The sequence below is a fragment of the Labeo rohita genome, unplaced genomic scaffold (assembly GCF_022985175.1).
Source record: "Labeo rohita strain BAU-BD-2019 unplaced genomic scaffold, IGBB_LRoh.1.0 scaffold_469, whole genome shotgun sequence".
Lineage (NCBI taxonomy): Eukaryota > Metazoa > Chordata > Actinopteri > Cypriniformes > Cyprinidae > Labeo > Labeo rohita.
This window is the reverse complement of record NW_026129389.1, coordinates 1-59,394: the sequence shown is the minus strand read 5'-3', so window position 1 is coordinate 59,394 and position 59,394 is coordinate 1. Positions and strand designations below refer to the sequence as shown.

Genomic DNA, 59,394 nt, shown 5'->3' with positions numbered 1-59,394 from the left:
AATAATTAACTCAACTGTTGGGTTACTTTTAACCCAACTGGATTTTAACCCAATTCATTGGGTTAAAATAACCCATAGATGGGAAGGTGCTATACCAACCCATAGTTGGGTTACTAGTTGGGTTATTTTTAACCCAACATTTTTTAGTGAGTAGTGTTCTATTTTTACATTGATTTTGTACTTAATATACTAGCACTGATTCTTTAGTACTAAGATCTTAAAGTTTTCTGCAAGTGGTAACTAAATACATGTTTTAATACACAGACATGTTTTAGTTCATTTTCATGGTGTCCCAAAATAACACAACTGAGTACACAGATGTTCTTAAGATTATCTTAAGAAGTACTAAAGAATAATTTTTAGTATATTAAGTACAAAATTGGTACATGGAAATAGAGTACTTTAAGTACATTATGGAAGTGCACTTGTTTTTCATCTGGGTCAGCAGGTTTTTTTTTGTTGTGAATGTACAGTGATGCAGTATAGTTATTATAATATACATTTAGCGGGCAGTGAAACCTTTTCAAAGACTGGGTCAGGGGCACCAAGAGCCATTATAGACTTAAGGTGAGAGTCTCTTTAATCTTGCTTTTTTGATTTACAATAAAGAGAACAGGAACGAGCAGGAACCTCTTGCTACAAACTATGTTTAACAGTCATTCATTTGATATTGTCTTCATCATAAATGCTAAATACAGTGTAGATCAACTTTCATGTGATGGTTCAGTACGTAGGATCAGCAGATCTAACACAGATTATTAAATTTGTAATCCCACAAAAGTATAGCAGGCTGCGGCAGTAGAAAGTCAGTTTATTAAAGTCATTTATTAAAATGGATTTTGCTTGAGAACAAAAAAATACATGTGTAGTGAAGAAATATTATTTATCCTGCTTGAATAAGACTAGATGATTTATCATAGTTTTGTACTGTGTGACATTTTAGACCTCAATCCAACAAATATGTTGATATATGAATATGAATATAGCGATAGCAATATGGCTGCCCACTGATCCGGGTGTGTGTTCACGGTGTGTGTGTGGGTTTTTTTCATTACTCACTACTGTGTGTGTGCGCACTTGGATGGATTAAATGCAGAGCACAAATATGGGTCACCATACTTGGCCTCAAGTCACGTCCTTTCCTTTCCTTAACTTAACTTTGTGAAGAGTGTGTCATTGTCTCTATAGGTTGAGTTGCTGTGATGTCACAGATGAAGGTTGTGCTGCTCTGGCTTCAGCCATGATATCAAATCCCTCACACCTGAGAGAACTGAGTCTGTCTAGAAATAAATTAGGAAATTCAGTGAATCTGCTTTCTGCTGTACTAAAGAATCCTCACTGTAAACTGGAGAAACTGTGGTAAGAAGATATATGACACAATGTAAAGTATATGTGTATGGCGAAAGAAATCCAAAAACAAAACAAGTCAGAAGATAGTCTGTGAACTTTCTTGTCATTTGATTTTCATTATAAACAGAAATGAAGAGAAATGAGAAATGGGCTGATTTTTGTTTTTACAAGGGATCGTGCCAGTGCCTCTGTCTCCCCGTGAAGTGCATTGTTGCACTCTATACGAGATGTATAGTTGCAAGAAATATATGCAACAGCCAAACTGTATATGGATAAACATTGTTGTGATGGACTCTCATTGGAACACACCCATCTGCTTGTTAGTTTCTGTAGTTAATCATTAGTTTCTTAGTTCAGCTGAGTATATACAGCCCTGTTTTTCAGTGCTTGTTTGCTAGTCGTTGTGCTTTTTTGTGTATGCTCTAGACTTGGTTTTCCTTGTTCTCTGTGGCCTGTTTCATAAAAGAAATTTACCAAATAAGCCAGGCTTTTTTTAGTTAGTGTGAAAATTGCCAGGGTCACAATGATGTGTCATTAAAAAAGGCAGACAATTATATATATTAAAGTACAGACAGTGCAATAAAAAATATTATTTATCTTCTTTGAGTGAGACTTTAGATATCATGTGATTTTGTGCTTTGTGACATTTTAGATATCAGTTCAATGATCAATCAAACATTCTGATTTGTGCTTTAAGTTTGTACCTTTTCTTTATTAATGGACTCACAGCTAAACTGATCTGATCTGATAGAGTGAAGAGTGTGTCATTGTTCTCTACAGGTTGAGATATTGTGGTGTCACAGCTGAAGGTTGTGCTGCTCTGGCTTCAGCTCTGAGATCAAACCCCTCACACCTGAGACTTCTGAATCTCATTGGGAATGAATTAACAAAAACCAAAGTGAAGTTGCTCTCTGATCCGAAGGAAGATCCATGTTATAAACTGGAGACATTATACTACTGTGAGTATATGTTTGTTTAAATATATGCATGTAACTGGAGAATATACAGGTGCATCTTAAAAAATTAGCATATTGTGAAAAAGTTCATTTTTTGTTTGTAACTTATTTCAAAAACTGAACCTTTCATAAATTCTAGATTCATTACATGTAAAGTAAAACATTTTATTTATAAGTTTTTTTGTTTTAATTTTGATGATTAGAGCTTACAGTCAAAAATCCAGTATCTCAAAATATTAGAATATTTCCTAAGATCAATCAAAAAACGGATTTGCAAAACAGAAAAGTTCAAGTTCTTTAAAGTATGTTCATTTATGCACTCAGTACTTGGTCGGCAGCACATATTACAGCAAATTCCTTCCTTCTAGCAAATATTACAGCATGAGTAAAGTGTGACATGTAAGCGATCAGCCTGTGGCACTGCTGAGGCACTACGGAGCCTTTAGATCATTTGTATTTTGTTGGATCGACTGTTTCTCATCTTGAAAATATCCCATAGATTCTCTATGTGGTTCAGGTCAGGCATAATAAAGCACAGTAATATCATTGTCAGCAAACCGCTTGGAAGTGGTTTTTGCACTGTGGGCAGGTGCTAAAGTCCTGCTGGAAAAGGAAATCAGCATCTCCATAAAGCTTGTCAGCAGATGGAAGCATAAAGTGCTCCAAAATCTCCCAGTAGATGGCTACATTGACTTTGGACTTGATAAAACACAGTAGACCAACTCCAGCAGACGTCACGGCACCCCAAATCATTACTGACTTCAGAAACTTCACACCGGACTTCAAGCATCTTGGATTCTGTGCTTCTCCAGTCTTCCTCCAGACTCTGGGATCATGATTTCAACATGAAATGCAAAACTTACTTTTATCTGAAAAGAGGACTTTAGACCACTGAGCAATAGTCCAGTTCTTTTTCTCCTTAGTCCAGGTAAGATGCTTCTGACGTCGTTTCTGTTTCAGAAGTGACTTGGTAGATCTTTTCCTGAAGACGTCTGAGCGTGGTAATTCTTGACGCACTAACTTCGGCTTCATTCCACTCCTTGTGAAACTCTCCCAAGTGTTTGAATCGGCTTTGCTTGACAGTTTTCTCAAGCTTGTAGTCATCCCTTTTCCTACCTAATTTCATCCTTCCAGTCAACTTTGCATTTAATATGCTTTGATACAGCACTCTGTAAACAGCCAACCCTTTTAGTAATGAACTTCTGTGACTTATCCTCTTTGTGGAGGGTATCAATGCCTGTCTTCTGGATTATTGTGGTTTCAAAGAACAAGAGATACCCGGAATTTATAGTGTAGGGATGGACATTTAATGAAATTCATATGTAAATATTCTAATATTTTGAGATACTGGATTTTTGACTTTCATGAGCTGTACACTCTAATCATCAAAATTAAAACAAACAAAACTTCAGAAATGTTTTACTTTACATGTACTCACTAAAAAATGTTGGGTTAAAAATAACCCAACTAGTAACCCAACTATGGGTTGGTATAGCACCTTCCCATCTATGGGTTATTTTAACCCAATGAATTGGGTTAAAATCCAGTTGGGTTAAAAGTAACCCAACAGTTGAGTTAATTATTTAGATTCATTTATATCAGTTTTTATTTATTTATTTATTTTTTTTATAAAAATACACTATAACACTACTTTGTTTTCAAATAAATATTTTATTTAAATATGCAAATATTTTTTTTTACAAATATATTTTTAAATGTAAAACAGTCATACTGCAAATGTTTACAAAATAAGTGTACAAGAATGTGAAAATATAATACATTCAAAACACAAATATGCACACACAACTGACATATTTTCAAGATGTACACTGAATTCAAAACCAACTATTCAAAACTAATGTTTATTTATCTGATTCTGGTCCACAAAACCTGTCATAAGGGTCAAGTTTTTTTGTATTTAAATATAAACATCATCTGAAAGCTCAATAAATAAGCTTTCTATTAATATGTGGTTTGATAGGATAGAACAACTATTTGAAAATCTGGAATCTGAGGGTGCAAAAAAATCTAAATATTGAGAAAATTGCCTTTAAAGTTGTCCAAGTGAAGTTATTAGCAACACATATTACTAATAATAAATTCAGTTTCAATATACTTATGGTAGGAGATTTACAAAATATCTCCATGGAACATGATCTTTACTTAATATTCTAATGATTTTTGGCATGAAAGAAAATTTGATAATTTTGACCCATACAATGCAATTTTGGCTATTTCTACAAATGTACCCATGATACTTATGACCGGTTTTGTTGTCCAGGGTCATAAATGTGTATCAATTCATATTTATTTATATCAACACATACACAAATGTGCACAAATAAAACAAACATAACATACAAACTTTTATCAATAAAACAAAAATAAAAAATCATAAACACAAGTAATAATAATAATAATAATAATAATAATAAAACAAAGTAAATCTGCTGGCTGCTGGACTTGCTGATAATCAGCAACATAAAAAGTTTTTACGGATCAATAAATACAAAGTTTCTAAGGAAGAGGTAATGTGTTGAAAGAACTCCTGGAATATTAAAGACTGTGTGCTGCAAATGGGTGCAGAGGAGCTTTGGGTAGTAGATGTCATAAATGTAGAAATGTCTGAAACACAGATCCACTGCTTGTAGTAAGGTCTTCTGTTCCACTGTTTCACCGTTGAAAATGCTAAAAACTTCTTCTCTTGGAGTTAGTGCAGCAATGCTGGTGTCATCCGGTCGCATAAAACTTCCTTCATTGACTCCTTCCTCTGTGATAAGATGAAGCAGAAGAAGAAACATTTTACAGATAAACTAGAAACATTTTTTCATAATTGTTGGAAAACCTACACTACTAATCAGAAGTTTTTGAACAGTAAGATTTTTAAAGTTATTTAAAGAATTCTTTTCTACTCACTAAGCCTGTATTTATTTGATCCAAAATACAGTAAAAGCAGTAATATTGTGAAATATTTTTACTATTTTAAATAACTGCTTTCTATTTTAAAAGCTTTGAAAAGACTGGACAATTACATTTTAAATATATTCAAATAGAAAGCGGTTATTTTAAATGCTGTATTTTGGATGAAATAAATGCAGGCTTAGACAGAAGGGAATTCTTTAAAAACATTAAAAATCTTGCTGTCCAAAAACTTTTGACTGGTAATGTATATGGATCACTAATATAAATAGTTTACTTACCTTGAAATATTTCAGTTAATTGGCATGTGGATGTTTAATGTATGAGATTCCACTGTTGTAATTTTTCCTTCACTGAAGAACCCAATGTCTAAAAATAAGTATAAACACATTTAGTACACATTTAAAAAAAAACATGCAAATCTGTCATAGCTTTATAATAGAAATGGCTGTAATTAGAGGCGAATCTAATATATGCATAACAATATTCAATATAAATAAACCATAAAAACACATTTAGTGTTATTCCAATTAGTGCTCGCTTTCCAAACAACTGACGCTTGCCTTGTTTTGACCAGCAGGCGTCGCCGTTGTGTCACGAACGATTGGAAGCAGTGAATCATTTTGCGAATTAAGCGATTCGTTTAATTGATTCGAAACTTTGAAAAGCTTCGTTTTCTCCCATCACGTCTTGCTTTTGGGAAATGTGATTATTTGTAGACTTTTCTAAACAGAGAATTAACTGAATTTGAGCGCATCTCTCTGAGCTGCCGCTGAGCTAAGGTTACATACTGGACCGAAGTTGAAAGGTTCGTGCGGCGCGGTTTAAATCAACAATGTCTCATTTAACATTAGCCATTTCCCATATAAAGTTAAATGTGATAACCATTAATGCGACCAAACAAACTGTAGTCAGAAACCGTATGTCTAGAACCCTTCATCAGCTGTAAAATAATACTAAACCTGTAGTAATGGTAGACGGTGATTTCAGTAATATAAGTAGTCCTGTATACATTCCACCATACATTATTAACTTTAGGTTACTGTAATACATCTCTAAACAGTTTTACAACTTTCTGCTAATGTTTATTTAATTTATTACTGCTAGCAACCTAACTGGGACAGCTAAGTTAACGTGACGTTATTCGTTTACAATGGAGCTCATTCTCCGCAGTAACGTTACAATACACTGACTAAAGGAAACTACATCTTCGTTAAAAAAAAAACAAACATACAACAACAAAAGTTCAATTTTGAAGTGCATTTCACGTTCTTCGTATAAGTATAATGTTATAAGAGTTATTTAAACCCTATTACTTACCTCACACTGATGCAGCAGCAGCTTCTTCTGTGGTCAGACACTGTCGACCGTTAAAATTTGAACTGTCGCCGCGGGAACCAATTAAACCCAACGCTGGGTTATTATTAAAAACAACCCAACGATGTTTAAAAAAAATAACCCAACGTTTTAGAAAATAACCCAACACAGTGACCCAATATGTGTAACCCATCTATTGGGTTAAAAAAAATAACCCATCTATTTTTACTGTGTAATAAATCCAGAATATATGAAAGTTTCACTTTTTTAAATAAATTACAAACAAAAACTTAACTTTTTCACGATATTCACATTTTTTTAAATGCACCTGTAAGATATTACAGCGGTAATATCTCATATGTGAAATCATATGTGACTGTCTTTGTGTTTTATTGCAGGACTCTCAGTATTTATATGCCAGTTTCCTCAGGATCAGCTGATGGTGAATAAGGAGCCACTACAGACACACAGACACACAATCAACAGAGACTGAAGACACAGAGATGTAAAGCGATCACACTCTCATCTGTGTGACTTAATATCACTTTCTTGTTTTATATACAGTGGCCCATGAAAATGAGGGCTGAAAGTGAGCAATTTGAAGTTGCTTTGAATTTGCAAGATATTCATTAGTAGATGGTCTAAAACTGAGTATGTACTGTAAAAAAAACAAAAAACTGCAAAGTGGTACTGAATCACTAAATGTTATATGATGGTACAATGTATGAAGATTATCCCAATCCTCAAGTGCCAGTCCATTTTCCATAATAATTATTTTATCCATAGTTACAACAGATAAATTACAAGACAACATCAAACCAAGCGATAGCGTGTCGAATGTGGGGAGCAGAACATCCGAACACATCTAAATTGTGTAGAAAAAAGATCTGTGGTATTATCTACTTCTTTGATCAGAGGTGTAAAAAGTACATCTGACTAGCTGTCATGCTACGAGTGCCAAAAAACAGTGGGGTGACTGTGTCGGATTGCGCAGTCGGGCACAGTTGCTCTCCACGGCCTGCGCTGACCAACAGAACGATGGGAAACGACTGGCTGACGACACAGCTTTATGCTCATTGGTCCAGACAACCGTGACATTGCATTCTCTTTTAAAATGTTTTTTTATTATTATTATTATTTATTTAATCTGATTTTATGTGATTATGTATTTTAAATATGTATGAATATTCCCAACTATGACAATGTAACCTAACATTGCTGAAATGATATCATTTTTATTAGCAGCACAGCACGTGAGTGTGAATAACGCGATAGCTGCCTTTTCCACTTCTAGAGGACAGAACTGTCCGTCTTGACTGCACTTATTTTACTCCTCCCCAAACTGCAGCCGCCTACTCTTGCCTACATTTCAGGGGAGGCAAGGCGCATCTGGAAGCCGTCTGCTTTTCATAGTTCTCGTGGTTTTTATTTATTTTATTATTATTTATTGTATTTTTTGTACTGTTTTATTATTATTGTTGTTGTTGTCTCTTTCAAGTTTCATTTTTGTCGATATTTTGTATTGATTTCTATGTTCTTGTTTTCAGCAATAAAAAAAAAAAAGTAAAAGTTTATGGTAATGAGTTGCTGTTTCACCATTTAAACAAGAAGAATCGATTCTATTGAAATATCAAAGCTTTTTATAGAGAGTCATGAAATTAACTTTTGATGGATATGTAATTAAGTTTAATGTTGATCAAGGTGAGTGTTCAGTATTGATAATGGGACTAACTACCGTATTAACATTTTCTCTTAAGGACGTGAGCAGTTCTTAGAAATGTGTTTGATATGTTTTTGTTTTTTTTTTAATCAAATAACGTGGTTTCATTGGTGTTGTCTGTAGTTTATTTTAGCAAATGTGTTAATAGACTAACGTTGTGTATTTGAGTAAACGGCACGATTCATGATTCTGTCTCCGACTCTCTAAATCCGTTCAGCTGATTAATTGTGTTTGTTTGTTATTTCCATCCAGAGTCAGTGTTGGAGATCAGGTTTCAACTGTTCAGTTCCATCATGGATGATACACAAACATGCATTAATAAAGATTTTTATCCAGAAAGCGGGTGGGTGATTCTGTTTGGTGCCCAAAGTAATGTTTTTATGCATTTTTTTAAATGGTTATATTTTTAATTATTTTAATATTTTGTACTCATTGTTATGAATTACAGGATGTTGCAGTCCATTACAATATAATAATGTGTAAAAAGTCTTGTATAGTTGAAAATCATGATTTCTTGTTGTCTGAATTAGTCAGTGTATTTTTCCCTCATGTATCATTGTGTAATAAAAAATATTTTATTGTACTTTTCTACTGATAATAGTTAATTCTTTGCCTAATCTCAGGTATAACATTTCCATCAAAATAGGATTATAGTGTGGCATTTTTATCATAATACTTTAATTTGTTGAATATGGCAATTAAAACGTTTCAGTCTCTGTTCAGTTCAGAACCAGAGCCCAGCTGTGAGTCTATGAGAAGTGGCATGTCTATAGATCAGCCAGTAAATTGTAATAGAAAAAACGCTACAAATCCTCTCAGGTATAGCCTTCCTGTAAAAACAAAAAAAAATATTTGAAGATATGACTGCAAAGCATACATCATTCTCCTTAACTGAAATATCACGGTATCATCAATCTGATAAGCAATGGCCAGTGAAAATCAGTGCTGAACGCAATTTGGAATTCACTAGATGTTGATTACAGTGTAAGTGTAACACTCAACATACACTACAGGAAAAGACCAAACTAAAACACTCATTTTAATCAAGTCATAAATACGAAATTCGTTGTGCAATTCAGACAGTTTACTTCATTGTAAAGAGACACAGAAGAGATAGATGTTGTAAATGTCTCTACTAGCAAAGGGAGGCAAAGATTATGCAAGCAATTTCACTAAACATTTGTCTAAAATATTTGTATTATTTAGCTATTTTAATGATGATTTACACCTAAATCTTCATAATCTTTTACTCGTTTTCTACTTTTCTTCTCCTGTCTCTGAACAGTTAATCACTAATTGCTATGTTGAATCAATTATATGATCCCAGACTTCAAGTGAAACAAATATATGCATTATTTTTTCAGCATTATATATTCCCTAACTACAAAAGATGTTGCATATACTGCATGCAAGAAGTACAGTACCTTTCAGAAATACTGACTTCATTTTGACTTTAAATGATAATGTTGACATGACTACACACAAGTAATATTGAGAGTCTGATGAGAATCTGTCTCTGCTTTGCATCGTAACAGTAGAAATATTCTGCCAGATTGTATTTTCTGTTTAGGGCCTGATGACAATACAGTTTACTTTGGTTTTTACTTTTATTTTTCTCAATGGTACTAATATGAAGACAGAATTAGAAGAGAGGTATCTACACAGTCAAATAAATGAGAAAGTAAAGTGAGACAAAAATATAAATGAATGAATTAAGCAGCTTTGAAATGTCGCAACTTTTATAGAGATGTTTTCCTTTAACTTTGGAGAGTAGCAAACTTCTTAATTTGTGGAGGCTGCATGAATTTTGTTAATAAGTAAAATTGTGTAGAACGTATTTAAAATGTTGGATGAGGCTTCGACGCCCTCTAGCGGCCTATCACTATTTTCTGGATCGTTATTATCAGTCAATGCCTGTAATTATTCAGCCAGGTAAGACGTATGGAACGCCATTGGGGACAATACCTATTATATGAAACGCGTGAAATCTGGACGCATTAACACGCAAAGTTTGTACGTGTCTTTTTGGTACGTGTAAACGCGAACGTTTTGTACGTCTATACACGAATTTTTTTGTCGTGTTATTTAAAGACACGATCGTTTGTATCGCCTTAACGTAACATTTTTGCTCGTGTATTTTTGTTACGTGTTTCTAGACGAACGTTTTCGTCGTGTAAACATGACATTTTTGAACGTGTAATATTTCTAAGTCTTATTTGATGTGCGACATACTAATTTTTCTGTTTTAGTTGAACTGGTGATAATTTAGGGTCAATGATTAAATACACTCAATGACTGCATGAATTAACATTATATTCTTTTGTAACGTTAAAGGAATTTGTCCTGTAGGTAAAGTGAGTGGTCTCGGTGATCCAACGACCACATTTCCCCTCTGATTAATACATTCGAGGTGTCCACTGCAAATAGCCTACTTGTTGGCAGAACTAAATACACTAGGCCAGTCTAACGTTACCCTATATGTGGAAAAAGTCACCTCTTTAGTCAGCGGTTTCTGTGGCGTAACGTGTAAAGGGAGACCGGGGTTCTATTCCCACTGACAGCGCTTTTTTATTACTTTACAGTTAATAAACGCATTTGTTTTCAATAAAAATGATTTGACTTAAAATTCATTTTAATTCATAAAAGTTAGATTTAGGGTAAGGTTAGGGGTAGCGCTCTTTAATATCTCAATAAGTTGCCATGATTTTAATATTGTTTTATAAATATAATGATTTACTGTCAGTTATATTGCAGGATGTTTAATGCACAACAATACTGAGGAGCAAACAGTAACGTTATCTCTCACTATTTATAAGTAAATAGCATCTAAATGTCTACTGAATCCACAACTGTTGCTATTTACACTTGGACTTGGACTGGCTGCCCCACAGTTTGCGTTGCATGGTCCGCCTGTTGTAGTGATTCTGTAATGTTTATGTGTCGTATGATTGTGTCTGGGTTTAAAGGTTGAATAAAGATTTGTGAATTGTCATAGGCTACTGGTGCTTTGTTTTCTGCTTTTGGATTTGCCTGATTGTTATAATATAATTGTTAAATTTGTGATTGTTACAATATATTGTTGTTATTACATTATTTTTATCTGACATATACAGTATACATTCAAGATATTTGTATTATTTCCAGTCAAACTGACACCCCGACTTAAAGAAGCATGCCTCTCATACCAGATTGATGCTGGCCCACTCGGAGATTACTCCAGTCATTTTGAAAAAAACAGTAGCCACAGTATTTAGCCTTTGCTAACTTTATTATTCATTGTATTTATTAAAGTTGAATCATTTATGGCATTTATTAGCACTATTATGTATAATTATTGACACCTCACTGTGGACCTCACTAATTATTAAACCCTGGCTATGGCCGTATCCAGTGTTGTATGTTCTATGTATGTTAATATATGTTATACATATGTGTATATAGCCTATTACATCACTTATGTCTTATATAAGTCAACTGAACGCAGTCTGTAAAAGTTCTGTGACAGTTTAATAAAAAGAGCCATCATAGAGAGCAATCCACTTTTCCACGTTACCAGAGACAAAAAACCTGCATAAGTACAAACGGGATGAGATGACACAGCACTGACATCACAACCAACGTATAAATGCATCATTGACTCTAAAGTTTTACGCTTGCCTATGTACATGCCAACGTAAAATTATGATCTCATTCACGAACAAATGTTACGCGTGACGTTTGCATAGGTATTTGCTTACCTAACAGCACGTCATCCCTCACGAAAAGAAATGTCGTCTTATGTTTATATACGTATACAGCAACGTGCCATCCCATCACAAATGCAAATTAAATCCTAAATAGAGCAACGCTATTGGCTGTTGTGCAGTCTGACGCGACACCCGAACATATACTTCGTATTTACGCGTACAAACTTTGCGTGTTAATGCGTCCAGATTTATGGAAGGCCGTTAGGGCCAAAACGTGTTGTACAAACGCGTTAACGCGTAACTACGTGTTAACACGAAATTACGTGTTAACACGAAATTTACGCGTTAACACGCAATTACGTGTTAACGCGTAATTTACGCGTTACACTTTGGAGCTTTAGCACCACCTATTGGTGTGGCGTTCTGTTCTGTTCAAGCACACCAACACACATTTATTTATTGATTGATTGATTTATTTACATGTTAAATTTATTTGTCTTTATTTAAAAAATTACATAAAAATATAATTATTATATTATTATTATTAAATTAAGAATTTAATATTTTTATTTCATTCATTCATTTTCTTCATAATATTTATTAATAAAATAATTAAAATCTTCATCACTTATTATCATCACAGATCATTATTCAGATAAACTTTATTCAGATAATACACAAACATGAATACAATATACAATAAATAATATTTAATCAATTTATTATCATTTCCACCCTTTGAGGTTTATAGATCTAACAGGGTGGAAAACTTTGAGTCAGGTTTTTGAACTCTTCATCATTTAGCTCTCTAACCTTGTACAAAAAAAACAAAAACATTTTATATGTTACATTTTTTTTTTTTTTTTTTTTGCCCAAACATCTCCTTAGTCTAACAGGGTGGAACTTTAAGAGTGTGAGAAGCAGGATAACATTTAAAAAAAAAAAAAAAATGGTAGGAGTGAAAGTTGATGCGCCAAAACACACACACACACAAACACACACAAACACACACACACACACACACACACACACACACATACAGTTGCAATCAAAATTATTCAGCCCCCCAGAGACTGCAGTACTTTACAAATACAAGCTTTTCTGAAGATCCAGGACTTTATAAAAATCGCATCTACAACAGTTTAATGGCATATTAAAAGTTATAATGTCAATATAGAATGTAATGTTTTTGAGTTATAGGATTTTTTAATATCACAGCTATTTCACAATTATTCAACCCCTGTTCAACATTGCTGTTTTAAGTCACTTATTTTTCATGGTAGGGAACAAAATTGTCTTAAAACACAATTAAGCCTTTATAAACTTTATTAAAAAACAGAATTAGCTTGGGGTGTGACACATACATACGGTTAGCCCAGGCGTGTGCTGAAGTTCAGTCGCTAATATGACACAGTCAACAGAGCTCTCACAAAAACTATAGAGAAGAAATTGTCTTATTTTATTAGAAAGTCTAAGGCTACATTAAGATTTCCAAGGCATTAAAAGTTCCTAGAGATGCAGTTGGCAGCCTTATTCCTTAGTTTGAAGTGTGTTGTACCAGAAAACCTTTTAGGGAGTTGAACAAAAAAAAGCACAATGTCATAAAATGTTTGATCAGAGCAACTGAGAAAAACCTGCAATGTACAGCCAAAGACTTGCAATACGACCAGATGAAATGAGGAAAAACATTTCAAAGCAGTGTATGAAAAGAACACTAGACAAGTATGGCGTTCATGTTGGGGCATCTTGCCGAATACCACTCTTGACCAAAAAGAACAAAAAGGCCGACCTGAACATGCTAAAATTCATTGGATAGACCTGTGGAGCTCTGAAATGGAATAAAAGAATGTTTTATGGAGTGATGTGACCAAACTAGAACTATTTGGACCTGTGGATCAGCGGCATGTCTGGAGCAAAAAAAGACAAAACTTATAAGCAGAAGAACACCATCTCCATCATTAAACATGGAGGTGGATCAGTCCTGTTATGGGGTTGTTTTACTGTAGCAGGAAGTGGAAAACATGACAGTATGAAGGATATCATATGTTCTTTGAAGTATCAGGCCATTTTGGCAAGAATTGTGATGCTTTTGGTGCAATGACTGAAGCTGATGATCAATGGACTTTCCTGCAGGACAATCATCCTAACGTATACATCAAAATCTACTTATGCTTGGTTCAGGAATCAGTCACAGAATGTTCTTGAGTGGCCTGTTCAGTCTCCAGATTTAATTCTCATTGAAAATATTTGCTTAAATTTGATTAAAGCAGTGGCAATGTGAAAACCAAAGATTATCAGTGACCTGAAAGCTTTTTCAGGCAAGGAATGGGCCAAGATTGCAGTAGAAAGGTGACAGAAGCTTCCAAGCAGCGATTATTGGTGGTTTTAAAAAATAAAAGATTCTGCATCAAATTTTACTTTTGGGGGTTGAATAATTTTGAACATGAACATTTAGAGCCAAATTATTATTTTTTTTCTTTTCTTATGTTACTTACTTACTTGCATTCTCAGAATTATTCAAATGTGTAATGACAAACTTTCTCCAATAGTGTACTGATGCTTTTGTTGAATTGTTTTCACTAAATTTTGTTCAAAATGTCTTGCAGGTCAAGGGGGTTGAATAATTTTGATTGCAACTGTATATATATATATATATATATATATATATATATATATATATATAGATTGATCAATTTAGCCTTCTCAAATCAACAGAACTTGCCTAAATAGACATAAAACACTTGATGCTTTTTACAATATTAATTTAAACATTTAACCAAATGTGTGCTGTTAGACGCATGTCTAATAATTTGGGAGAGTGGAAGCTAAAGCGGTTTTGCAGGACATGGAAGCACCAGCGCGTTCACTTGCATTTTTCGGAACTGCAAAATGTCTACTTTTATTTGTGTGCACTCACAATATCAACAAAATTTTATGCTTTCGTAAAAAAGCTAAACATGCGCTTTCTGACATCTCTGTCTTGAAGAGGAGCACTTCACAAAAACTCCGTTTTTCCGTTAACTAGCTGATTCAAAATAAAACAATGTTGGCAAAGTCATAGGCTTTTGGGGTAAATTATTATGACTTCACGAGATGTTTTATTGGCTTTTTTAAAACTCTGATTGATGGATTTCATGAGACATGGTTATTAACTTTTTTAAATGCATTCAAATATTTTTTTATGTTTTTTTTCGTGCTTCAAATATTAAAATGGAAAAGATACATGCCGTTTGATCTGAGGTGAATATAGTTATCTCAACTACAAATTAAAGAGCTTAAAAACACAATTGTTGTTTATATTTTATCATAAAATTGATAGAATTTAAAGGCTGAGACTTGCATGCTACAAATAATGAATGGACTTGAAAAACGTTAAATATTATTTCCAAGCATTTATACCTAAATAAAACTGCTTGTAAATGCTCACGTAACGTTATGTACTTAAGAAAAATCAACAAGTTAACCGAGTTGGAGCCCGTACAAATGTTTTGCATGGACACGGGGTTGACTTGCTACGCCACTGCTAATAACTAAGCGTTTCCACACACCTTTTTTTAATGCACATTTTGGGAAATTGCATACAAAAAGCTGGATGGAAATGCCAAGATTCTCTTAAATTTTAAAAACCAGAATAAAATAACAGGTATAAATGAATAAAATAAGTTATTCTGAACGAAATATGTTTTTAAATTTATTATCTTCTTCTTCTTCTTCTTCTTCTTCCAATAATACTTTTTCCCTTCCCGCCAAAAGTTTTTTGCCCCTCCTTAAAGATAGGCGCGTCAGATGAGGTAAGTGCTCAGTCACAATCTCATGAATAATAACAATAATACGAAGGTGCGCATCAGCATATTAATAGTAATAAGAAGGATTACAAGCTGTTACGACAGGCAATGTCAACGTGACATCACCCCTTCGTTTTACTTGAATTATTCATGATGTTGTGACCTAAGTACTACGCTGAGCATGCAAGTTTACTTAAGCAGCCATCATGTGCCAGGGACATTGACGGAAAGGTAAAGCACACAGAACAGCAAAAAACAACTTAAGGAGAAGCAGCAGAAGACACTTTTTGCTGGGATAATGGCTTAAGGAATAATCCTGCGACCGCACTTCTAGACGAAACAACCAGGCATGCCCAGATGAAGAGGATAACAAGGTAATATTTCATGAAAAAGCTGTGTTTTAGATCAAATTAATTAATTTAATAAGAATAACGCTAATGGCATAGTATCGTGTTCTGTATTTTAATATTACAATTTATTTAAATTCCTTGTTGATCCGACCTTTATCTATGATTTTTAAAAATGTCATTATTAGGCCTATATTTAAAACTATATTTCATTCTGATTTCAGTTATTACTAAAACAAGCCAATTTTGATTAATTTCTTTGCCCTTAAATGATTTTTCACATGTCTATGCACCATTTAATGTAAGGACACTCCTTGTCACATGTGGATCAAAGTAGGGGTTTGATGACTTGTTCAATTATTAAAAGAATATACTTAATGGGTGTTAAAAATCTCACTTATTTGGTAACAAAAACATAACCAATCCTGGGGCATTGATTATTGCACTAAATGTTTAATAGTTATTGCTTTATTGCATGAAATTAGTGTATCTAATGTAATTTGAAGGTATTAGATAAATAATTTTAATGTATTCAAAAGTCTACCCAGTGGTGCGTCAGGTACTTTAACCCTTCTAAGAAGGGGTGACAAAATGTAGGACATGGTAGCAACATAAAGACCTTATTTATATCAGCTGCTCATTCGCACAAGCTAATGGTATACATCTCTTCTGTTTTCATTAAAAGATTGAAGACTACGAGGTCTTGAAATCTACAGCACTGCCTGCTCCATCTTCAGCAATGGTGAAAACAGCCAAAGCCCAAGGACAGCTTCTCGCAGCACCCCTAATTTCACCACCTTGATACATTTCACACAGACATGTACCTGGAGGGAGCCTTAGGCCCTCACACATAACAATACACAGGGAGTCTGTTGTATTCTGCCCCTTTTACTTAAAACATCAAAGAACTTGTATTGAGTCTACTTCAAACTAGAATGGAACTAAACTTGTGTGTTGCTGGAACCACTTCTTTTCTTGTATATAATACACATTTTAGCAACTGAGAACAGTTACAGTCTCTGTAATAATGTTATTTATTGTGATTAAATGTGAAAAAGGTGTCTTGAGTGTGAATGTACTGAACTTTGAAAAGCTCTGCGAAACAATGCACAAAGTTATTTCATCATAAAAAAATTGTAAAGGTGTTATGAAAAGGCTCTTTTTATCCCTTTAACTTATATCTCTACTGTGCGGTTAAGCTAACTTTGATAGGGAATAAATCTATAAAAAGGAAGGGATGAGAGAGCAATCTTTCCACAGCTATACTGCCCCATCTCTGTGTCTGTAGTTACTGGTCAATCATCAGATAATAGGGTCAAACAAGCAATCAAGGAAGTAGGGATAAAACCATAAAGTTGTTGCAAATAGGTAGAGGGTAAAGAACAAAAATATAGCAAAATATAAGAGAAATGCAGAAATGTTTATTTATAATAATTATGCATGACCGTACAGTTGATATGTCAGTAAAAGACATTGTATAGCATATATATCCGAATTTAAATTGAGATTTACCATGGACTGTGTAAAAAAAAACAGCTTGAGGCAATTTATTAGATTTATTACTAATAAGAATTTTAAGTTAACTAATTTTTTCATTACCTCCATTTAGGGTGAAAGTTAAAGGGTTAACAAATATTTATGAATAGCGGTTGAATTTTGAGAACAGGATATATATTTTTTAATGTGTCAGTAAAGCAATATGGCTTAAAAATGACAGTAAAAGCATGCATAAAAAATACTGTTTTGAAAAATGTGTAATTAACCTTTTGTGTAATTGTGTAATTAAAAACGAAATATAAAAAATAAAATTGAAAATAAGACAATTAAAAAATGCTTATGTGCTGTAATGTAATTAAATGTACACCTAAGTAAAATGAATTTAAAAATTAAAATTCATTAGAAAACAACCACTAGATGGTGTTAAAGCTCAACGCCAGCACAAAATTGCGTGTTAACGCGTAAATTTCGTGTTAACACGTAATTTCGTGTTAACACGTAGTTACGCGTTAACGCGTTTGTACAACACGTTTTGGCCCTAACGGCCTTCCATACAGATTTCACGCGTTTCATATAATAGGTATTGTCCCCAATGGCGTTCCATAATGACGACAAACGTCACGTGTTTATCGCTCGCGTCACAAGTAGAGAGTGAAAGTGAATGTTCAGGTGTTGCGCCATGTAGCTTATAAATTGGTAGTTTTTAAGTGTTTAATGGGGACCATTATTATGAATTTACCTGTGGCTACTTGACAAAAAAAGTTGGAGGATTTGTGTTAATCTATATGTAAATGCTGGTAAAGGTGAGTGTTTGTGACGCATTACAGGTGTTTCGTGTCCTCTGTGTTTTATGGTTTATTTTAGCATTTGTGTTAACGTAACGTAACGTAATTTATGAAATGGTGCAATGATATAGTTTAAGCTGTGTAACTTGTAATTTGTTTGTATGTTTTTTGTTTTATATTTGCACTTCTTTTCTGCTGTAACACGGAATAAAGGTTTATCTTATCTTATCTTATCTTATCTTAACATACATTGTATTTGAGTGACCGCGGGTCTCACAACTCCTGTGACTTCATGACGTTTTTTTTGTTTGTTTTACATATTAAAGTACGATTTCAGAGGAAACTTTATGAAAGCAAAGCCATGAATTTTTATGTAGCTACTTGTAGAAAAGGAGGACAACTGACTAAACACAAACGAGAAAAACTGGAAAAACAGGCGTGCACGTCTCTTTCTCGAACTCTCAGCAGTTCAGATGAATTATGTTTGTTTGTCATTTCCATCCAGAGTCAGTGGTGAAGATCAGATTCTGGTTCATCATGGATGATACACAAACATCCAGAGATGAAGATTCTTCTCCAGGATGCAGGTACTTTTAATAAACAATATTTATTCACTTTTATATGAAATAGATTTTAAGAGTGGAGATACACAGACTGATCACAGGTAGAACATTTCTATAAAAATATGATTATAGTATTGCATTTTATTTTCCTCTTGTTGTACAATGTTTATAGTTAATCATTATCTGATATTTTAATAAATATAGTGTTACACACTTATATATACACAACTGTGAAAGCACACAGTTCAATTTATATTTGTTGTATGAACATAAAAAAAATAATAAAATGCTCTTTATTAAGACAAATGTGATTTTTTTTTTTTTTTTTTTTTTTTTTTTTTTTAAATACAGTAATTCAAATCATTAACTTTAATCTCTCTCTATTACAGTTTCGTTCATCAGAAGAGATCAGAACCAGAGCCCAGCTGTGTGTCTATGAGGAGTGACGGGTCTATACATAATATAATAGATTTTAAAAGCGGAGAGACACAGACTGATCACAGGTAGAACATTTCTATAAAAATATGATTATAGTATTGCATTTTATTTTCCTCTTGTTGTACAATGTTTATAGTTAATCATTATCTGATATTTTAATAAATATAGCGTTACACACTTATATATACACAACTGTGAAAGCACACAGTTCAATTTATATTTGTTGTATGAACATAAAAAAAATAATAAAATGCTCTTTATTAAGACAAATGTGATTTTTTTTTTTTTTAAATACAGTAATTCAAATCATTAACTTTAATCTCTCTCTATTATAGTTTAGTTCATCAGAAGAGATCAGAACCAGAGCCCAGCTGTGTGTCTATGAGGAGTGACGGGTCTATACATAATATAATAGATTTTAAAAGTGGAGATACACAGACTGATCTCAGGTATAACATCTTATAAGAACATGATTATATATGGCATTTTTCAGTGAAATATGGTAGGTTCTTGTTGTATAATTTTTATAGTTATTTGTCATCTTTATCTTATATTTTAACATACAGTGCTTAACAAATTTATCATAAAACAAATATATTAGGAATATGTCAAAAACTTTTTTAAACATTTTATTGTCATTTATTAGGCAAATAAACTATAAACTAAACTAAAAACTAAAACAGCCAAATAGTCTTTATTCACACATAAAAACCAAATTATATATTTTATTTTTATTTTGTATGGCCTCCTTTGCCCTCGATAACAGCTTGCAGTGTTGCTGGCATTGTTTTTATGTACTTTTTTCCATCGTTTCTGTTGTTACTGACTTCCAAATAGTTTCTAGGTGTTCCCAGGCGGAAACACTTGTGCAGCCTATCTTTGAATCCATTAAATCCCAACAATAATTATATTTTAGTGTTAGAAACACTACTGTCATTAAAGAGCTTACACGTACTGGTGTGGATTAACCATTACAGAAACATAAAAAATGATTTTGGTAATCACCAATACTGTTGGGCATCTGTGGCACAAACCTTACACTAGGTGGTCATCTAATAAATTAAATTCTAATACATCTGTGAAAGAACTCAGTTCAATATACATTTTGTGTAGTAATATAGTGAAAACTGAATAATTCTAAAGTGCTCTTTAAAGTCTTTCTTTGTTATAGTTTAGTGCATCAGAAAAAAAGATCAGAAGCAGAGCCCAGCTATGTGTCTATGAACAGTGACGGGTCTATGAGTCATCAAAAACATTTTAAAAGTGGGGATACACAGACTAATGTCAGGTATATCATTTCTAAAATATATATTTTATTTGATTGTGATACAGAATAAAAACAAATAAACAAACAAACATTGTGCTTATTAAGTTACGTAATAATGTAGTATTTCAATTTTACAGCCATGAAGTCCTTAACACGTTTAAATCAAATCTGATGAAAAAGTTTGAGTGTCTGTATGAGGGAACAGCAAAGCAGGGAAACCCAACACTCCTGAATGAGATCTACACAGAGCTCTACATCACAGAGAGTGAGAGTGGAGAGATCAGTAATGAGCATGAGGTGAGACAGATTGAGAAACAAACCAGGAGAGCAGAAACAGAGGACACACCGATCAAATGCAGTGACATCTTTAGACCTTTACCTGGACAAGACAAACCCATCAGAACTGTGCTGACAAAGGGAGTCGCTGGCATTGGAAAGACAGTCTCTGTGCAGAAGTTCATCCTGGACTGGGCTGAAGGGAAAGAGAATCAGGACATCCAGCTCATATTTCCACTTCCTTTCAGAGAGCTCAATCTGATAAAGCACAAAACACTCAGTCTTTCAGATCTTCTTCATGTCTTTTTCCCTGAAACAAAAGAAATGGAAATATCCAGTGATGAATATAAAGTGTTGTTCATCTTTGATGGTCTGGATGAGTGTCGCCTGTCTCTGGATTTTCAGAGCAATGTGAGGTTGTGTGATGTAAGTGAATCAGCCTCAGTGGACGTGCTGCTGACGAACCTCATTGTGGGGAATCTGATTTCCTCTGCTCTCATCTGGATCACCTCCAGACCAGCAGCAGCTGATCTCATCCCCTCTGAGTGTGTCCATCGAGTGACAGAAGTACGAGGCTTCAATGATCCACAGAAGGAGGAATACTTCAGGAAGAGAATCAGTGATCAGAGTCTGGCCAATACAGTCATCTCACACCTGAAGTCATCAAGGAGCCTCTACATCATGTGCCACATCCCAGTGTTCTGCTGGATCTCAGCCGCTGTTCTAGAGAAGATGTTGAATCAAGCAGAGAGTGGAGAGATTCCCAAGACTCTCACTCAAATGTACACACACTTCCTGATCCTTCAGACCAACATCAAATATGAGAAGGACTATGAGAAGAACGTGACAGATGAAGACATGATTCTCAAACTGGGGAAAGTGGCTTTTCAGCAGCTTGTGAAAGGCAATCTCATCTTCTATGAGGAAGACCTGAGAGAGTGTGGCATTGATGTGACAGAAGCATCAGTGTACTCAGGATTGTGCACTCAGATCTTCAGAGAGGAGTTTGGCTTGTATCAGGGGAAAGTCTTCTGCTTTGTTCATCTGAGCATTCAGGAATATCTATCAGCTTTATACGTGCACCTCTCCTGTACAAACAACAACATAAGTGACCAAATCTTCAAAGAAAGATCTGAAGAGTTTAACCTGAATGAAAATTGTTCATCAGAACAAGTTTCATTATCTGAGCTGCATCAAAAAGCTGTAGATGAGGCTTTACAAAGTAAAAATGGACATCTGGATCTTTTCCTGCGGTTTCTTCTGGGTCTGTCAGTGGAGTCTAATCAGATTCTCCTACAAGAACTAATGAAACAGACAAGAAGCAGCTCTGACAACAATAAGGAAACAATTGAGTACATCAGGAATAAGATCAGGACCATTGACTCTCCAGAGCAATCTATCAATCTGTTCCACTGTCTGAATGAACTGGGTGACCATTCACTAGAGAAAGAAATAGAACAGTATCTGACATATGGAACAATAAAAGAAGCCATACTCTCTTCATCTCAGTGGTCAGCTGTAGTTTTTGTGTTGTTGACATCAGAGAAGAAGCTGGATGAGTTTAAGCTGAATGAATTTGTTGAAGGATTCAGTATATCTGAAAATGTGCGAGTTTTTCAGAAGCTGCTACCTCTGATTAAGGAATCCAGATCAATTCAGTAAGTACCACTGAGAACAATCACTTCACTGTTAAAACAAAGTCCCCCTTCAGTCACTAATTGTATCCCTTTAACTTTTCTTTGATAATTAAAATAAAACATGTATGTTTTTCCAATGAAAATAATTTCTTTGTCTTAAAATGGCTTGAATATAACTATACACCCTTACATCATTTAGTATATGCAGAACCATTAATATGCTAACTAGTACCCGCCTCCACTCAGTCACACCAATACTCACACACACTCAATCAAGTTGGTAACTGAAGTTGTAAACGGTACACATTGGCAAGTGGCAGTGTTGGATAAATGGTTATCCGACAGCAGAGATGGGCACAAATACATTGGAATGTATATGGTGTTTCCTCACTTACTTAATATTTGAATGGAAGTTAAAAATTGTTGACCACAGTTACTAGGTCTTTTGCAAAAAGTAGAATCAACCATCACATCTTTATCTTATCTTAATTTTGGAATCAACTTGATTCCAGCTTCCATACAATCATTTTCAAGAATCGATTGCAAGCTAATATTTCTTATTTTTATTGCATTTCCTATTTTTATTCATTTTTATTGATCATGTGTGATTACTAGGGTGAATTGTGAAAATCACAGATACATACATACATACAGTAAATAAATATGTAAAAAAAAAAATTAATCTTCGCTGGAGTCAGTAAATTTAGATTTATAACTATTACAATGTGAATGGTGTCTCAACTATTACTGTGGTAGAATGTGTGTGTGGATGCTGGGTGTAGCTGCACCTAGTCATACAGTAGTTTTAGATTGTGCAGCAGGTGCAAATATTTATCACAAGGTAAAAAGCTAAGCCCAGTGTAGGTCTTATACCCAACTGTTTTACAATCAGCTGGTGCAACCAACCACTGCAGTGCAATCAACCAGAACATTTGTATTTAACTCTCAATTCCAAATTGAAGAATCCAATTTTTTTTTAATAGAGTTCTTGCCTTACTCCATATTTTTTTGCAGGAATGGAGAAAATTCACTCCCCCAATGCTAGATGGAGGAAATCAGCAGCCTAAAAAAGAGGCTGACTGACACAAAGTATTTTATATGTTTTGAAAATACCAAACTTAAATCAAATGTAATTTATATACATATTTTTTCAAAAGCTTTAAAATACAAAATACAATATAATATTTTGTATTTCAAATACATATTTTAAATCCTTGTATTTGAAATACTACCCAATCTGTGAGTGAACCACTCCTCTCATAATCGTTAAAATTTTGGCTCTTGGTTTATTACCTCAAGGTTTTCTTATTATTGTTATTGCAAGTTATTGTTTATTGCAGTGTTTTATTTAATAATTTTTTAGCTGATTTTACAGGTATAAATTTTATCTCTCTGCAGGTTTAATGATTGTAATATCACAGAGGAAAGTTGTGCTGCTCTGGCTTCAGTTCTGAGATCAAACCCCTCACACCTGAGACATCTGAATTTGTCTGGGAATAAACTAGGAAATTCTGTGAATCTGCTCTCTGATGTACTGAAGGATCCTCGCTGTAAACTGGAGAAACTGTGGTAAGATCATCTCTCTGATACTCATGTGTTTATTCTCAGTAAGACGTCTATTGATAAATTAAGACCAAAATCTTGTAAAGCTTGTGAAATGTTTTACCAAATTATCCAGGCTTTTCTGGATCAAAATTACATTTTTGAGAAATTTCAATCCAGGTTCAAAGCAAATCACAGCACAGATACAGCCCTGTTTAAAGTTAAAAAATATATATTTTTTTATTTTGATTCAGTTTTCAGTCTTGCTAGACCTCAGCACAGCGTTCAATACCATTGATCACAACATTTTTATTACTTGCCTAGAAAAGACTAACTATTCGGAGTATGGCTCTAAAATAGTTTAAATATTTTCTCTTTAATAGGACCTTTACAGTTAACTTGTTAAGCCGCGGTCACACTAGACTTTGAGCATGCAAAATTCCTTTGGATGCTGCAGCGGTCGTGATATGACGTCATGCTCTGCAGCGTCTTTTTAAAGAGTTCAATTCAACACATGACAAACAATAATACATCTAAAATGTAAAAACATACAATCTTTATACTTTCCCGCAGCGCTGCAGTTTTAAATTTATGTTCTTTTCATTCAGCTACGAGGTCATGCTGTGACGTATTGATCTGCTGTTGGTAACACGGTCACGTGATGCGAATTCGCAGTTCAGAGTTCACCAAGCTTGAACTTTGGAACGCAGCGAAATGCAAAAAGTTTTCGCACAGCCATGCACTTCCGGTCTGACGCATTCACATGTGTATGACTGCAAGTCAATGGAACGACAAGGTTTAGTTAGAAAGACAAGGGTCCACTGAACAATATCCCAATGAGCACTTTTAATCCAAAAAAACAATAAATTTGTAATATGGATGGTTAATCCTTTGTTTACGTCTAATTTCTTCGGGGAGAGTTATTGATGTATTTGTTATGGAATAACTTCCGCTCAAAACTGCATCTTGGTAGTAAAAAGCAACATGGTTTTGTAGCATACAGTGTCACAAACAAAATAAGACCATCCACTTAAAAATAAGTCAAATATACACAGAATATTGTTTTATTTGAATTCTCGCGCTCTCTTGTGACAGGTCATGACACATGCTGTGACGCCGCACCTGTCATCTGTTGGGGGTGTAGCGATCGGCTTTCTGCACAAATAATTATCTTTTTCTTTTTTTTTTTCTAATCAACATTTTTCATATATGTGTGTGTGTATTGTGGGGAATGTGCCTGTATCTGTATGGTTACCATCTGTATGACTGGTCATTAGCATGTGATTACTGACTGTATGACCAGCTTTCAGTGTGAATGCTGTCTATATGAACAGCTATAAGAGTGTGATTATTGACTATATGGCCGGCCATCTGTATGACTGGATATCAGCGTGTGATTACTGACTGTATGACCAGCAATCAGTGTGAATGCTGTATGTGCTGTATGTACTTGACATACAAAACTATTTTAATGATTAAAATAGTTTGTAGAACCCTTCAGTAAAACGTCAGACTGCAACTCATACTGTGAATGAAGAAAATCTTTGTTGAATTTAGGACTGTGAAAATTAACATGAAAATAAGGCATTAACAGTTAAAAATAGCGACATTAAAGCAGGCTCTATTTGACCATATGAATCACCCGTAGTTCAAGCCAGCATTGCCAGATCCACAGTTTTTCTCTAAACCAAATATTTGTAGTGTACCTCGCATCCAATAGTCACAAAGAGCTTTCTTACTTCTGATAAGAAACATAGTCTTAGCTTTCAAATCCTGTACATTCAATCACAAAATACAAACAATTGATGCTGTTTTGATGCTTTTAAATGTGTCATGACAGATCGCTATTGCACCTCAGTTTAAGTAGCACTGCGGAGCGCGAGTCTGTTCCAGTTTAATAAGTTATAGTGCAAAATACACATGAATGTACATCGTAAGGTATGTTGAAAGATACTGAATGGCTTACCAACATGTATCTAATGTAATGGCTCAATCAGTGTTTCAACCGCAGAAAGATGCAAAAAAACTCATTGTGAACAGTATGTTAGTGTGACCTTTACCTCAGAAAAGTTATCTGCTGTTCACAGTTCATTAGCTATAAAACAACACTGAAGAGGAGCTTTTTTACTTATAATAATATATGTATGTTTGAATAAATCTGGCATTAAGGTATTCATGAAGAAAAAAGGAATGTTTATGTTAAATATGGTTACAAAAGTGGTTAGAATTCTACACATTCTTTTACATCAATATTATTCGTGATTTGATTTTGTGAACAGGAGTTCCATTTTTGCTGAATGTGCGAGTTAAAATTTGATGTGGTCACATTCGTGCTAGTGCATGGTCTGCGCTGCTCCAAAGCATCTGCTCTGCTCCATGCAGTGCAGAGCTGTGGCACAGTGCTACCGGGTTCTTGGTCACCTCCCTGACTAAGGCCCTTCTCCCCTGATCATTCAGTTTGTCTGGAGTGGACCGCTCTAGAAAGAGTCCTGGTGGTTCCAAACTTCCATTTCCGGATGATGGAGGCCACTGTGCTCATTGGGACCTTCAATGCTGCAGAAATTGCAGAAAAATATGTGCCTCGATACAATTCTGTCCCAGAGTTTTACAAACAATTCCTTGGACTTCATGGTTGGTTTGTGCTCTGACATGCACTGTTAATTGTGGGACCTTATAGACAAGTGTGTGCCTTTCCAAACCCTGTCCAATCAACTGAATTTGTTATTGTTATTATTATTATTATTATGGCAAATAATTTTGAAAAATAAATACATAAAAAATAGCGTTATTAACCGTTATTTTTTCTACTCAAACCGGTTTTGGAACTATAATAATACAGAGGAATGCAAGAACAGAAATGTTAAAGTATCAGTTCTGCTTGGAGTGAACCAATTGAATTTTTTTTTCGTTTTCAAGCCCTGGTCAATATATCAATGACTAGCTAGCCTTCTGTGGAACTGACACTGATTGGGGACCTCCTTAGTATAGCCATCTAAAGGTGGTTATATTTTAGCCATTGTTATGGCTGGATGGGCTTACTTGAATACAGCTATCTGAGGCTAGCTGTTTGTTAACTTGGCCTTTTTCTGAAAGCGTAGCTATCTGAGGATAGCTATGTGCTAGCTCAGGGATTGCTCCTCTGCTGAGGGTTTTAATAGCGGTCTCCTTGAGCCTTGCCTAGACAGTGCTATCTCCCCTGCTAGGGTCGTAAGTAGATAGTCACTCTCTGTGGCCTGGGCATCTTCACAGGAAGGTTTACCTGGTTTTGGTCCTGTCGGCTAGCCCCTTCTTAAGTATATATTTATCTGAGGATAACTATATGACTGCTCCCCTTCTTAGGGTTTTTAATTAGCGGTCTCCCTAAGCCCTTGCTTGGGCAGTGCTATCTCCCCTGTGGGGTTGTAAGTAGATAGCCATCCCCTTGATCTGGGCAGCTCTTTAGGAAAGTCCCTTTTTATAAGACCCTTTTGATATAGCTATCTGCGGATAGCTATGTCCTAGCTGAGATTGTTGGTAGCAATCTTGAGAACTTCCAGCCTCTCAGTGGTCTTGCATATTCTGGCTACTATTGTTCACATAAACATCTCGGGTTACCCATGTGACCATGGTTCCCTGAGAGGGAATGTGACGCTGCATCCCCTTGCCATGCCTTCGGCCTGCCTATTTACATCTCCTCAGACAACTGAGTTGGTGACGTATTCAGCAGGTGCCTTTTAATATATTTGGGTACCCACCTATGACGTCATGGGCATGTGGACCAATAGGATTGGAGTTGTTTTACACAGGCTTCAGGTACCGGTCATACTGACAGTGGTCCTCAAAGTGTCCACTAAGGGGGTTGCAGCGTCTCGTTCCCTCTTTTTTTTTTTTTAATTTTACTACATTTGCAAAGATTTCAAACAAGCTTCTTTCATGTTGTCATTATGGGGTACTGTTTGTAGAATTTGGAGGAAAATAATTAATTTAATCCATTTTGAGATAAGGCTGTAACATAACAAAATGTGGAAAAAGTGAAGCACTGTGAATACTTTCCGGATGCACTGTATTTGGAATAAATGTAAAAATTCTTAATTAAAACCTGATGAGACTTATACTTGGTTTTAATAAATATAACATTAATTACATTGTTAATTACATTCTTTATTTTTATTTATTTTATGATGTACATCAGTGGTTCCCAACGTTTTTAGCCCTAAGTACCCCCATAACCCGATTAAAAGGCTCAAGTACCCCTTTACCGACAATAAACCAAAAATCAATGTTGTAGTTGAAAGACTGGACAAAATACATGTATTTTTATGAAATCATTCAATACTTGTTAAATATATTTTTTAAAAAGCTTGTTTATGCTTTTCACTTCATTTCAAATCATTATTTTTATTGTCACAATGAACTAGTAAATGTTTAAGATAATTAAATATGTTTAAATAATTATTGTTATTATTTTAATTATTATGTTAATATTTTAATGCAGTTATCACAATTGTCTATGAACTTTAAATAAGAAACACAGTGTCTGTAATTTGACATGTACACACAACATTTTCCAGTATGTTACTTCAAAGCTCTAAATGTTATCCATATATATATATATATATATATATATACATACATATATATGAGGAGCTCTTTTCCAAAACGCTATAAATCCATTTTGATTAGTTTGAGTAAAAATGTGTTTTCTTTACCAAGAAAGTGCCAAGATGAAAACCACTATTTTCTGTTTTAAACTTTCACATAGCATCTTTAGGTTATAATAACATAAAAAATTCAAATCTAGATTTTGATTTTTCAAAGATTTATTATAAAAACTGATTATTTTTTCCCAAAATGCAATAAATCCATTAGGGGTCTACGCTTACTTTTCTTTTTAGAGAAAGTATAAGTGATGGAAAGAGATGGCATAAGTGCAGTCAAATTCATAAACTCTTGTTGAGATTAATGTTTTAAATATACAATTTTGAACATAGAAATATTAAATGATTTTAATAACTAAAAAGAAGATAAAAATGAAATACTGCCAGTAGGTGGCGGTAAGTCACTGATTTAATTTCTGAATCATATCATTCATTTGATTCGTTCGAACGGCTGATTAATTCAGGAATAAAGCAAGTGACTCTTTTTATGAATGGGTAATTGATTCATTGACTTACCAGAAAATGCACGTTCATTCGTAAACGAAACACCGCTGTGTTGCGCAGCGGCTCAGTTGTGACTTTGTTGAAATAGAGCAAAATCAGGCAATAGTGTTATAGTCAGACAATGTAAGTCACTTAATACTAACTTCTTGTTTATTTAACTGTTGTATTAAATCAATATATCATTTACAAACTCCCTTAAAAATCATTAAAAGCTGTCAATCATCTTAGTTCATCGCGATCTCACAAAATTATAATCAACGAAACTCTCTACACTGCACAATTAATCTCTCATTTACACTCTCTCTACACTTTGTTTATGAAAGAATTCGTCAGATATGTCTGTGATACATTACTCAACGTTGAAAACTAGGATGCGGGGTGTATTCAAAGCGCCGCCTTTACTGTTTACAATGCGTGAAATGCTGCGCTGTGATTGGTTGAGCGGATGTATCGCATTTTGCAGAAAAGGGAGACTGGCATTTGTCGCGGTTTGGAAAAAAAAGGAGAAAACATGACAAAATAACACGACGGATATCGCATTTTTTGTAAAATTAAAAACTGCCTTTTCAATAACGACCAGATACAATAATGATTTTGGCAGGAACTCAATTTTGTATAAAATGGCATTTATCGCGTTTTGGAAAAGAGCTCTTCATATATATATATATATATATATATATATATATATATATATATATATGTATACACAGTACTGTGCAAAAGTCTTAGGCCACTAGTATTTTTATCAGCTAAAAAATGGTTTAAAGTCAGTCTTTTGCTGTAGTGTGTCAGTAGGAAATATCAGATTGCATTTCCAAACATTCATTTTGCCATTAATTGTAATAATACAGTGAGATTTTTGTTTGCAAAAAAATCTCTGCACAGAGATCTGATCTCATCATCATCCAGTCTGTCTGGAATGACATGAAGAAACAGAACAAACTCAGACAGACTAAATTCAGAAGAACTGTGAAAAAGTCTCCAGGATGCTTCAAGAAACCTACCTGCAAAGCTGCAGCACTGTTAAAAGTTTTAGGCACTTGTGTAAAAATGCTTTAAAATGAGGATGCTGTCATAAATAGATTTTCTTTATCAATTACCTTCTATTAACTAAATGAAATCAACATTTGGTGTGACCATTCTTTGCGTTTACAGCAGCTTTTGCCCTAGGTGCACTTGTGCAAAATTTTTCAGGTAGCTTTGCAGGTAGGTCTCTTGAAGCATCTTGGAGACGTTGCCACAGTTCTTCAGGATTTCAGTTTGTTCTGTGTCTTCATGTCATTCCAGAGACAGACTGGATGATGATGAAATTAGATCAGTGTGGAGCACTGGCTGTTGTCAGACTCCTTGTGCAAACAAAAATCTCACTAGATTATTACAATTAATGGCAAACAGAATGTTTGAAATTGTGAACCAATATTTTTTACTGACACACTACAGCAAAAGATAGAAATAACTTACTTTAAACCATTTTTTAGCTGGTGAAAATACTAGTGGCCTAAAACTTTTGCACAGTACTGCACTGTATATATATATATATATACATATATATACATATATATATATATATATATATATATATATATATATATATATATATATATATATATATATATATATATATATATATATATATATATATATATATATACATATATATACATATATATATATCAGAGGTTGCCCTACACTTTAACATTGTCCATCATTTTGACGGACAGGATCGTAAAAATTCCGTCATAATCTATTATTACCCGTCTTTATAATTTTCAGATTTTAATTACAATAAAACATTTAATTGCTTTTATTTTTGTTCACATTTTCATCTTTAATCATGAACCTACATTGATGACAGCGCAGTGTTTAAAAACAACAAAATACACTAGGGCTGGTTAAAAAACAACAACAACAACAAAAAAAAAACGATTTCTCGATTTTAATAGATTCTAATTTTAATGACCCAAATTCGATTCTTAAATCACAATCGATCTTTTGGTCTATGCTGTTTTCAGTTGATGAGTGGACAGTACATAAAGCATCTTCCTTCCAAAAATCCAATATACTGATACACATACATTTTATTTCTGTTTATATTAAGACATAACTAACTGTGTTTACTAGGGTGTTTATCAAGATGCACACTCTGATGTAATTTTGTCTGTATTTGTTTGTCCAAGCCAAAAGAGAACTCAATTCAGTATTTGTGCTGTCTGAGTTGCAGCTGTCTGTGTGTACATACTGAAAACTTCTCACACAGCGTCTGACAGTTTCATCAACCGTCCTGAGTGTCTTTTTCACCTGTGCCTTTCGGCTAGTCCATATTAGCCCTGACAGGTTAGGTTAAACAAGAATTTACATGTTGGCAATGATGCATTTGCATTGCATGAAAATGTGAACAGTGTCAAAATAAAGGTGCCTATTTATACTACATGTATTTTTTTTTTCCATGTTGCATCGATACATCATATCATTAGACATTTGATCAATGTATTGATCCATGTTGATAGATAATTATACCCCTAATTAATTACCACAAAAATCTTCCCCAAGAAAGGGAATAATCCACATATGTGGGACTAAAGGGTCTCGGGCCATTCCCAGGGATGCAGTGGTTCTACAGGAGGCATTTTACTGTGCTTTCAAAATTTCTCACAAAAGTTGGAACTCCTTCTTAACCTCCTTATCCATCCCAGGCCACCAAAATAGGATTGAGCCTATTCTTTCACATTTGGGGTAACCACTTTAAAAGCTTTGACTGGGCAGAATCACTCTGGCTCCCCAAAGCACACATCCATCATGCACATTTAATTCCAGTTTCATTTTGTGGTAGGGGTTGAAATTCTAGCATGTCCAACTTCAAAAATTTGATCTTGTTCCACTTCTGGAAGGAGAAGTCTGCTTAACGGATCAGCATTTGTATGAATGTCTTTGGACTTATACACCATTGTGTATTCATATGCACTCATCAGCAGGTCCCATACTCCGAATTTGTGCTCTGCATTTACCCATCCAAATGCACGCATAGCAATGAGTAGTAAATAAGCACGCGCACACACACACACCCGGAGCAGTGGGCAGCCATTTTGGGGAGCAGTTGGGGTTTCAGTGCTAGGATAATGGACAAACTGGGTAGAAACCAGTGCTAGGTTTCTACTCAGTGCTAAGATAATGGACAAACTGGGTAGAAACTTCTTGTAGTAATTCAGCAACCCTACGTAGGCTTTTAATTTAGTGACATAGACATGGTAGAACACAGAGCCTGTGTCAAAGCCAAGGTTGTTATAGTTTTGCTTTTTTTTTTTAAATCTGTTTTATTTTAATATAGTTTTGAAATTTGCAATAAAATGTAGTTTCGTTTTTATTAGTTTCATTAATAATTTTGTTAGTTTTAGTTATTTTTTATTTTGTGAGCACATTTCGATTTCGTTGCGCTTACATTATCATAATTAAAAGCAGTAAATGTGTGTTATAATATTTAATTCGAAAATAAATGTAATTTGTTTATATTGGATATTTCATCTTATTTAACCATAATCATGATACTGTAACTGTCATGTCTTGCTTACTTTCCCGCAAACAAACGCGCATAGCTGGAACTAATTAAATTCAATAATAATGGCAGAGCCTTTTGATTCACAGCGTTGCGCACTATTGGATTCGTGCTTCAGCTGAAGTGAATAACAGCTTAGAGAGCGCTCGTTGCTCGCTTTTTGTAGCCTATATAACTTCATTTTATCACAGACAATCACATTTATAGGCAAAAAGGCATGTTTAAATGTTTTTTTCATTTATGAAGAATTATAAGCGTGTTGGTCAAAACAGATTGTTCTGAAGATGTTGGCAAAAGTTTTATTGTTTACAGAATGGATGCGCCTTGTCGTCTTTTTCTGTTGCGCTGCTTGTCCATTTTTCTACAATGCACCAACTTAGAATGCCTAGTTTTTGGTTTAATCGCTCGTGTTACATGAGAAAATAAATAATTTTGCCTTACTGATGCAGTAGATTTAATGTGGTGGCGGCGGTTCAGGTCGCTGTCTAGGCTATGTCAAACAGCCGGGTCGGTTACAGAATGTGCTGCTGTTCGGACAACCGGTCGGGTGTACTGTTAAGCAGCCTACTGTTGGTGCGCGTTTACCAAACAGCACCCGTGCAGGACTCCGTTTTAAACTGTTTTCATGTATCCGTCAGATATCATGTCGCGCCACGATGCGCCATTTACAGGTAGGCTATTTTCCTAAACCACCACACAGCTCCTACATTTTTCCGCCACTGGATAAGAACGTAATTTTTGCGAAAACGATTATTTGTTTTTGATCATTTTTATATTATTTCAGCTAGTTTTTTTGGTAATTGTTGTTAGTTTTGTTTTAGTTTTTCATTTATTTTGTTATTTATATTTTATTTCAGTTTATGAAAATGTTTTTTGACCATTTTCATGAAATCATTTTTGTGTTAGATTTAGTTGTTGTTTAGGAAAATAACCTTGGTCAAAGCTTGCACCTTGTCTTTTAGTGGGTGTAATCCCTCTGAGTCTACCAGATGACCCAAGTAACACACGTTTTGTTTTTTTGTTTTTAAGGAATTCACATTTGTTCTTCTTTAAGCCCAGACCAGCCTCTAGTAGCTGAGGCCATGTCCACACTAATATGTTTTCGTTTGAAAACGCATCTTTTTCTCTCCGTTTTGGCCTTCCATCCACACTGAGACGGCGTTTTTGGTCAAGGAAAACGGTGCTTTGTGAAAAATGCTCTCCAAAGTGGATAACTTTGAAAATGCAGTTTTCGCGTTGCAGTGTGGACTGTGAAAACAGAGGCTTTTTAAAAATGCATGTTTAGTCATGTGACGCATATTGTAAGAATAGATATCTATGTTTATACCGGTAATTGTGGCCGTTATGTGCTATTCACTTTCACACTGCTGCTAAAGATATATTTGTACACTCTTCATATTACAGTCCTAAAAAGATGACAGAAAATGTACTCACAGTTGCTGTCCTGACTCAGCTAAACGTGAGGGCAGCTGCTTTTTAGATCAAACATGAGAGCGCACAACATGGACTTGTCAGTGAATGATGAGATATTTCCATAATTAAAATGATCCTGCCAGGAATTGCGTGAAAACTTATGTCTGTTCCATCTCTATCGTATCAGTGAGTTTTTACACATGCGTAGTATGGTGAATTTAACGTTTTCCTACGTTTCAGTGTGGATGAGAAACATTTGGAAAACGCTAGTGTGGACAGAGAGCGTTTTAATACAAAAACTCCGTTTTCAAGTGTATCCAGATTAAAGTAGACATGAACATTATATCTAGGTTTTGCAGGTGGTCTTCATCAGTTACCCTAGTGTCCAGGATGTCATCGAGACTGGCACATGGGTTAGTCTTTGCAGCAACCCTTCTACAGTCCTTTGAAATATTGCATGCGCCGAAGCCACTCCAAAGGGTAGGCTATTGTATGTGAATCTCCCCTTGTAGTTGTTAAAGGGATAGTTCACCCAAAAATGAAAATTCTGTCATTTATTACTCACATTCATGTTGTTGCAAACCCGTAAGACCTTCATTCATCTTCGGAACACAATTTAGGATATTTTGATGAAGACTGAGAGCTTTCTGACCCTGCCATAGACAGCAAGGGTACTACCACGTTCAAGGCCCAGAAGAGTACCAAGATGATCGACAAAGTAGTCCATGTGATACCAGTGGTTCAACTGTAATTTTATGAAGCTACGAGAATACTTCTTTGTGCAAAGAAAACAAAAATAATGACTTTATTCCACATTTTCGTCTCTACTGCTTCACTTGTGGACGCACGTTTGGGGGCAGCCGTGGCCTAATGGTTAGAGAGTCTGACTTGTAACCCGAAGAGCAGGGATTGACGGTGGGGGAGTGACTTACCAGCGCTCTCTCTACCCTCAATACCACAACTGAGGTAAGCCCCTTGAGTAAGGCACCGAACCCCCAACTGCTCCCCGGGCGTGCAACAATAGCAGAATGGCTGCCCACTGCTCCGGGTGTCTGTTCACGGTGTGTGTGTGTTTGTTCACTTCTCACTACTGTGTGTGTGCACTTGGATGGGTTAAATGTAGAGCACAAATTCCAAGTATGCGTCACTATACTTGGCCACACGCCATGTCTATTACTTTCCTTCAAGAGAGTACCACAATGCCAGTGCTGACCCAGATCCACCGTTATGGCTTTGAACACATGCCTTGTTTACGCATGGAGAAAGATGCACGCTGTATGAAAGCTATAGATCTGGGTCAGCGTCGCCACACGCATGTGTCGTGGTACACTTGTGGACTACTTTGTCGATCATTTTGGTACTTTTCTTGAACTTGGTAGTAACCTTGCTTTCTATGGGAGGGTCAGGTTTCAAAGTTAACATTTGAAAAAAATTGGCGATGCTGCATCAACACACAGAATATGGTCTTATAAGCATGTCATTATGTCATTTGCCTGTTCCACCTGTGCAACGGGACAGCTCTGAACAAAGCAAACAAAATCTAAATCTTTTTGCGTACCCCCTGGAAACTGCTTTTGTCTCCCTGGGATATGGAAAGCTAGATATCGGACCTCACCTAAAACAGTTCTTTTTTCAGTCACACTATAAAATAAGACACATTTATTTTTTTAAGTAAAACAGATAATTTTTGCCATCAAGAAATATTAAATATCCTGCTTGACTGAGAATTTTTATGATTATGTTTTGTGCTCTGTGACATTTTAGACCTCGGTCCAATGATCCATCAAAAATATTGCTTTGTGCTTTAAGTTTGTACTTTCTCTTTCATAGTGGATTCACTGCTAAACTGATGTGATCTGAGAGAGTGAAGAGTGTTGTTATTGTTTTCTACAGGTTGTATGATTGTGGTATCACAGATGAAGGTTGTGCTGCTCTGGCCTCAGCTCTGAGATCAAACCCCTCACACCTGAGAGATCTGGATCTGTCTGTGAATGAACTAGGAGACTCAGTGAATCTCCTCTCTGCTATGCTGGAGGATCCTTACTGTAAATTGAAAAAGCTGTGGTAAGATCATCTCACTGATTGTCAAACATTTTTGTCCTCAGTAATGTGTCTTTTAATATCAATTCCAAAACTTAAATAAGTTTGTAAAACATATGTTCAGTAAAACAAATGTTCGCTAAACACTTGAGATGCACTGGTAATTTGTATAGAAATATTATTGCGACAAAGTTTGTAGCGGGAACCAGCAGATGTTTAACATGAATTAACATTTATTGACATAAATTTGGTAACACTTTCTATGAAGCCCGTATTTATAATACATTATAAGGGTATTCTTAAGGCATTTATAATGAATGCATAATACATTATAAAAAAAAAAAAAACCTGACAGTTATAACAACTCATGAATAATCATAACAACAATTAATAGTTAACAATTATAATATAATAGACTATAAGCAACTTTGCAACTACATGTAAACTAACTATGTACATTTTGGGCTTTTTTTAGAAAACAAAAATGGTTCTATCTACAGAAATCTATGGAACACAAAAAATTTGAAGCTCAACATCTCAAAAGTGCTCAGAATGTAGATAGAACCTTATAATTCGAAATAGCAATTATCATGTTTCAGAGCGAAATTCTGACATTGTTCTTAATTTTATTAATTGTAATGTATTAATTAAAATTTATTAAATATATGAATCTAAAAATGTGTTGTTTAGCACCTTAGCAAAGCTACCTAAAATGCAGTGTATTTGATTTTCTTTAATTTTATTTCAGTAAAAATAGCTGCCACTGTTGTGCAATAAAACATTCAAAACTGGCTCATTAAAACAAATGCACACATAACTACGGAGCTCCGAATATAAGTCGAATTAACAGTTTGTTTCTATGATGTCAGCAGGTTTTTTTTTTTTTTTTTTAATTAAATTATTATTTATTAATTTTAAGCAATAATAATTTTTAGAATTAATTACAAAATATAATAATTCATTTCACAATTTAGGCCTGCTTGGAGGCAGACGTGGCCTAATGGTTAGAGAGTCAGACTTGTTGAGTCTCAGGTCCGGCAGGGATTGTCGGTGAGGGGAGTGAATAACCAGTGCTCTCTCCACCCTCAATACCATGACTAAGGTGAAACCGTTGAGCAAGGCACTGAATCCCCAACTGCTCCCTGGGTGCCACAGCAATATGGCTGCCCACTGCTCCGGATGTGTGTTCATGGTGTGTGTGTGTGTTCACTACTGTGTGTATGCACTTAAATGGGTTAAATGCAGAGCACAAATTCCTAGTATGGGTACCATACTTGGCCACACTTCATGTCCTTTCTTTTCCTTTCCTTTCCTTTCCTTTCCTTTCCTTTCCTTTCCTCCCCTTTCCTTTTTTTCTTTCCTTTCTTTTCCTAAAATGAACCAATTAACAAAGGAATGAATTTGTGGCAGTTAAGCCTAAACAAGAGAATGAATACTTAATTTGTGGACATAATTTAAACTAAATGAGAAAATTAATTCTTAATTCATGGCCATGATGTTGGCCTAGCATAAAAGATAACTATTTGTGGCTGTGATTTTTGTCTGCATGTCATGATCGGGGCTCCGTACAGCAGAATATAACCTTGGCCTACCTGTTTATCTATTCATTTATTATGGTATGTAATTAGCTCACCTTTTGCACTACCATGTTTGCTGAGCACAGCCTCGTGTTTTCTGGCAATGTGCTGCTTCAGATTCTATTATGAATCCTTGCTAACTTTCACCCACACTCTATCTCGGTTTCTTCTCCCTGCTCATTCTTAACTTTGATCTTTACTTTACATTTGTGATGCGATTTGGGAAAACCCGTTGGATGTCGCACTGGGATGTTTTCAAAAAATAAGTACTTTTTTTTGTCAAAATTTGGTTTTCATTAAATAATTATTCTATAACATCTTGTCTATCATCTCTGAAAATATCTTGGCAAAATTCAGTTGTTTAGTGCAGAAAAATAGCGATTTATTGCAGCAAGCAGAAATTACTGTGTCACGATTTAGCTCAAAGGGAAATGTATATAAATAATTACAATTAATTATGATTAATTACAATTATTTATATCAGCTGCCAGTAGTAACTGTAGCAGAATTAATTTTCCATCAACTAATCTGTTCGCCCAGCGAACATTCAGTAAAATTGTAAAATCAACTCTAAGAAATGATATTTTCTTGGCCACAGAAAATAACTTTCTTAAAGTACCATTGCATTAGAGCATGTAGCTCGAATCGGAATCGTAAAGGGACATTAATTTGCAAGGCAGAATCAGAATCAAAACTCATGTAATTTGTGCACAATAGTTTATTAACGAAGGACTAACACATAACTAATCTAAACAAAAAAACATGAAGTCACTCATACATGGGGGGATGGTCAGTGAGAAGCAGTTAGAGAGAGAAACAAGGACATGAAGCTATGAAAGAGTCAGTTAACCACCTGCTGTGAAACCATCAGTGTTATCTACAGCTTATACTAAACCTCTGTATGTTTAGTTAAGTGTACGATACTTGCATTGCCTTGGTCGTCGAACAAGTGTCCAAATGCAGTCTCTGGTGAAAGATGGTTTGGAGCAGTGGTGGGTTTTGGAATTGCAATCACGTTCTTCCGGGTCTGAAGAGTGACGAATTCCAAAGATGTTCTGACTCAATGGTGACTGGGAGTTTCTTCCCATGTGAAGGTGAAGAAGAACCAAGAGCTGAGAGGGACTCAGCTGAAGTCCTGTGATCTTTGAGGAATTGAAAGACAAGGCCGCAAGGCCTGGCACGTGCTTAGGGAAGTCCTGAAGAGTTCTAGCTCATCTTCTTAGGTTCTAAAAGAACCACTGACTGGCTGAGGCGAGTCATGAAGATGAATTCCAGGGTTGAGTGGAACTGTCTGGCTCTTTGTGGTCGAGAGCCACAGCTCTGTAGGTTGGGCCTGTCGGGCCCGCCGGGCACGCCCTGTGCCGGCTCCCCGTGGGTTCCTCCACACGGGCAGCAATCGGAAGATGTTGCAGACGAGTGAAGAAGAGGGAAGAAGAAGGAAGAACAAGGGAGGCGGTCAACCGTTTGCCTTTAAGCTCTCTGGAGGCTGCGCCTCCAGGAGGTCCGCGAACCAATGGTAACTTTCACCTTTGAAGGGAAAGTTTATGACTCTTTGTCTGTGAGCATGGTATTTTGCATATGTAATTCGATTGGGTGTTGATGCAAAAACTACTAAGGTTTCTTAAAACACTAACATGTTGCAAAGGTATCAACATCTAATTTACACCATCTTTTAGATCATTAAAACACGAACTCAAAGAGTCCAAGCATAACATAGGTGGGTTACACTACTAGTCATCTATCAAAATACATGCATAAAACAGTAGAAAGACAAATACAAATACAACAGACAAAATTAGAATACAATGCAGTAATACTGTACACAATGACCTGGGCTATGTGTGATAGGAAGGTCAAAGAAAGGTTTGTCTGTGAATGAGTAGGAAAGAGTCCATTTCTATAGGCGTTGTGTCTTTCCTATAGAGAAATGTAGCATGGGCAGATGTACATTCCTTGAAAGCAATAAAACCTGTGGTATCAGATCGTTGCCGTGGCAACTAAGCCCTTTTGGGGTGTTCGTTGCTTTGGGGGAGTTTGTCTCCAGAGCTCCAGCATGTAGCTGGCCTGTTGTGTTTAAAGACTATTTGTTAAATGTAACAATTAATGTATGTCTGATTGGTCCAGACGCTACAACTGTGTCTTTCTCTTATGTTAAGAACGCACTGCGGAAGTGCTTTCTCTTTACATCACAGAAACAGTTATCCTACCGTAACATATTTAATAAAGGTGTATCAATGCACATTCCCTGCCAGTCCTGTGTAAACTACGGCACGCAAAGTTTTTTTTATTTATTTGTTAATTTTTTTTATATCGTGAGATAGCAGAGCACAACAACACAATCTGAAGTACTGTAGCTGCTCGCTTAAACGATCTTACTCATCTTAATCTGCACAATCTTGGTGATGTCAGTGCCCTAAAAGATGTTATAATGGACTGTTTCACATCCAGAGATGAAGGATCGTATGATTAATTTACTAAAGAGGAGGAGTCCGATGACAGTCTGTTATATTCGCAGTGCACAAACAGTTGCGCTGTGCTCGCTTTTCTAAATGTAAACTACAAGGTAGGCGCATTGTTCATGCTATCGAATAGTATTGGGTTTGAGTCTGAGTCTCTTAACCACTCGAGTCCGAGATGAGTCCGAGTCCAAAATGGGCAGAGTCAGACTCAAGTCTGAGTCCCAAAAGGCTGAGTCTGAGTGGAGTCAGAGTCCAAGGAAACAGTACTGTTTGTCCCAAACTCTGTCCTGGAGGGCTGGTGTCCAACAGATTTTAGCTCAAATTAGCCAGTCGAGTCCGAGTCTAAAATGGGCCGAGTCAGACTCAAGTCTGAGTCCCAAAGGGCTGAGTCTGAGTGGAGTCCGAGTCCAAGGAAACAGTACTGTTTGTCCCAAACTCAGTCCTGGAGGGCCGGTGTCCAACAGATTTGAGCTCCAGCCCCAATTAGACACACCTGAACCAGCTAATCAAGCTCTTAGGCATACTAGAACCCCTTGGCAGGTGTGTTGAGGCAAGTTGGAGCTAAACCAAGGACCAGGACCAAGTTTGGCCACCCCTGTTTTTAACTTTTACAAATAGAAAAACAATGTTAATTAAAATGTAAGAGAAGCAAACTTTCATTAGATCTTGCCATTTTGATTTTTGATTTCATGCCATCTAATAATTGGTGTCCTGCTCTGCTTAGAAAACTTAAAGTCATGTAACAGAAGTTATGGCTGACTTATGTATTGTGACATATTTCAGAATGAAACAAGTTTTAGAATGTGAAAATGATACAAGCAAAATGATATATAAATATGTTGATCAAAAAATACAAATGAAATAGTATTTATAAAAATTTAATCTTTTTTTTTAATATAATTTTTAGTTTTTTAAAGTTTCAGATCTTCTGACTTTATCTAAAGGCTATTACAGAAATAGCCTACTACAGACATTTCATGAAGTAGGGGAGAGCAGGGCACAACCTAACACTTGAATTTCTCAGTTTGTGTAAATCCATGTGTGGTTCCGAGTATAATTTTTTATCCACGTTAATTTCACACTCGTCTTGTACAAATATGTCACTTTGTTTCATAATTACAGTGTATACTTTTTCCGTTATTTACCTCAAAAAAAAAGGAAGTGAAAAGTGACGACATGCCCTGTGTGTGGTGTACATTGTAACATGTGAGGGGCATGTTGTAACATGACCATATGGCAGCTAAAAATGTTATCTGATCGAATAAAAAAAAATATATACGACAAACTAAAATATTTTGTCAATAAAATAAAATTATTAACTTTTTCAAATAAAATAATGGCGTTTTTTAAGAATTAAAAAAATATCTAACTTTAAAGGGTCCAACACATCGCAATGTGTGCAAATAGATGAAACACATTCAGACATTCCAAAAAAAACAACAAAAAAAAACACTCCCCTCCCTCCAAACACAGCTCTCATAGAACACCAGACACATAAACGAGCCAAAATGCTTTACATTTCTTGAAATAATAATTTCTCAACATTAAACATCGATTGTCAGTCTTTATTCACCTGTTTCTTGTGATTTCTTTTTAAAATCTGTAAAAGTAAATAGTGAAAAATACATGGCTAATACCATAGAATAGCATAGTTTAATATAGCAGGGCAGATTGTAACGCAGTGTTACAACGTTCACATCAGTGCGACTGGAATATAAAACTGGTTAGTGTCTTCTGCTGTCTTGCCAAGCATTAATAAACTATGTAAACTGATAAGTAACAGATTGGCATTTAAAATAATAGCAGATTTGTCTAATTTTAAATGAATACTAAAAACTGAGAAGCAAAATTTACTTCAGCCAGAAATTTACTTTTACTATGGTAAAATATATATTCTACGGAGCCCCTTAAGGGACATGGTGGTGAAAAAAAAATCAGAATAAGTGAAAAAAAAATTCAGGGTGGGAGGAAAAATATTTTTTACGTTCCCTCGCAAAACTTTTCTGTTCTCTCGCAAAGACTTTTGCATTCTCTCGCAAAGATTTTTTGCGTTCCCTCGCAAAACTTTGCGTTCCCTCGCAAAACTTTTGCGTTCTCTCGCAAAACCAGTTGAGTCCGGACAAACACTTCCTGTTAAATTTATGGCTTATAGTGGTTTCTACAGCTTGTAGTGGTTCCTAGCTTGCATGTTCGCAATTTAGCGATTCATAGAGTTTGATTTTGAACTTGGACTCAAGTAGGCTATTATATAAATACATCAAGGCACGATTTTGGGACATTCTAAAATGTAAAACACTGTAGAACCAAATTCAGTACACACCTTATTAATAAAGCATACAGACAAGCAGAATAGACAAGTATATAAACGTAACCCGCTAAATTGCACGTTAAGCGTATCCCCCATAGAAAGGAAACGCTTAATTAATGGGCTAATACAGTATAAAAGGCCGAATTCAGTATACAGTTTGTTAATAAATTTTAAATGTAGGAAACCAGGGTAAGCCCCGAATATGAATAGACAGCTCTAAATTGCATGTTAAGCGTTTTCCTCCCATAAAGAACACGCGGCTTTATGAAGACGTTGATTAAAAAAAAAGACCAAATATGGAATTATTAAAAATATATTCTATGTACCTGCAAGCAGATGAGCCCAGAATATGAGCTCATAGAAAACCGCGCTTAACTTGGCTTAATATAAGAAGACAGTGATATAAAAAGCCAACATTTTATATTTTATTAAAAATATACTACAGGCAATTAATGAAGTAATCCATTAAGCCAGTGGTTCTCAAACTTTCTACAGTGGCGTACCCCTAGCGCATTTAACATTCTTCTGAGGACCCCCACCGCAGTCACCTTTTCCGTTATGATATTTGCCCCCTTCAATTGATTTACATGTGCATTTTTTACCGTTAGAGAGGTTAGAAGTTTTTCTAGCCTTATCAGCTGTATGTCATTCATATCATATTCTTAATATTTCATTAAGTGTATTAATATAATAAATAAAGCAATAAATAATGGCAAAATGAAGTGATACTTGTAGATTCAAACGAAATCGCCAGTAGGTGGCGGCTTGTCACTGTCTTAATAAGCAAGGCGTCGCGTCATTCATTCATTCAATAACTAAGCAAATGGTTGTAGTTATGAATGGGTTATTAATCATGGACTCTCCGAATGGTTCAAAACTATTATTATTTCGTTGTAAAATATAACAAACATCATTGACAAGATTGTGTTTAAAATGTAGGCTACAATTAAAATGTCACTTAATATTATCCTTTTTGTTGAACTGCTATATAAAATCAATGTTGCATTTGCAGTCGTTTGGATATTGCATTCTCGTATTTTAAACGTGAAAAACAATAAATCGCAAAGGGTATTTTTCTGTATGAAAGAGAGTTTTTATATTTCAGCTATTTGATCGCGCCGGCGCCTCAAGCGCACATATTCATTGCAAACAGCGCGGCCTGTTTATTATTAAAATAATACACAGAATCACCCAAACAGATAAAAAGTTACACTAGTCAGTTTAAATAGTCTGTATTAGTCTGTGCCATACAGCGTGAGCAACGGTTCAATCCACTGCGGCACATTTTTGTTCACTATGTTTTTTTTACATCGATATTGGAACGTACAAAGCCCGGTTAATTTAACAGTTTAGCTGCAAATACACTGCGAATATGGAAACATTTAGATTTGTGCTGAAGGAGAGCGATACGTGAGCCCATACTTTGTTTCACTTTAAATTATTTCTTTTGGTTTATTTATAACTAAATAAGCTTACACCTATAGTATTATATAATATACTGCATTATATTATATTTATTCATTAAAAATGAATAAGTTATAGTTTTTTGGTTTTGGTTTTTGGTCTGTTATGAATACAGTTAAATTGAAAGGATTTGTTGTGGAGTGCAGGGAACTAAAATAGGCTATGTGTGTTTATAATGTTGGTGTTATAACATACGCTGTAGGCCTGCTGGTAGTATTATTTCTGAATAAAATGCGACTAATAGTCTATGCAACTTATTTGTATTATTTTTCCTTTCAAAAACTTACAATTATGTTTTTTTTTTAAACAAGCAGCAAACAAGTTAACCATAGTTTTATTAAAAATAAAACCAAAAAACCATGGTTACTATACTTAAACCATTGTAACTACAAATACCGTCTTAATTCGTCCATTAGCCTCCCTTAAGCGTTTTCTGTAACCTAAAGGTTTTCTGTGGGGAGAAAAAGCTTAACATGCATTAGCAAGTTGCATTTATGACTATCTGCTTTGTTGAGAGTAATGCTAAGGGTATTAATATTAGAATTGTTATTAGTATTAATAGCATTTATTAATACCGAATTGGGCCTCCGCTATCACTGTTTTAGTACATTAATCCACATTAAGCGTTTTAGAATGTTCCAAAATCTTAAACTCTAAGCAATTCAATGACTGTATTTCTATAATATAAAAACTATATAAAACTCTTATGAACCGCAAAGGTTTTGTGAGGGAAAGCAAAGTTTATCGTGGGAACGCAAAAGTTTTGCGAGAGAACGCAAAAAAAAAAATTCCTCTCACCCTGAATTTTTTCCACCCACCCTGATTTTTTCCCCACCACCATGTCCCTTAAGGGGCTCCGTAATATTCAGTGATATCATCAAAAGGCTTTTGAATTTTGGCACACTTTTTTTCACTCTATAGTGTTGCTATGGCAGCTAGTAAATACTGTTAATTTGGTTATGCTAGCGTGTGTCAAAATATTTTAACCACGTGTGTTACAATTAGTGTGTGCCCCGCGTACCCTTAATGTAAAAATAAAACACTGCAAAATCTTCACTGTATACATTAAAGGTGATTCATATAAATGTTAATAAGTGATTCAGTGAAGAACATTGAGTGATTTTCTCTTTTTCTTTTGTTGTTTCATTAACATTTATAACACGGTCCGCGGTGACAGGTTTACCCTGCTGTCGCTTTAAGATCTGACGCACAGATCAAATATTTTGATGCATCAGTATTTCTCCCAGCTGTTCAGGTTTATTTAGGACAAAAACCGTCTGCATTTACATCAGTATTCTGAGACGAGCATGTGTGTAGCAACAGAACCTAATAGAATTTAAGCAGGAGAGAACTTGGTATTCGCACAGTGACCCACTGAGCAAACGACGTCCAAACGACGTCATTTCAACGTCTTTGTCGGAATATAGACATGATCTGCACGTCGGGTGGACGTCTCATGTTTGTTGGGAAGAGGCACGTTCTGTGAGCGCGATTTGAGTGTGCACATAAACCCGTCGGCTTTCAAGTAGCCTACTGGACAAGACTTAAAAACGCATGCAAATACTGAATATCACTTTCGTGATAATACATTGAGTCAGTGATATTTCCTGGACTCGGTTGGACTCTGAATATTTTCCAAGTCCGAAAGGCTAGAGTCCGAGTCAAGTCAGAATAAAAATGCATCCGAGTCCGTGACAAGTCCGAGTCCGCTAAAAAATGTACTCGAGACCAGACTTGAGTCCGAGTACCCCAACTCTACTATCGAAACATACAAGGGGTGAAAAAACTACGCCCATGATGAACCACAGAAAACATATGGTAGTCTGTTTGTGTAATGATGCAGTATAGTGCTCCTGATTTGACAGACAGCTCTCGTTAAACTTAAACCCGTTTTTCTCAAAATTCTGTTCCTGAAAATCATAGCTATCAGCCAACTTAAGATAGCCATAACTTTTATGTCCAAGGTAAAATTTCTAGATCACATCACATTTATGTATAAGGCTTACAACTTTGTTGAAACAATATTTGGACTCCATAACTGCTCTACTATTGCTGCCTATTTCAGAGATTCTCGATCTCAAATAAGCAAATCACCAAAGGGCATTCTGGGTTGAGTGAATGGTGCTGAGCGTTGAGTGAGCGAAGCAAAATCTTTAGAAAGACGCTCTGCCCTCCTAAAGAAAAATTACTAATCCACTCCACTCACAAGCTCTGATTGGAATATTTGTAGGCTTAGGTTAAGATTAGGGTAGGTAGAATGTTGACGTACTTGCAAAGTTATTTACAGTCAGTATGTCTATTGGTGGACCATCAAAATAATTAAGCTCATATTACAGTAAAAATAGTTAAAAGAAAATGAATAACCTTTTAATGCATTATGAATACAGGCTTCATAGAAAGTTGTAATGTTGTTGGATGCATTGATGACACGCATATTCCTATCATCGCACCTTTTGAAAATGATTGCTGTATGTCAGTAGGAGGGCCTATATTCATCTCTATATTCATCTGTAACTATCCCCTCTTCATCTGTCAGTGGTCCTCCCTTCATTTTGCGAGACTCTTTAAATGACTTTTTGCTGTTGGCTGAGTAGAAGTCAAATATTAATTTTATTACCCTAATTAAGAAATGTAACAGGTTGGAAAAGTTGTGAAAAGAGCATTAGACTATGTGTAAAAAGCTGCTGCAGATTGAAATAGACAGTGAATGATTTTTATTTACGTCTTCTGTCTATTCAAGCAGATTCAACCAGTTATGTAGTTCCAGGTTGAAGGCGTTTGTGATGGTTGAGTCCTTGAGCTTTTTTGTTCCAAATGGTCTACATCTTACAGAATATTTCTTATGTCACTACAAAACAATGTTTCACATGACACTTTGTGTGTCTGTTTCGTCCTAAAGAACATAACAGCTTCAAAACACCACCAATAAGCATCAACGTTCATAAATCTCATTTATTGTTTTCTATAGGTTGAGTGATTGTGGTCTCACAGGTGAAGGCTGTGCTACTCTGACTTCAGCTCTGAGATCAAACCTCTCACACCTGAGTGACCTGAATTTGTCTTGGAATAAAAAAGTAATTCCAATGAATCTACTCTCTGCTTTACTGGAGGATCCTTACTGTAAACTAGAGAAACTGTGGTAAGATCATACATGACTCTCACACATGAATCACAATATAAAGTATATTTGAAGTGTTCAGCTGATTGAGCTGTAAATGATTAAACACATAAGCTGCTCCTCAGTAACAAGATACTGCAGGGTTGAGACTCTGAACACTTAAATACACACATTCACATTAAATTAAAATTTCAAGATGTTGACTTTAAACGGACTCAACACAGAACTGAGAAAGAACATGCTGGATTCATTCTTACTGTTCTTCACATTACTGCAGTCTCTTTTTTCATTTTTGTTTTAATTGTATAGTCACAAACACGCACAGTTTTGTTTTTGTGAATTGTGGGGACCTTCCATAGCCTTCTATTGTTTTTATACTGTACAAACCATATTTTCTATCACCCTACACCAACCCTACACCTAAACCCAGCCCTCACAGGAAACTGCACATTTTTACTTTCTCAAAAAACTCATTCTGTATGACTTATATGCCTTTTGAATTATGATTACACTCATAATTAACCTTCTCCTTGTAATACCTATGTCATACCCATGTCATTATTCAAATTTGTGTCCTGATATGTCACAAAAACACGCACACACACAGATCACTAGTCCATACATATTAGTACAGATCTAGATAACAGAAAAATTCAGTTATGAGGTATAAGTAGTGACATCAAAACACAGACATTTTGCATAAAAATGCAGATATAATGCAATTAATAGTATTTATCCTATTTGAATGATACTTTACATCTTAAAGGGGTCATCGGATGCCCATTTTCCACAAGTTGATATGATTCTTTAGGGTCTTAATGAAAAGTCTTAATGAAATACTAATACTTTGTTTGCAGTACCACATTCTACTAACAGTAAGTTAGATTGTCATTGTGTTCTATGATGTGCAACCGGACACCTCTGCTAAAAACTCAGAAAAAGTTGTTTAGTGCTTCATGACCCTGTGAAAATGGGTTATTAAAGTCTTTAATTATAATGGGCACTGCTAAGCTGATCTGATCTGAACTGAGAATGAAGAGTGTGTCATTGTTCTCTACAGGTTGAGTGATTGTGGTGTCACAGGTAAAGGTTGTGCTGCTCTGGCTTCAGCTCTGAGATTGAACCCCTCACACCTGAGAGAACTGGATCTGTCTCGGAATAATCTAGGAAATTCAGTGAATCTGCTCTCTGCTGTACTGGAGCATTCTCAATGTAAACTGGAAATATTGTGGTAAGACATGTCCTTTGTTAATGTTTGTAAATGTAAATTCTAAGACTAAAATCTGTTTTTAAAATAAATGTTCAGTAAGTACATTAAATCTCAACACAAATGGACAGCACATATGATGTTCATTTTATTATTTTTTATTACATTACCTGCTGCTCCTGTTTTTGACCCGTCAACCATTTAATGGATCTTCAGTTGCTTCTGGTAGTTTAATTAATACTGAATATTCAGATAGCTAACATTAATGTGTAAAAATGAGTCATTGCCGCATTGACTTACTGCAGAGGACATCTAACTCAGAGGTTTAGAGTGCAAAAATGCATAAATACACCCTACATATCAAACAATCTTTTTTATTTTTTGTGAACTTTTGTAGAGCGCCACACCACACAAAAATGAACCAAACTCAGCAGCATGTCCCTTAGTCTGTTTCTTTCGTTTTGTTAATCTGTTAATTAAGTCAAATATATTTTGCATATTTGTTCCTTTTGTATATAGACTATGATTTGATAAAAATAGATTGTTATTTTTAGTTAACCCTTTAACTGTCACCGTCCACTCTGTGGGACGCCTAAGTTTACTTCACCCTATTACAAATAAATCCTAATCTAATCATGACAAACTATACATCGTTAGAAAGGTCTAAGACTCCTAAATAGATATTTTACCATATTTTTGTGTTACAAATTATGTAGGAAAAGTAAGTTCTATGTTTCCTTTTTCCCTTTCACACTTTAGATATCATAAGAAATTATATATCAGTTCAAAACTTAAAATCTCAAAATTCATCCTTTGAAAGGCATTTTAAAATCAGACATTGCATTACCATAAAAAAAAATTTACATTAAAATCATATTACAAAATGTTTTCATTCATGAATTATAAAAATTGAAGTCTGGATAGTGCATTTTTATGTCTGTGTTCAAAAATAGGAGTGACAGTTAAAGGGTTAAACATTATTTCTGTTGCTTGTCTGCACTCGTCTGCCTTATTTTTTTTCTCTTCTCCGACCCTGCAGTTTTCTCTGTTAGCTTAGTGTTAGTGGCACCAGTCCAGGTGTATCTTCAGTTATTCCTGCTGTTTCTCAATGTTGAGAGTTCGGTGTTGCAAATAGATTGCACTTGACTATGCGTTCTTGTCCTTTTCTTTGATGAACTGAAAATAACGGAAGTAGGGCCTAGGGCTGTAGCTGGGGTTTGTGGTGCAGATTGTAACCATGGGCCCCTGTTTGAAATTGTTTAATTTGTATGTTTTTCTGTTTATTTATTTGTACTATTTACACAATTTTTGCATTGTTTTTTTTTTTAATTTGTAGTTGTCCTGGTACAGAAACTAAATAATCAAATAAGATAGCAATGTATAGTCTTCACTGTATAAATAAAACTATGAAGTAATTCAGTCAAAAGCAAAGAGTGTTTTTCTCTCTTTCATTTTCTTGGATTAACATTAAGGATACCGACAGCAGCTGGTAAATCAGGCACTTCAAGAGACAATGCGTCTGATATATTGATACACATTTGATTTAATTCTCCACTGTTTACGGTCACTTAAAACATAACTGACAGTGTTTTTTAGGATATTTATGTAGTTATTTCTACATAATTTTCAAGAGCAAGGAGAGGCAAATCTAAATATGGTGTTCAAAGGCTGTGAGACGCGCCTCTGTGTGTGGATGCTGTGCACAAAGAACAGAGTGTGGGTGTTGAATTAGGCTCTTTTACCTTTTTTGTTTATTTTTTTAAACTGGAGGTGTATTTGTTTGTTCAGGTGTAGGAGGATGCAAAGGAGAGCTCGGTTCGATGTTTGCTTAGTTTTTCTGTGTCTTGTGTTTGAATGCTTGAAACTCTTTTGAATGTTTAAATTGGCAAAGCTTAAAAACACATGCAATTGATAAGTTTTCATGACAACGCACAGGAGTGACCCATAAATTGTCATGAGTTTCTTTTTAGGCTGGTTGAAGTGTGTTCATCACACACAGAAGCACATTTTAAGAACATATAATAAATCATGTGCTTGGGTAACACATAAACAGGCATTTGAGGACTTGTACAGCAGTTAAATTGGTGCATAGCAGCAATGCACAAGTCTGAGAAAGATATAGATAAGATTACATGCATTAAAAAACTGGGTAACACTTTCTATGAAGCCCATATTTATAATACATTTTAAAGGTATTCTTAAAGCATTATAATGAATCGTAATTATATAAGTATATAGTGTAAAGTCATCTGTTATGTGAAATATGGCTCTAATTGAATCACCATCACAACAGACAAGTTCCACAATAGTCATGGCAAATGAAATCACAAAATACTAAATGCACACCTGCTACATGTATAGACCCACATTGTTAAATATCACCACTGAGCATCAAAATGCATACATTTTATTAATTTTATTTTTATTTCATTATTTTATTTTATTTTACTTTATGAACAACAAATTGTGTCATTGTTTTCTACAGGTTGAATAATTGTGGTGTCACAGATGAAGGTTGTGCTGCTCTAACTTCAGCTCTGAGGTCAAATCCCTCACACCTGAGAGAACTGGATCTGTCGAGGAATAAACTATGGAATCCAGTGAATTGGCTGTCTACTATACTGTCTCCTCCTCAGTAAGATCATATATGACTCATGAAACACAATGTAAAGTATAGTGTTCAGCTTCTTTCTCAGTGGCATCAGTTCAGTAAAAGTCAAGACATGCAGCTGTGCAATACTCTTAGTAGGCGGCAGGACAGCCACGAGTTTTACAAATTTCATCCACCACACCTTTGACCTTTGAATTTCATCCACCACAGAAATGGCCTCATATGAAGCAGCCCTCAGTGTCAGCATAGTAGAGGCTGCTACCATGAGACCTAGAGGTCTGTGACGTGTTTATCGAAACATGATGGCCTAGCTTAAAGTGGGCCAAACACATCAAGTTTACGTTTATTTATACAGCGCTTTTTAACAAAACAGGTTGTGTCAAAGCAACTTTACAGTATAGTGTGTCAATAATGCAAAAGTTCCATGTTGCAGTAAAGTCTAATATTAGAATTTATTAGCGTAGATGACTAATATTAGCGTAGATGCTATTCTTCTTACGATGTAATGAGTACATCAGGTGTTATGGGAAGTGTTCCTGGTTCCAGTTGACCTAATTAATGCAGCCTAATAATCCTTTAACAGATTTAAATTATAGAAATATGTTAACGTGTTATGTGTAGGCCAGGTTAAAGAGATGAGTCTTTAATCTAGATTTATACTGACAGAGTGTGTCTGCCTCCCGGACATAGTTAGGTAGATTGTTCCAGAGTTTGAGTGCTAAATAAGAAAATGATCTGCCACCTGCGGTTGATTTTGATATTCTACATATTATCAAATTGCCAGAGTTTTGAGAACGCAACGGACGTGAGGGACTATAATGTGATAAAAGCTTGCTCAGGTACTGAGGAGCTAAACCATTCAGGGCTTTATAAGTAATTAGCAAGATTTTAAAATTTATACGATGTTTAATAGGGAGCCAGTGCAGTGTTGACACAATTGGGCTAATATGGTCATACTTTCTGGTTCTAGTAAGAACTTTAGCTGCTGCATTTTGGAACAGCTGGAGTTTGTTTATTACGTGTGCAGAACAACAACCCAATAAAGCATTACAGTAATCTATCCTTGAGGTCATAAACCCATGAATTAACGTTTCAGCATTTGAAATTGAGAGCATAGGTCGTAATTTTGATATATTTTTGAGATGGAAAATTGCGATTTCGCAAATGCTAAGTGGCTTTCGAAGGAAAGATTGCTATCAAATAGCACACCTAGGAATTGACAGAACAGCCATCAAATATTTTAGTGTTTTAGGTTATTACACGTGGAGGTTTTAGGTCCAATAATTAACACCTCTGTTTCTTTCAGAATTTAGGAGTAAGAAATTACTCATCATCAAGTTTTTTATCACAGCTACAAATTCTGTTATTTTTTCAAATTGGTATGTTTCGCTGGGCCGCAAAGAAATGTGGAGCTGAGTATTATCAGCATAACAGTGAAAGCTAACACCGTGTTTCCTGATGATATCTCCCAAGGGTAACATGTAAAGCTTAAAAAGTAATGGCCCTAGTACTGAGCCTTGAGGTACTCCATACTGCACTTGTGATCGATATGATACCTCTTCATTCACTGCCACAAATTGATGGCGGTCAGATAAGTACGATTTGAACCATGCCAATGCAATACCACTAATGCCAACATAATTTTCAAGTCTGTTCAAAAGAATGTTGTGGTCAACAGTGTCAAACGCAGCACTAAGATCCAGTAGCACTAACAGAGAGTTACAACCACGATCAGATGACAAGAGCAGATCATTTGTAACTCTAATAAGAGCAGTCTCAGTACTACGATACAGTCTAAAACCTGACTGGAAATCCTCACAGATACCATTTTTTCTGTAAGGAACATAACTGTGAGGATACTACTTTTTCTAGTATCTTTGACAGAAAAGGGAGAATCGAGCTTTGTCTGTAATTAATTAATTTGTTGGGGTCAAGTTGTGTTTTTTTTTAATGAGAGGCTTAATAGCAGCCAGTTTGAAGGTTTTGGGGACATATCCTAATGACAATGACAAATTTATAATATTGAGAAGAGGACCTATGACATCTGGAGCTTAGATGGAATAGGGTCTAACATACATGTTGTTGGTTTAGATGATTTAACAAGTTTATACAATTCTTCCTCTCCTATAGAAGAGAATGAGTGGAATTTGTTCCCCAGGAGATCTATAGCACACTATCTGATGCGATACTGTAACTGATGATAACTACAATTTTATCTCTAATAGTATCGATCTTGGAAGTAAAGTAGTTCATAAAGTCATTACTGTTATGCTGATGGGAAAAGTCAATGCCTGTTGGTTTTTTATTCTTCATTAATTTAGCCACTGTATTGAATAAATACCTAGGGTTATGTTCATTTTCTTCTAAAAGAGACGAAAAGTAATCAGATCTAGCAGTTTTTAAGGCTTTTCTATAGGATAAGGTGCATTCACAAGCGGTACGAAAAAACTCTAGTTTTGTTTTCTTTCAGCTGTGCTCCATTTTCCAGGCTGTGTGCTCGTTGTACCACGGGGTCAGACTGTTTTCTTTCATCTTCAGCATCTTCAGCAAAGGAGCAACCATATCTAGAGTGCTAGAAAAGAGAGATTCAATAGTTTCTGTTACATCATCAAGTTTTTCTGAGCTATTGGATATGCTGAGGAATTCAGATAAGTCAGGAAGATTACTTACAAAGCCATCTTTTGTGGTAGAAGTGATGGTTCTACCATACTTGTAATAAGGAGTTGAATTTACAGTTTTAGTTATCTGGAGTATACAGATCTGAGATATCATCGCTTTGTTGCAGAATTTCAATGCCATTAACATCAATTCCGTGTGACAGTATTAAATCTACAGTATGATTTCGACAATGAGTAGGTCCTGACACATGTTGTCTAACCCTAATAGAGTTCAGAATGTCTATAAATGCTGATCCCAGTGCATCCTTTTTGTTATCAACATGAATGTTAAAGTCACCCACTATTAAGACTTCATGTGCAGCACTAACACTAACAAGAAACTAACTCAGATAGAAAATCAGCAAATTCTTTAAGAAAGTCTGTATGGTGCCCTGGTGGCCTGTATACAGTACAGTACAAATGTCACAGGGGATTTATCATTAACACTTGTTTCTCTGGATAATGTTATATGAAGCACCATTACTTCAAACGAGTTATACTTGAAGCCGTTCCCTGAGAAACACTGAAAATATTACTATAAATTGTAGAAACACCTCCCCCTTTACCTTTCAGACGCGGCTCATGTTTATAATGGTATTCTTGGGGGGTAGACTCGTTTAAAATAATGTAATCATCTGGTTTTAGCCAGGTTTCTGTCAAACAGAGTGCATTTAGGTTATGATCAGTGATCATATCATTTACAAAAAGTGCTTTTGTAGAAAGAGACCTGATATTCAGTAAGCCAAGCTTTTATCATTTGTTTCTCTGTATTATATAAATTTTTTTATTTGCTGAACAGGTTTTTTGTATTTCTAGCTCGGGGAATAGACACAGTCTCTATAGTATGATATCTAGATGAAAGGGTCTCTATGTGCTGAGAATTAACTGATTTCGGTGACGTGAGGTGGCTAGCAGACAGTCGGTTTAGCCAGTCTGTCTGCTTCCTGACCTGGGCCCCAGTTAGTCAAGTGCAAAGTCTAAGACTATGTGCCATATTTCTAGAGAGAAGAGCGGAACCCTCCGCGTATCTCGTCACCACGGTAAGCAGGGAGGGGACCAGAGCAAATTAGAGTGTCTGACATCAAGTTGCAAGTTCACACACATCTTTAACATTATTTTTAGTGATCTCCCACTGGCCGACACCTTTGCCAAGGTGTCAGGCACTCTGGCTCCCAGTAAGCATTGGACTATGGTGGCTGGTTTCTCTATTTTCACGTTCCGTACAATAGAATCACCAATAACTAGAGCACTTTCATCAGGTTTCTCAGTGGGTGCATCAATGAGTGGGGAGAACCTGTTTGATGTTCTGATCGGAACGGAAGAGCTGTGTTTTGACCTGCGACTGTGCTGTCTCACAGTCACCCAATTGCCCTGCTGCATAGGCGAAGTAACCGGAACTGAACAATGTACAGGACTCCCTGAGCTAGTCGCATTCAAAGCTGTGTCTGAGGCCGTCACATTCTTACTTTCCTCTATTCTCCTGAAGTCTGGTGGTGTGACAATTTCCCCAGTCTCACTAGCTGTTGCTCATCGGTCAGAAAGCTGGTGATCCACTGACAGGTAGAGCTAGGAACAGAGCACTGGGTTAATTTGGTCTAGAGGAGTGTTGGGATGATGGTGTTGAATATCAGTCTGAAGTCCACAAACAGGATCCTCAAATAAGTCCCTGATTTGTCCAGATGCTGCAGGACGAAGTGCAGTCCCATGTTCATCGCATCATCCACGGACCTGTTTACTTGGTAAGCAAACTCCAAGAGATCAAAGTAAGGGTCCAGTGATGTCCTGCAGATAACATGTTCATGATTCTGTCTCCACTCCTGAAGACATCTTCTTTGGCCTAATGAAGCTGTTTGAGTTTTGCTGTGAATCATGGCTTATTGTTGAATGTTAAATAAGTCCTGGTAAGAATGCATATATCTTCAAAGAAGCTGATACATGACGTTACAGAACTTGTGAGCTCATCCAGATCAGTGGAAGCAGCTTCAAAAACACTCCAGTTAGTGGAAGAGTTTTTGTTGGGTAGAGCGCGGAGATTCGCCAGGTAGATGCTAGGCAGTGTCATTCTAAAGCCATGTCAGAGCTTGACGACTGCACCGGGTTACTTCCCACACCTGCACGTCTTAAATTGTTGCTCAGCCAACTACAATGCTCAGCAAAATGTCTGAATGATCAAAAACCAGTAGAAGATTGTGTGGTGTGTTCTGCCGCATGTTAAACAGTTCATCTCTGGTAAAAACTGATCATGTTTGTGAAACAAAAAAACAGGAAAAACTAACAAAAACAGTACAACAACTCGAGAGCTCCACACCGACGTGGCTATCTGCGTCGCCATCTTGATTGTCATCTACAGTATGTACAGTAGCACCTTGTGTTCATTGGAGTCTGAATGAACCCCAAACATCCAAAACTCAAACCTTTTATACAGTTACAATTTACTATCCTTATATAATGTAATGTAAATTACGTTGCTTCTGATGTAACAGCTGTGGTCTGTCCCACACCCTTTCCTGTTTTATAATTGATGAGTTGCTCAGGATGTGATCACCCCTAATGGTGCAGAATCAAAATAATATTTGATATTCCTCTTCTTGATAATAATTAAGCCATTTTGGGGAATGAGCATGATCTAACACAGGGGTGCCCAACCCTGTTCCTGGAGAACTTTCCTGCAGAGTTTAGTTCCAACCCTAATCAAACACACCTGTCTGTAATTATCAAGTGCTCCTTGAGATCCTAATTAGCTGGTTCAGGTGTGTTTGGTCAGGGTTGGAGCTGAACTCTGCAGGAAAGTCAATCTCCAGGACCAGGGTTGAGCGCCGCTGATCTAACATCTATTGCGGTGTGGATTCTGGTTTGGGCAGTCTGTAGATTTTTTTTAAAAAAATCCCGAATAATATAGGGAGATTTAGGAAAGAGATGTTATTATAGAGACATTATTGTTTCTGATGGGTAAGCACAACTCATCACAATGTCATTGCTGTTGTAGAGTGATGGAAATGTATTGATATTAGGGATGTCCCAAGCTGATTAAGCAATTTTTTAACTGATCGGTATCAGCTCTCTTAAGCCTGATCCACTGGTGATTCTTTAGCTGTCATGTCGTTGTCGTGGAATAGGTGGCGGTATGTACTTTCAACAGTCCACCACCTTTAAAATGAAAAAAAAAAGATGCTCAAATGTGCATGTGTGGCACACAAGAACAATGAGGCCTGCTCTAGCGCATCACACACGTTCAAAATTCCATGTTTAGAGTATCTGATGTGCACTTTACAGTAATACATTTGCTATTTACATTTATCTGCTGTCAGACTGAGGCGTCGTTGTCATAACGGGTTGCTATGGGTTGCGTCTTGCTTTGGACTTGACTGATAGACTGGCATTCGCAAACTTAATGCTTTCTAACCATATCTCAACTTATTTCCCCTTTATGTTTTATGTTGCAATTCTGCTTATTGTACATATAAAATACAAGAGGTTTATATCGGTAGTCCTATATTGATAATTCTGACCATACTGTCTGTTTACAATGTCTATCATTGTAACATGTTTACATCTACCTAAGTATTTATACAGTGTGTGTATATATTGGGAGAAACTGTGTATTTTATTATTAGAAGATATATATATAGTAATATAGTGGATATGATGATAGATGCCCCTTTTTTACTTTTGAGTCCCTGCCTCTAAGAAAGTCTCTGCACACCCCTGGTTACATTGGATTGATTTGAATAATTTTAATGTTCTTGAAATGTGCACTAAAAAAATACAAGTATCGGACTGGGACTCCGATTGGTGTTGGTACATCACATATTAGCACAAAAAAACTTGACATTTTGAGCACTCAATTGACAATGTTTTGGTTCGGAGACGCTTGTTGGTCCAATTAAAGAAAGTAAGGACTTATCTCATGTCTATTGTCTTGACCCCACCCATCTTGTTTTTCTGATTTTTGGTTCATTTGCCCCACCTGTGTGTCCCTCGTTACCCTCCTCATTTGCTCCCTACTTATTCTCCTTGTGTTTTACAGTCCGGTGCCAATTTGTCAATGTATCGACCCTGCTCATGTCTTGCCGTGTCTTGCCCTGTCCAGCTGTGATGCCAGCCAGCTAGCTTTTTCCCTCCTAGGGGTAGTTTTTGTTGCTTGTTTTGTTTATTTATTACTAATAAAAAGCCCATTCTCCTGCACCACTGAGTCCTCACCTCTTCCCTGCAACCCATACCCTGACAATATCCCAAAATTACGAGTTTCTGGCTATAAGGCTAAATGTGTGGGGATTTTGCAATCAGTGCTTTAATTTTTAATTCCTTCAGAACTAAATAGGTGTTTTGATGTTTTCAATGGGCTTTTCAAAGCAAATGACATTATGTTTATCATAAAATATGTTATCCTGTATTAATTGAATTTAAAACTGACTGCTGATGCTATGCTGAATGACTCAGCTCTCATAAACAAATTATGATCCAATACATATTGCTACTGATAAAACTGTACAATTCACCATTTTTTTTTTTTTTTTTTTTTGACTGTTAAACTGATCTGAACTGAAAGTTTGAAGAGTGTGTCATTGTTCTCTACAGGTTGAAGTTTCTCTTTGATCTGAGGGATGATCCACATTATAAACTGGAGAAACTATACTATTGTGAGTATATTTGTATATAAAGCCTTTAAATTGACACAGATTTGTGTTTTGGAGAATATAAGATAATTCAACTTCATTTTAATCTCTGTTATTTAAACTGTTTAATAAGAGTTTAATTCTGTTGTTGGATCATGAATGAAGAGACAGGGACTCTGGGGTGGAGATGAAGAGTCTTTTATTACTGTCACTTTCTAGTAAAGTATCAGATGGTATCAAGTATGTAGCAGTAGCCAAAAAGTCAGTTTTTTTTTTATCTTTGCTGTAGTGTGTCAGTAGGAAATACGTATGTAATAGTTTACATATCCAAACATTCATTTTGCCATTAATTATAATAAACCATTGAGATTTTTGTTTGCACAAGCAGTCTGACAACAACAAGTGCTCCATACAGAGATCTGATCTCATTATCATGCAGTCTGTCTGGAATGACATGAAGAAACAGAACAAACTGAGACAGACTAAATCCAGAAGAACTGTGGCAACAAGATGCTTTAAGAGACCTACCTGCAAAGCTACCAGAAAAAACTATGCGCAAGTGCACCTAGGGCAAAAACTGCTTTAAAAGCAAAGCATGGTTACACCAAATGTTGATTTATTTAAGTTAATATTGTTAATTGATAACAAGTTAATTGATAATCTATTTGACATTATTTTTGACAGCATCCTCATTTTACAGCATTTTTACACTGTAAGAGCCTAAAACTTTTAACAGTGCTGCAGCTTTGCAGGTAGGTTTCTTGAAGCGTCTTGGAGACTTTGCCACAGTTCTTTTGGATTTAGTCTGTCTGAGTTCTGTTCTGTTTCTTCATGTCATTCCAGACAGACTGGATGATGATGAGATCAGATCTCTGTGTGGAGCACTGGCTGTTGTCAGACTACTTGTGCAAACAAAACTCTCACTGGATTATAGAATAACTGATTTGAAATAACTGATTTAAAACCATTTTTTTAGCTGGTGAAAATACTAGTGTTCTAATAATTTTGGCCACCACTGTATATCTCTCTGCCTGTCCAAGCATTGGCATATGTCCCAGTTCCTGGGCACAACATGTATCAGTTTTTAACAGAAACATAGGAGATAGTTCAGCCTTGCATATAAAACATATCTTGCATGTAATGTCATT

General features: G+C 35.6%; 1 protein-coding gene and 1 long non-coding RNA gene across 9 annotated transcripts; one reads left to right on the top strand and one right to left on the bottom strand.

The window, feature by feature from the left end:
• Positions 1-4,326: 4,326 nt before the first annotated feature.
• LOC127160835 (uncharacterized) lies at positions 4,327-5,636 on the bottom strand. Its single transcript, XR_007826862.1, has 2 exons — positions 5,507-5,636; positions 4,327-5,076 (listed from the first exon to the last, which is right to left on the bottom strand). It is a non-coding gene; the product is annotated as an uncharacterized LOC127160835 (long non-coding RNA).
• A 12,571-nt stretch (positions 5,637-18,207) lies between these two features.
• LOC127160836 (NACHT, LRR and PYD domains-containing protein 3-like) lies at positions 18,208-58,596 on the top strand. Of its 8 annotated transcripts, XM_051103484.1 has the most exons (13): positions 18,208-18,380; positions 18,868-18,949; positions 19,315-19,428; positions 19,699-19,812; positions 20,535-20,651; positions 20,768-22,564; positions 23,942-24,112; positions 36,083-36,253; positions 47,006-47,176; positions 48,216-48,386; positions 50,848-50,997; positions 55,310-55,369; positions 58,209-58,596. In XM_051103484.1, exons 2-13 carry the CDS (start codon positions 18,900-18,902, stop codon positions 58,288-58,290), a joined length of 3,168 nt encoding a protein of 1,055 aa, XP_050959441.1. In that variant the 5' UTR covers positions 18,208-18,380; positions 18,868-18,899; the 3' UTR covers positions 58,291-58,596. The 8 variants fall into 8 exon arrangements, with proteins under 8 accessions (XP_050959441.1, XP_050959444.1, XP_050959445.1 ...); XM_051103487.1 differs by lacking the exon at positions 19,315-19,428; XM_051103488.1 differs by lacking the exon at positions 47,006-47,176.
• Positions 58,597-59,394: the final 798 nt, after the last annotated feature.

Bases quoted from the DNA above. Each gene is read 5' to 3' on its own strand.
- LOC127160836 (XM_051103484.1), top strand. From the start codon at position 18,900: ATGGATGATACACAAACATCCAGAGATGAAGATTCTTCTCCAGGATGC. The intron at 19,813-20,534 runs GTATAACATCTT...TCTTTGTTATAG, and splicing joins GATACACAGACTGATCTCAG to TTTAGTGCATCAGAAAAAAA. The intron at 24,113-36,082 runs GTAAGATCATCT...TGTTTTCTACAG, and splicing joins TGTAAACTGGAGAAACTGTG to GTTGTATGATTGTGGTATCA.